Raw genomic sequence first — 72,089 nt, forward strand, 5'->3', positions numbered from 1 at the left:
GAAATTTGTGAGTGATGAGGTAGAACTCCTCGTAGAAAAATATTAATAAATAACCATAAAAGTTTTAAGTAACTAATACTGAATTACAAAAATATATAATACTATATTGAAAAATATAAGAAATTATCATTTATTGGAATAAATATAAAAATAAAGAAAAATGATAACGACACTTCTTTTGAATACCTTTTGTCTTATGTTACATCCTTAATGCTTTAACTTAGCATGTTTAGCAAATTTAATTTTTAATACTATATTATAATGGATTTTGCTCTATTTTCTTATTTCTTTCACGACCGTTCTAATGAAAATAAATTTATGCACCTTAAAAGTTTTATCAACTTGACAAATAATTTTACTTACATAATGATTTTGAAAAATATTGAATTGATTTTTTTTTTGCTAATTTATTAATGCAAAGACTTAATTATTTGTTGAGATTTCATGCTTTTAAAATAGTATAGAAGATGCGAATTATTTTTGAACTTTTTCCTACTCGAACAATATATTATTCTCTTTATCAATTTGTATAATATTTATATAATGTCGTTCGCCTTTTTTACTCTTTAAAAATATATTTATACTGAACTAAATAATAATTTGCTTATCTTCCTAATATTTAGGACTTCTAAATCAACTAAAATTTTATTTATTATATCTTTTCTTATTTGAATTCTGTAGAAAATAACTTTAATATTAACTAAAATTTACCTTACATAAATTATTTAATTTAATTATGACACAGCTATAACTATACTTTTTGTTATTTAGGAAAAAAAGGAATAGAATAGGCGGATTATTTCATAAATCTACGCTATCAATTTCCTTTCCACTAAGAGTATTTTAATTTGTTTGGCTAAAATCACTTAGCTTGAAAATTCACTTTAGTTATACTATTCGTTTACCATTATTGCCGCCGAATCCTTTCCTTACAATATTTTCCAACGTGGTGAGTTATATATATATATATATATATATATATATATATATATATATATATATATCAAATAATATTAATATAATAAATAAAAATTTTAGTTGATTTAGAAGTCCTAGATATTAGGAAGATAAACAAATTATTATTTTTTCCAATATAAAATATATTTTTAACGGGTAAAAAAGGCGAACGACATTTCGCTAAGGGTTTCGTGCTTTTAATATAGTACTAATTTTAGTATACGTGCTTTGCACCCGTGTATAGTGTCTATCAATTAAAAATATGTACACGACGTTAAAATAAACTGCAATATTTGTTTAGATGATAAAAATAATTTTTCCCATAGTAATTGTATTAAATATCTTCTGAATATGCATAGAAGATGAATTTAGTTAAATTAGTTGTACATTATTTTGTAACTATACATATCTTATACTAATATTATTTACAAATATGTTAAATTGTATTTCACCTGACATCTCTTTATAAATATATTTTGGCTTCTACTATTTCATCCTTATTTCTTAAAGTTTGCATTTAACCAATTTTAACTCTTAATAATTAAATTAAATTTTATTTTATATTCTGATTTCTTTAGTGCTGATTCTGAAAAATAATTTATGTACTCTAAGATTTGTGTAAACTTAAAAAATAATTTTACTTATATGATGAATTTGAAAAAGGAATAAAATTAGATTATTTTTCCAGTTAGTTAATTCAAATCCGGGGGAAAAAAAAGTCAATTCAAATACTTAATTATCCTTTTTAATCACTAATCAAAATAATTTATTTTTTGAGGATTTAAATTATTAATATTAGCGCATAGCATAAAATAATTATTTAATTATAACTATATTTTTATTCAATATTTTTTTTGTCAAATGATAAAAAATCAAACATTTGCACTTTATGTTTGTCGTAACGTTAGTAATGACTTTTGCCAATTACCTCTCTCTCGCTCTCTCTCTCTCTCGCTATTATTAATTATTTTCGTAATTATTTTTCTAATAATATTTTAAAATCTATATAAATATTTATATCTAAGCAAATTATTGATCGATGAATAAAATTAATATCCAATGGACCAATCTCATATAGAATACTCATAGCATTTATAGGTTAAATACTGATTTGAATAAAGGACAAAGCTATCTACTTCCCCTATCTTTAATTTTTTCTTTATTTTATTTTTTTACATCATAATTGTTCACCTAAATTTAGCATGATTATACAATTGTTTTGAGTTAAAAAAAGTTCAATTGTATAAAATTCATATATAAGGTAAAACATATAAACATTTGGTGTTATTTAATTATACTTTAGTTTTAAATTCATGTAAGATAAATCTTTAATAATTTTAAAGTACTAAATATAAGGGCCTCTTACTTAATTCAAGTAAGGAAATGTATAATAAGTAATAAATCTTATTTAATTTCAAACTCCTAAATATTAGCTAGAAGAATAATCAAATGACTATTTTGTCTAGTGTGAATTCTATTTTAAAAGGATAAATAAGACGAACGATATTTCGCTAAGACCTTCGTGAACAAAATGCTTTTGAACTATATTTAAATACTTCAATCAAATTATACACATATGTTCATTTAGATGATGTAAATAAGTGCAATAGGAGGAAGAGAAATATGAAGTTGAAAGAAACTTAAAGATAATCAACTCCGAATTAGATACACTATAACTTACATGAACCTAAACTTCTTTCAATAGATTCATGTAATGAGTTGATAATTGCACTTAAGTGCTTAATCAACAAAGAAGTTAAAAAGAACACCAAAGGATATGGTGCAACAGATGAGACTTCTCTTTCCTTAATCATAGGTTTCGGGTTCGAACCCTGGTTATGAATTTTTTTTTAATAGGGAGTGCTTCCTCCGAATGGGACCATATGTGGCACGAATCCGAATATATATAGTCGGGCTCTAATACGGGTACCAGACACCAAGTAAAACAGAAAAATAATCTAAAAGAAAGCCTTCATGGATAATTGATAGGAGTAAAAATTTAGAAAGATTCCAAGCCTTAGAATAAAAAGGTACCGCACGACACTCTTTTGTTTTTTAAAAATAACTTCTAAACCTAAATATTTTGAGAGTCTAATTTTTACTTGGATTTCACGATGACTGTAATATTTGTTATAAAGGAAACCTAAATAATAAATAATATAACATGTCAGAAATTAATAGACACGGGCTAATCAAACCAAATCCAAATACAACCGCAAAGCAAATTACATTCTGATGACTTCACAGTTAATTAATAAGGAAAGTCTTAAAGGAAATTAATTGTGATGACTTCGTAATTAGTTCAAATAAGGAAAGTTTTTATAACCAAAATTTTAGCTGATTTTAAAGTCTAAAATATTAAAAAAAAAAGAAAAAGTTGAATGACAGTTTTATCCAATATAAACTTTATTTTTAAAGGGTAAAAAAGGCGAACGACATTTCGCTAAGGGCCTTCGTGGTTTTAATATAACTAGCTTTAAGGTACGCGCGTTGCGCATGTATTTCATATCAATGAATATAAATTTTTAATAATTACATAGATATCATGTATAAAAGTGTTCGAATTATCAACAAAAATTAAAAAATCTACGGAAAAGGGTTCAAAATGCTCCTAAACTATTGGAAAAGGTTTAAAAATATCCTTCATCCACCTATTAGGCTAAAAATACCCCTCCATCCACCTTTTTGGTTCACTTATGCCCTTTGATTGTTAGGTCAATACTAAATTAAAAATTATTATTATTCTTTTTGTAAAACTTTAAAAAAATATTTTACAAATATTTTTATTTTTTTTAAACTAATGCACCAGTAGTCCACTAATTTAGTAAAGTCTTTTATTTTTTCTTTCAATTTTTACAAAAAATAATTCAGTTTTTATATAAAAAAAATTCTTTTTTTCCAGTTTTTTAGGGCATTTTATTTGTAAAAATAGAAAAAAATTGTTTTTAATAAAATATTTTCGTTTTTTAAAAACTGAAAAAAAATATTTTCATTTTTGAAAAATATTCTTTTTCAGTTTTTTAAAAAAACGAAAATAAAACGGAATGCTTTAAAAAAACTGAAAAAATGAAAAAAAAAATATTTTTCAAAAATGAAAATATTTTATTAAAAACATTTTTTTCTGTTTTTACAAAAAAAAATGCTTTAAAAAACTGGATTTTTTTTGTTGTAAAAACTGAATTGTTTTTTGTAAAAATCGAAAAAAAATAAGAAGACTTTATTAAATTAGTGGACTATTGGTGCATTAGTTTAAAAAAACGAAAATAATTTACAAAATATTTTTTTTAAAGTTTTTTACAAAAAGAATAATAATTATTTTTAATTTAACATTGGCCTAATGGTCAAAGGGCATAACTAAACTAAAAAAGTGGATGGAGGGGTATTTTTAGCCCAATAGGTGGATGAAAGGTATTTTTAAATCTTTTCCAATAGTTTAGGGGCATTTTGAACCCTTTTCCGTTATAGTTTAGGGGCATTTTGAACCCTGGGGAATCATGAACATTAATAACATTTATCTAACTCAATAAAAGAAGATCTCTTCTCTACAAGTGCCTTGTTATTTGGACTTTCGTTCGGAATAGATTTAGGTTCTCACGCCACTTTCTAGGTAGATTCAATCATTATCATGATAGAAGATGATACTTGCTACGATATGTTGTCAATTCCTTTAACTTGATAGTAATTGGTAATATCAGTTAGCCACACATTCCTAATTTGATATTTGTTCGTGATTACATGCAATATCTATTCATTAGATAAATTTATCTGACACTATAAGAAACTAAGAAACTCTATGATAACACTTTTGAAAATATGTTATTAACAATTTCTTTTAAAGAAAATCTTAAATAGCTAACATTTTCAATATTACCAAACCTAAATCTTAAAATTTTAATTAGCAATCTGAAAATAATCTTGAGCTCCTGAGTATGACTTCTATACAATTTACTTTAAGTTTTAGTCTCTTGTTATTTTGAAGTGGAAGACTTTTAATGTCACTTAGATTATTGTTGTTCCAGGTAAAATAATAATTTTTAAAATTATAAATTCTTGTGAAAATTAACTTACTCAACTTATATAATTTATCTTATTGTGATTATATTCCTACATATTAGGATTTCCTATATAGTTTAAATAGAAAAGATTTAATAGTCTAAACTTTGGTTAATTTCAACGTCCTGAATATGAGAAGTAACAATTAAATGATGATTTTGTCAAATGTGAAATTTATTATTAAATAATAAAAAGCTCGAACAATTTTGTATTGAAGTTTCGTGCTTTTATAATAGTCTAAAGTAGTTGGAGAAGACAAAAAAAGAAAAGTAAAATGTTATTTTTCTATATATTAAGTAATTTCTAATTTTTGTCTCTCATTATTTATCACATACTATAATTAGAATTAAGTTGTTGTAAATACTAAATGAAGTAAAATAATTCTTAAAAGAAATTACTTATTTGATGTTAAAAATTGTTTTGTTCATCATGAATACATTAGAGTGTCATTACGATGTCACTTAATTGCGGAAACTATAAACGTCTACAACTTTTGTACTAACATACCAAATAATTAACTTTTTAAACATTTAGTTAAGGTAAAATTTTAATCAATTTTAAAGTCCTAAATTGTCCTAAATTTTAGGTATGTAGTTTAAATAAGGAAAGATTTAATAACCAGTTTTAATGAATTTTCATGTCCTAAATATTAAGAAATACTTAATTGACTATTTTTTAGTGTGAACTTTATTTTTAAAGGGTAAAAAAGGCGAACAATATTTCACTAAGGGCCTTCGTGTTTTAATATAATATAGATATAAATAGATATATCGGACTGTTTTTTTGAGCGTGGCTTTACGGTGTCATTTCCCCAAATATTGACAACATCAGAGAGCTTTTTGGTCCCAATGTGCATCTACCAAAAATAAAAGGAAGTCCTATATGTCGGTTGGTTTATTGAGCTCATTGTAAATGGAGACATCTCTATAACACTATCCATATATAACAGTCATTCACTATAAAAGCCTAATTTTTCTCAGAATCGATTTCTATGTTATATTTTACCTCTCTATAACAGCTTTCTACCGATAACAATAGCAGCCATCTTTATGACAATACGCTCTTTGTAAAATTACCCTTCTATAACAGCCATGTAAATTTTCTAATGTTATTATTAATAATAATCTAAATATTTTAATCTAATATTTAATAACTTTAATATAAAACTTATAATAGAAATATATATCTTAAAGATAACAGTACATTCATGAAATATGCACATTATTATTATGTTTTTTTGAAGATCTTCAAATGATATATTTTTCATTAGAAAAATGCCAAAAGATACTTAAAAGATTCAATTGTTAAGCTCTTTGATTGCCTTCAAGGAAAAGCAATTGGATATTCTTTTGTTGAAAGTTTGGATGCAAATCTTCGCCTATTCAAGCATTATATCGCTAGTAAGAGACTAGAATCTATGAAACAAACTACAATTATAGAGTTCTTCCATTAATCTTGAAATATTTAGTTGTGTGCCTTAGAGTTTTAATTCATGAAATATTCATATCTTTTGAGATTTTGAATTTAAATATTTTTTACCTTTATATGTAATATTAAAAAAAGAAAAAAAATTAATGTTTGGATAATTTTTTTATATAACAGCCAAAATATATTCAAATGCCAAATGTTGTTATAGGTGTATAACAATCATTCAATATAAAAGCCAAAAAAATTCGAAACAAACGATGATGTTATAGAGAGGTTTGACTATAGTATTATTTTTGAACAAGAACTTCGGTCCATTTCATGAAGCTTTTAAATGCCATATTTTCTATTTGCCTTTTAAATTATTTGAAATATGGTCTCTCAAACTCATTAAATAATTATGCAAGTCCAGCTAGCCTTTATTAGTATTCCAAATGTCACTTCTTATTGGAACTTTTGTTTTGTTAAATCAACAAAGCTAGCTAGTTGAAAATCAAATAGGAGCAATAAGATATGCAGAACAACAAAAAAATTAAATGAAGGAAATTTGATGTGAGATTAGTTAGAAAATTTTGTTGAGCAAGATTTGGTACGCTCGTACTTATTTAGGCAACAATTGCTTTACTTGCATCTCAAGTTGCCAAAATTTTCTTTTATTTCAAAACTTTCGGAAATTTGAGATTCCTTTTTCTACACTAACCCTTACCGTGCTTCTCAAGTTACCATTTTGTTTCCTTAATTTCCGAAACCTAGAATTTTTGGAAACTTTGAGAATCCTATTTCTACACAAACTAGGCTTTCCTCAAAGTCTATAAAAGCGTTACACGGCTTGAACAACAGAAATTGAAGATGGTGAATCTACAAACTGCTGTAGAATATAGAGTTATAACAGACGATTCTATCATTTCCAAGGACGAAGAAGTACAGCAACAACCCTTCTTCTTCTGATGAGACGTTTTTCATGATCCAAGTTCGGGTTCAACAATTCATTAAGTATCTGCCAGAGGAAGGGGATTCTATAATGGAGGCACCAGACTGTCCACTAACTGTCAAATCTTTCTATTTGCCGAGTGACGCTGTGATTCATGACGATGATAGCCGATATAGTGTTTGTCTTACACCAGTTTTAGGTATAAGGTACAAGGAGGAGATAAAGCTGTGTAATTTTTGATTATTTTTTAGTTTCAGCCAATATTTTTGTATACTGTAATTAAGCCAAATAATATATGGTTTTTCATTACCTCATATAGCAAGCTGGATTCTAGTTATTTCAATTCACTTGCGCTTTCAAGTTCATCTTTCAATTTATTATATGTAAAATTATTTGATCTTTTATCTTTTTCAAAAATAAACCACCACGTTTTCATTCTCTCGCAACATTATTAGTTTTATGATTGTGTTAAAAAAAACTCAAATTTATATGACAACTCTGTCAAAGCTACTTAGATGAAAGTACAAACTTCCGAAGTAGCGTGATTGCTAATTTTTTTTTTCTGAAACATCAAAGTTTGTTCGTGTTTTAAATGGATAATTTAGTATTAGAGTAGGCAAAACTTTTCGACTAGAAAGGACAAGTTTGGTTGCTAAGAAACTATGTTACCAGTTGGATTTGATTGCCTCTTGACAATTGCTTTACAACTAGGTTCCTCTTGTCTTATTAAAAAGAAAATACTACTCAATCCAAGGCATTTTATGTGTTTTACCTACAAAAATAGCCCCGCTTGGATTATGAACTTTTTGGGAAATTTCTCCAAATTTAACACGAGAGTTTTTTTGGTTTATGAAGAGATACATTTGTTTTAGTTTTAAGTTGCATCGATGGCAGTGTGCGACTACTATGGGTACTGGTTATGATACTCTATTTCCTATTGGTACATTCAGAAAGGTTTCGATTTTTGTATCTCACAAAGAAGCTAGTCTGCACAAAACAGATATTAACTTTAAAGCAACGTAGACGCCTGTGCTTGTCAATATATAAATGTCTTTCTACTGTCTTCCCCTAAGGAGAAAACGTCTCCTATAGCAGGCATAATACCCTCTGCAATTGATTCACAACGTATTGGAGAATTATGCGCGCACCTGTATGGGATTTTTGAACCATTGAAATTTCTACTATCCTCAGGATTTTCAGTACCTGACCATATTCCATCTGGATATAAGTCTATGTACAAGTACCTGATAATTTGAATTCAAAATCAAGTTGAACTAATTAATGAAACAGTATGCATAGGGATCAGTGTGAGACCTATAGAAGTAGCCACCTTATGGACGCCGAACCAATTGTTTTATCAGCTTCAGAGTGGTTGTATCCTATGACTGGGAATATGAGACTATTGGAGCTTCCTTTTCTGGCATTGCTTGGTTTCAAAGGAAAAGGGCTAATTCTTATACTAGGCATTAACGGGAAAAATGAAAAAAGGAAGACCAATAAAACAGCTGCCTGCATTATGCATGACACTCACATAATGAGATGATCGACAAGTAAATACCAAAAAACTTATCCACATGCAATATACGCCAGTCCAATGAATAGATGGCAGATATCTTTATATAACTGGTACCACTTGACCATGGTTAATGAATACACATTTCACTCCAATTTGGTGTAAACACTGACTCTGAGTTTTTTTTTTCCCAATGAATATTGAGGACACATCCGATTTGCCAAAGGCATTTCATTCCTTTGCGTACCATCCTGACTAGTTTGCCTTCCTATCACTTGCCACTCCAGCCATCAAGAACACCAATTAGCACTTTCATATCCAACAATGTCATGCATAGTGATATAAGCCCATAAACATATCATAAGTTACAAAGTTGGTAATCAGTTCACCTACCAACATAATTGCATAGAACCTGTGTACACTATGATACAAGGAGCTGTTGCAAGGGGCGTTCAGCTAATATCCTCCTCAATTTTATGTATCAACGATAACTAGCAAGCTGCAACTCTTCTGTGAATAACATTCTTGTAGAAGTTTCTTGTCCGAAAGAACAAAGCCAGGGCCACAAGAGCCCCAAAGAAAGTGGAAGCTGCCATGATAAAGAATGATAACATAAAGCAGTGAGTTCCAGTACACATGTTACCTTCACCCGATGCTTCCTTATCGTAGATGTATCCAACTACCCACACAGACAGTAGGTAAGATCCCACAGGGCTTGCTACAGTTATGGTGTTAAATATTGTTCCCAGATGCCCTGCACCAAATATCTCAGAAGCTATTGTAGGCATTAGTGACCATTGTGATCCATAACAAATACCAACTATAACTGAGCCGGCATACAAAGCACCGGGCAGACCGGACGCAATTACAGCATGGCCAACAGTCATACCAGCCAGAGTAATGGTAATAAACAATGGCCTTGACCAACCAAGTGAGCGTAAGAAATAATCTGACACATAACCAGCTCCAAAGCGACCAAGAAAATTCCAGATACTCCAGAGAGAAACTAAAGTGTTTATCTCTAAAACTGTGTACCCAAGAGACCCTCCTATTTGGCTAATGTTATTAACTGTGGCCAGCCCTGATCCCATTCCACATGCAGTGGTAACAAACAAAAACCAGAAACCAGTGGTGCACATTGCCTGAAGAAGGTTCATATCTTCCCCCCATTCTGGAGTCTTCTTCTCATTCCTATCTCTCTCTTGATCAGCACCAGCAGGCAACTCGTCATAGTCATCATGACTTTGCCCCATGTCCACAAAGTGAGTCTGAGATCTATTTTGCACATATGCCGGTGAGTTTTGCTCGAGTAAGAATTTAACTATTCTATAAGACTTTTCCTTGTGGGCACTGATTGCTACAGAGATAGGGGAAAGTAGCAAGAAAATAAGTACAGCAAAAGTGGTGATACGAACAGACATTTGTAAAGAAAAGATATTTCCCACGATTATTACAGCCATGAGATAAGAAGACAGGACCAAAGCAATCGATGAGAAACCATTCAGATGCTTCTTCTCATCATCTTCATTTGTTTGTGAGATTGTTACGAATGACATAAGTAACACAGTAGTTATAGGAGGCAACAATGCCAATAACAGAAGATATGCAGTGGGCCTGTTTCTAAAGATTGTCTGATATACTTGAATTAAAATCGCTCCACTCAACCCGAGGAAACCCTGCACAGATGGAAAACAAATCAAGATCAAAGTAGCAGAAAAGGGAAAGTAGATTGGAAGCAACACACCGTAAACAAGATTAGTATCAAAAACCTTCTGAGATTCCAACTCATTACTCTCTGATCTCTAAGATCTTTCTTTTTTACTTTGAGACTTGGTGCTGAAATCAAAGGAATGGCAATTCCTTAATCCTTCTATATTATGAAGAGAGAAGATACAATTAACTTCTTGAACGGCTTGCCATCTTTAGTTGATTATTCAGAGGCCAAAAGAAATGACAAGCCAGAATATCATTAAGTTGACTATGCCTCAATCAAAACCTAGTTAAAGTTTGCTCTATCAAGGCACATTTCATATTACTGATTGCTTATTCTTTACTAAATTTTTATTTTAAGGCAAATTAAGAGTTCTCTAAAACTAGGTTTTCTATATCACACTTATTCCTAAACAGACATAAAAGTCTCTAATTAGAATGAAATTATTTAAAGAACTCTCAAGAATGAAATATATGCAACTGTAATAACAACAACAGCAACTAAGCCCTGAATGCAACTGGTTGGTATCAACTATATACATCATTTGCTTCCTTTGGGTTTTGTGCTTAGGTAGATCCACATTTTTTTTTGGAGATTGTAGCTTTTTTTAGAAATAACTTCTTCAATTTTATTTTAGGCCTACCCAAGATATTGCTAAACCATCTCAAGCGATACATTTTACCACTAATATGTGCTACTTGCACTTTTTGCCGGGCATGACCATTTCAAGTTTTATCCAGCTTTCATGACAGAACATCTATCATAATGCCCATTTTCCTACAAATATTATCTTGTAAATATGTTAAAATTTCTGATTTTACAAACGTTCTATAGAACTTTCACTTCGTTTTGTGAAACACTCCCATAGCACTCCTCAGTTTAAGTCATTCAATTTCAACTTTATGTGTCCATCATACAATTTCATAGGAAGCTTGGATGTCGCAATCAAAACATTGTCTGCATTAAGGCACGGCAATCCCATCTAATCTCATTTCATCATCGTTCTGATACGGGCCTAAAGTTGTAATGCATATCCTATCTTACTCTAAGGCGCGCTGCATTGCACGATTAGTCTACAACTCTATATTAATTGCACTGTCCAATTGATCAGAGTATAGGAAATTGATGTCCATGACAAAGGCTGCAACTTAAATAAACATAAAATCGAAATCCATGACAAAGCTTGCAACTTAAATAAAAAGTTTATTTTTTCCCTAACCCCCAAATTAGACGGATTGAGAAACGAACCTTCATGATGCCAACAATGGTGCCTCTGTAAGTAGGGAAATTGTGGACAGCAGTGACAACATTGGCCGTATTGAAGAAAGTCATAGCATGAGCAGCTAAAAGCATGTAGAGGCACATAACCAATAAAGGGGGTTTAGGCAGAATACCAACGACGGTCAACCACATAAGAAAGTAACCAGCAAAGCACTGAACAGCTCCGGCAAGCAGCACCACCCATGGCCCGCCAAAACGGCGGCGGCGGACGGTGAAAGAGGAGTATAGGAGGCCGGAAAGAATGCCGACATTGGCGCCAACATCTTTGAAAACAGAGACAACATCGAGGGCGGATTGATCGTATCCTTGGCTAGATTTGAGAGCAGAAGAGTAGATGGCGAAGGTGTAGAGTGAGCCGCTGGTGCACTGGATCCATATGCTGGCTACTGTGGCTACCCATTTGGTGTTGATTTTGGCCTTGAAACTGGGATTGTAATCTGGGTCCAAGTCCATTTTTGGTTGATGAGTGATAAGATATTCTAGGATTAACTCGACGTTTTCTTTCACACTAATTTGAGGTTTTCTGATTTCGTCAACAAGTTGAGTGTTGACATTTTGGGCTGCCAAGTGTCTGTACGTTATACTACTTTATTCGTGCCATGTCAGAATTAATATTTATAGTAATTGATTGATACCATTGTTCTACAGCACGTGAACGTGTTTCTTTTCCTTCTATTTAAGGGTTCTTATCGCGCGGATTGGACGATTATTTACTCTTAACGGTTTGGCTTATCGGTTATCGACTTTAAATATATTAATACGCTAGTCATTCGATAAGATATTAGATGGATTGATATCGATTTAGCTCTTATCGAACGGTTATCGGGCGATTTATCTGCCTAATTCAATCTTGCGTACATTAATTATTTGCTAACAGTCTAGCATACAAATTCAGAATAGAAAATTACATATTAAGTCCCGTTAACGCCATGCAGTGTGTCATATGTTATAGAGTGAAAAAAGCAGAACTCATTTTATAGAGAGTGGCAACCATTTTTTGATACGCTGGATAAGAAAGTTCCGTTAACTTTTTGATAATTTTTCATTAGGCTAGCCATTTGTTTGCATGAGTTCATCTTTGTCTATCATTTTTTATGTAAAAATTATCGGCCAAGAAGAGATTTGACAACACAAATGAAAGGTTAGAGTACTGGAAGTGGAGGGGTTTTTGATATATAATGTATATATGGATCAAAATAAATTTTATATATATATAAATATTCTTAACGGGTTAACAGATTATCAGTTAAGAAAATTGAATAATCCGCCCTCAAACCGATAAGCCGTTAATAAAAGAATTTCAATCCGTTCCTCGTCCGTTAAACCGTTAACCCGATATCAATAAACCATTAAGCTTCGGTTTCGGTTTGGTTTTAGGTTTCGGTTCGGTTTTGAACACCCCTACTTCTATTCACCTTTGAAATGAGAACGTTAACGGGTTTCTTTCTAAATATTAAAAAAAAATCTTTCTTCTTGGTCTTTGAGGTAAACAATAACTTATACTCCCTTCGTTCCAATTTATGTGAACTTATTTGATTGAGTACTGAGTTTATGAAAAAATGAAGACTTTTGAAATTTGTGCTCCTAAACAAATTAAAAAGGGGTCTCGAGTATTTGTGTGATTATAAAAGCTTCTCATTAAGAGTAAAATTGTAAGTTTAAGCTAAATTGTTTCCAAATTTAGAAAGGGGTCATTCTTTTTGGAACGAACCAAAAAAGAAATAGGTTCACATAAACTGGAACGGAGGGAGTACTATTTGCGCATTAATCAACATCCACATGGAGAAAACACCGATGTTACAGGTTAGATAAATCTATACTTTGAAGAGACTTGAACTAGAAACTAAACCCTCACTTGAATCATTAAGTCAAAACTTATTTAACAATCTTTTGAACCTCTTGGAATTAGAAAATTCATATTTTTACGTTTTTCTTTTTGTTAGAAGAATTTAGAAGCTAAGAACAGAAAGAATTGAAACTGAGGAAATGAAAATCTAATTCAACATTTTGTCTTCATGTACAACACTGTACATTTATACACTATAGCCTCTAACTAACTACCTAACCGACCTATTACAAAGGGGTCTGGTGAGGCAGGTGACTTCAATACTCCACCCCAAGCTGGAGGATGGTACACATCTAACACCCCTAGCTTGGATAACAGATAATGGTGTTGTGTTTCACCCAGCCCTTTTGTAAAAAGATCAGCTAGTTGATGTTTGCTTCCCAAATATTCTGGTTGAATCAGTCCTTTCTTGATCTTCTCCCTAGTGAAATGGTAGTCAATCTCGATATGTTTTGTTCTCTCGTGATATATTGGATTAGCTGCAATTTGCATTGCTGCTTTACTATCACTGAACAATTTTACTGGTGTTGATATGTCAACACTCAATTCTTTTAATAGACCTTCTAGCCAAACTACTTCAGCTATTGTTGCTGTCATACTTCTGTATTCAACTTCAGCTGAACTTTTGCTTAAGGTTTGTTGTTTCTTCGATATCCAGATATCAAACACTCCCCTAACTTGATTCCATAGCCTGTTACTGATCTCCTTGTATTTGGACAAGCAGCCTAGTCTGAATCACAGAAGGCTGCTAACTTCTCTATGTCATCTCCCCTTTTTAAGAGTATACCTTGTCCAGGTGACCTCTTAATGTACCTTATCAATCTCAAAGCTGCATTCCAATGTGATAATTTTGGTTGTTGCATGAATTGGCTCAATACTTGCATTGCAAAACTGATGTCTAGCCTGGTGATGGTCAAAATATAATAACTTGCCTACTAATTTTTGATAACTTTCAGCATCTGTCAATTTCTCATCATCAGACTTCCCAACATGAGTGTCATACTCAACAGATGTAAGTTTAAGGTTGACCTCTAGTGGTGTAGTAACAGGTTTGGACCCACTCAAACCAATATCTTCAAGCAATTCTAAAGCATACTTTCTCTGATTTAGCAGAATCACAAACTTAGACCTTAAAACTTCAATGCCCAGGAAAAATCTCAACTTTCCTAGGTCCTGTACTTTAAATTTGTTATGAAGGGTGTCTTTAACTTATTAAATCATCTTCTTGTTGCTCCCTGTTATGAGAATATCATCTACATACACTGAGATTATAACTATATCATCTCCAGCTATCTTTGTGAATAGAGAATGATCATAAGAACTCTACTTATAGCCTGCTTCTACTAGGGCATCAGTGAGCTTAATGTTCCATTGTCGAGAAGCTTGTTTTAAGCCATAGAGTGACTTAAGTAGCTTGCATACCTTGTACTCCCCCTGTTTGTGAAAACCTTGAGGCAAATCCATGTATACTTCTTCAAACAAGTCTCCTTGTAGGAAAGCATTATTGACATCCAAGATCCCAATCTCTTGAGGCTGCAATAGCTATCATTGTTCTAACAGTTACCATTTTGGCAACTGGAAAGAATGTTTCATGTTAGTCTAAACCTTCTTGTTGTGTGTACCCTTTTGCCACTAACCTGGCCTTGTACTTGTCTATTTCTCCATTGACTTTGTACTTAACTTTATATACCCATTTAGATCCCACAACTTGTTTGCATATTGGGAGATTAACAATTTCCCAGGTGTGGTTGTCCTCCAATGCAGTATTTTCTGCCTCATGGCTTCTATCCACTTCTCATCCTGAGATGCCTCCTTGAAGTTTCTTGGCTCTGCAACAGTTAAGACAAGACCAATGTGGGATTGATAAGATTCAAGTAGATGATCATAAGATATATGAGCATTAATAGGATACTGATAGAAGGCTGAAGTTTTCTTCCCAATAACATAGTCCTTCAGCCATGTAGGAGGCTTAGAGATTCTACTAGGTCTACCCCTGGTTAATTCTTGGTTATCATACTGATCCCCTGCAGCTAACTCTTCAAGTTGCTCACCTGAATTTTGGTCAACAGTCTGCTCACGTGCATCTTGTTCATTTGTGACAATCTGTTATTGGCTCATCTCAGCTGGTATGCTAGAATCTGAGATGTTATCAGTACTATTGGGACTGATATTTGCCTCATAATTGGCAAGATTTTCCTCTACATCTGTTGTATTCTCCAAATGTGTTCCTTCTGAAGAAGTGTCAGACACAATATCTTGTCCATCATCTGAGTTGGTAATTTGAGGCCCTTCTTCTGGTGTAGCAGAAGTCATGCTCTCAATTGGAGTTGGATCCAATAGGAATGGATCATCATCTTCATTGTATCCATAGGTCCTTTCCTTGAAAGGAAAAATAGTTTCCCTGAAGGAAACATCTTTGCTTACTAAGAAAGACTTAGACTCCAGGTCATACAACCTATACCCTTTTCGTGTTTCTAAATATCCCATAAACAATGTTCTCTTTATTTTTGCAGCAAATTTATCTTCCCTTGGTAAAACACTGGCATAACACAAACATCTAAACACCCTCAAATGTTCTAGTTTTGGTGCTTTGCCATGAAGTGTTTCATAAGGTGACTTGCCTTTGAGGACTGTAGTTGGGAGCTTATTAATTAGGTACACTGCAGTCCTAATACACTTTCCCCAAAATCTAATTGGAACTAAACTCTGAATTCTTAAGGCTCTTGCAACCTTCAAGATATGTCTATGTTTCCTTTCTACAATACTATTTTGTTGTGGAGTGTATGGGAAACTGCTTTGATGAATTATTCCAAGACCAGAAAATAAAGCACTGCATTTAGAATTGAAGAATTTTGTACCACTGTTAGATCTCACTACTTTTACATTCATGCCAAACTGGTTCTTTATCTGTTACATCTCACATTTTTCGTACTTAAAGTTTCGTCTTCAATTAATTGACATAAACTCGGGGATGAGATTATCTTGAGTTTAGCATATTTACGCTATTTATAACAAACAATAAGTAAGTGTCATAAAGGATAAAGGGTACACGAATTAAAGAAAATGAGTTTCGTTGAAGGTTGTCAATTTGGGATAAACTACGGGTCGAGCGATGTCACACCTCCTTTTTCCGCCCCTCGAGGAGTGAAGGAGTTTTTTCTAACTAAAGGACAATCAAAACGGGATTTGTTTATTTATTTCAAAGTCGCCACCTGGGAATTTTATGGCGTCCTAAGTCACCGGTTTTAATCTCGAATCGAGGAAAATATGACTCTGTTTGTCGTTTTGCGAACCAGAAATCCGAGTAAGGAATTCTGTTAATTCGGGAGAAGGTGTTAGGCATTCCCGAATTCCGTGGTTCTAGCACGGTCGCTTATCCATTTTTATACTTGGCCTAATTATCTCGATTTACTAAATACATAATTTCTTGTTGCATGATTTTGTTACCGCTTTTGTTTAGATTGTTTACAATTATAGACCTTTCTTGAAACGAATCACGCGTACGTATATTCATATTATATATTTTTTATAAATGTAAAGAATCGTGTCACACATACGTGTACACAATAAGATTGATAATATTTTTATTATATTTTTATTATATAAAAAAAAATTATGGCCGAAATTGTGCTTAAAATAAAATTACGAACATTCGTCACTCTTGTATGATTAAATAGTGAACTGCACATCTCGGGTTATATGAAATTAATTTAATATCCTCCGAAGAACCCCCTTTTATTAAAAAAGTTTGCTCGAAGTTGCGCGAACGCATAATCCGAACTGCCTTTAGAAATGTAATTAGGTTACGCAAACGTATCCCTAATTACACAAAATATTCTTGATGGCAATATAAAATTTCTACAAATGTTTATTATATCCATCTATTTTTAAATATGAAAGTCGTGGGAAATCACCGATTGGGACACCTCCAAATTTCTTAAAAAGAAATCAAAATTTATTAGGTGTTGACCACATGTTATATTTTAAACGTATGAATTATATACCTCAAAACTATTTAAATTAAAAGAATTAATGAGATGAAAAGTAAATAAATAATGTGCAATTAAAACTACCATTTTTATCGTGAATATGGTATATGTATTTTGTTTATGTATTTTTAGTACTTGATAATTATATGCACAAGTTGTTTATTATTTTCCTAAGCTTAAGACTAAGTGTATATGTTTGAAAACTTACCAAAAGCGAATTACGTGTAAAGACTAGGAAAAAATTTAATTGATAAGCAAACTAATAGTTTTCAAAGAATTTCCATTATTCTATTCGGAGCGAACTCTACTTTGTATATCTTTGACTTAAAATGTTGCAAATCGTATTTATAAATCCGACCTTCTTCTACACAACTTGTTTTTAGTCCAAAGTCCTAATTATTTGGTTAATTTGCTTACAATGATTGAATTTGGGATAGATAAAATTAAACCAATTTTTTTTATCTCGGCTTATGCAAGCTATTTACAAATACTAAATCTACACTTTGTAAAATCATTGACACTATTTTATATACTATTTTTAAGAAATGAGTTAATCGCATTCCTAAAATAAATGGGCCATTTATTATTAAGAAAGAAAACTGATTCATAAAATGATTTTAATAGATAAATTTATACTACATATGCCGCAAATACACGTCTGAATCTTTCGAGATACTCCAACACCTTAAACGTAACGGATTATATCAATTCAACTCTCACATATGGTTATACACATAACCGTTATCATGCCATATACGAACAAGAAACAACTTACATCATCTAGCTTTAAACAAAAATCGGATGCTTGACGAGATATACTAGTAATGTGGTTTCTTGATATTTCCATACTATCCTATACTTTGCCAACAAGATTACAAAATTTAATTAATGGTCAGCTTTCTGCCATGTTCCCTATCTTGACAATTCGAAAATAAATGTTACCACTAAACTTCAGAATAAATAAGATTACCGCAGAGTTTATACTACTTCAAAAGGCCAGTTGGCTAATAGCTCCCATGTCAAGTATAATACTACATTAGCTAACTAAAAAAACTGAAACTTAACTAATAGATTTAAATGAGTAGAGGACATAATTGCAATTCCAAACTTCATTTATTTGCAATATTGAAGCTTTTCATGACATGAGTCTACAGATATATACCTGGAAATGAGGGTAAAAGAGGTAATATTTCAGCAATAGCAGCAACAGAAACCCAACAGTAGAAAAATGCCAATCAATTCAGCAGATTTGAACAAACCAGCAAGACCCGTGAAAACCAGACGCACAGTAGCAGAAATCTTTGGAAATTTCAGATTCAAACCAAACAATATCACCAAACAAACCCGGACAGATGCAAGGAAACAGTATTTCTGATTTTTAAAACTTAGGAAAGGCAAACTGAAACTCTCAATCTCCAAAATCAGCCTTAACACTAACTTCTAATGTAAAATTCTGTTTTTGCTTTTCTGATTTTTCTCTTTCTGTTTTTTTTTCTGTGTGTATTCTCTGTGTGTCCTTCCTTCCTGTCTCCCTTCTCCATTTGTGTATTCCCAACACCCCCTCTTTATACAATTAAACTCCCTTTTTTTTCCAGCCTGCTGCCCGGACCCCTTTTCCCCTTTTAAAATCAGAAATTTCCCACTCAAATAACACTAAGTCTAAATTTTCAATTAATCAAACTACTAAGGACACCTTTTCCCTTAATTTCAGCCCCCCCATCTTCTTTTGTTCCCCAGTATTCTTTAAACAAATACATTATTGAACCCTACCATTAGTTGTCTATTATCTTCCCACAAACCCACTTAGGAATGTCTCAAATCAGTCCACTAACAGGTTTGAATATTCAGCATCCCTTAAACAAGTATTCATGTAGTTTATTTTCCCCAAACTAACCCTTAACTACTTCTGAAAAATCACAAAATACTGCCCCTAATACAAAATCAGAATCCAATACAAAACAGATTTTACAATCTATTCAAACTTAATTATCGACACTAGTTTCTGATTGAACAGCTATAACCAAATCCTAAGGTTTTAATGCAGAAAAACATTAGATTTCCAATTCAGAACAATATTTACAGAATTTTAACTAATCATGTAATTAACAATCAGAATTAAAACCAAACAGAATGTTGAATGTTTCAGTCTATACAGACAGACTAATCAATCAAGCTTAACCAAACGATTGCATATTATAGCTGACATTGATCAGCAAACAATGAAAACAAGCAATTCAAATAATTTCAGGATTATTGCCAGAATCAAGGATTTAACGGAAACTAATTAGTCGACACCACTTATTAATCGATTGCACATTACAATTGACACTTAAACAAATTAGTAACAAAGCAACTATCAAACAGTGTTATTGACGAATTTATAGACTAACAGGGAATTAAGTAAACGACGCAATTTAGGACTCGATTTCACAATTTATAACACATAGAGTTAAGGCGACTATAAATAACAGACAAAATTGGACCAAATAAAAGGTCCTTTGAAAATAAATAGAATCAGTGTGACTTAACAACAACCAAATTCAACATAGTAAATAAATAGATACGTAAATAATGAAAACAAACACGAAGGAAAGAATGAAAATACCTCATAATAACATAATCAATACGGACCCAGTCTTTGAAACTCTGATTTGGACATTTTGAAATCAAACAGACCTTAGTCGAAGTATTCTCAACTGAAAATACTTCGATTAAGGTCGATTAGACCCCAACCTTCTATTCAATTTGGGCAAATTCCAAAATTTGGGATTTTAGGGTTCTTGAAGGTCTGATTTAGGGCTCAACCGTTTCTGGTCAGATTCGAACCAAACCAAGTTTGGTTTGGTTACGAGTGAGGTTAGGAGAGTGACTGGTGTGGGTTTGGGGTGCATTGGGGTAGGTTTAAGTTATGCTCGAATCTTCGATTGAAGATTCGAGACGATGTAGGGTGATTCGAGGTGAACAACTAACAGATCTGTAACGAGGGCGGTTAGGGGCGCTATGTTGTTAATTAGGGACTGGTTGGTTTGGATCTGAGTTTGGCTCGAATCTTCAAATGAAGATTCGAGAAACTCCAGGAAGATTCGAGCTCAGTGGTTACCAGATTTGGATAGAGGATGGTCAGGTGGTCTTAGGGTGTTGGTTTGGTGACCGGCAGCGTAGTTGCCGCCGGGTTTCAGGCGAGGGGGAGCTAGGGCGGCTTGGGTTTGGGGGCATCGTCTTAGGGACAATGATGTATATGAGAGGGGGGTGTTTGGTTAGGGGGTTGGGGTATGAATTTAACTTATATAGGGGAGGGGTGGTCTGATCTCGTCCGTTGGATTAGGTAAGATCTACGGTCGGGATCAATTCATTTAACTAAACGGTGTCATTTTGGTTTTAGTGGGGATTGGGTCGGTCTCAGATGCAGGTGGGTTGGGTATAGAGGACTGACCTGGAACCATCAGATCGAAAATCAATGAACGGCCCCGATTAAATTTAATCATACGACGTCGTTTGGTTTAATTAAAGATCTGAACTAGACCGTCAGATCTATTTGATCAACGGTCCAGATGGAAAATGCCAATGCGACGTCGTTTGGTTGCCTTTGGGTTGACAGATTTGGGCTGGGTAGGAAGTGCAATTTCTTGGGCTTAAAACAGGCCTAGTCCGATTCTTTTCTTTATTATTAATTTTTTTTGAATTCTTTTCCTTTTTCTTCTTTAATTTTCTGATTTAAATATAATTCCTAATTAATTGTAAAATCTAAATACAACTACAAATATTAATTAATACTTACAATAATTAACACGCAAATCAAAGAAACAATGAAATCACATAAGGGCACATTTAACTGGCAAAAAATTACAACAATTACATATTTTTTTTAGTGATTTTCTTTTTTTGTAAAACAAACATGTTAATTCCTAAATTGAAAAGTTAAATCCTAAATACACATGAAACACATATTACATTATATATTTTTTGTATTTTTAAATGCATTAATAAAATTACACACGCACATATAAACAGGAAATCCGTGCAATATTTCCTAAAAATAACACATAATTAAAGAAAAAATTCGGGAGTTATTTTGGAGTAATTTGTATGAGGCAAAAATCACGTGCTCACAGCTGCCCCTCTTTGTCCGGAAACACGAAGAGTTTTCGTGCAAAGATAAAGTGAGCGGATACGAGCGATTTTTGCCTGTTTGAATACTCCGTTGGAAGCATTTTTTGAAAGATTTGACCGAACCTCTGCTTCAAAGGTTTCCTACATATCCTTGGCTATAAAGGAATCAGGTCAATGTAGTTCGGGAAGTTTTGGTAGCTGGGACTACCATGGGACTGTGATGTTACTGCTGTTGCATGCTGCTTTTACTGCTTGCTGACCTCTTTATTACACCCTGCTTAAAGAAAAACAAAAAGCTAGACTAGACCATGGTATATGAATTACAAAATCTTATCTAGATCATGCCCTTTGTGTCTCTTGTTGCTTTGATGTCTTGGTGACCCCTTTGGTATCTTTTGCTTCCGATTTGTATCGTATTCTCTTCGGACTACCGGTCTTGAACTGCTTGTTTCCTTTTTGTAGGGTTTTTTTTTCATCGAGTCTTGTACTTCCTTCCTCTACTTGGGATTCTTTGTTGTTTCCCGCTGGGGATTCCAATCGGATTCCTTTGCCTTATTGATTCTAAGTGTATTCCTCCATTTTATGGGTGGGTTCCTGACTTCAACCAATAATGTCAAAAATAAATCGCCATTCTGTTCTTCAGGGGGATCCTGTGCTTGCTATTTCAACTGTTCTTCCTTGTTCTCCAGGTGGACGCCTGCTTGCTATTTCAACTGTTCTTCCTTGTTCTCCAGGTGGACGCCTGCTTGCTATTTCAACTGTTCTTCCTTGTTCTCCAGGTGGACGCCTGCTTGCTATTTCAACTGTTCTTCCTTGTTCTCCAGGTGGACGCCTGCTTGCTATTTCAACTGTTCTTCCTTGTTCTCCAGGTGGACGCCTGCTTGCTATTTCAACTGTTCTTCCTTGTTCTCCAGGTGGACGCCTGCTTGCTATTTCAACTGTTCTTCCTTGTTCTCCAGGTGGACGCCTGCTTGCTATTTCAACTGTTCTTCCTTGTTCTCCAGGTGGACGCCTGCTTGCTATTTCAACTATTCTTCCTTGTTCTCCAGGTGGACGCCTGCTTGCTATTTCAACTGTTCTTCCTTGTTCTCCAGGTGGACGCCTGCTTGCTATTTCAACTGTTCTTCCTTGTTCTCCAGGTGGACGCCTGCTTGCTATTTCAACTGTTCTTCCTTGTTCTCCAGGTGGACGCCTGCTTGCTATTTCAACTGTTCTTCCTTGTTCTCCAGGTGGACGCCTGCTTGCTATTTCAACTGTTCTTCCTTGTTCTCCAGGTGGACGCCTGCTTGCTATTTCAACTGTTCTTCCTTGTTCTCCAGGTGGACGCCTGCTTGCTATTTCAACTGTTCTTCCTTGTTCTCCAGGTGGACGCCTGCTTGCTATTTCAACTGTTCTTCCTTGTTCTCCAGGTGGACGCCTGCTTGCTATTTCAACTGTTCTTCCTTGTTCTCCAGGTGGACGCCTGCTTGCTATTTCAACTGTTCTTCCTTGTTCTCCAGGTGGACGCCTGCTTGCTATTTCAACTGTTCTTCCTTGTTCTCCAGGTGGACGCCTGCTTGCTATTTCAACTGTTCTTCCTTGTTCTCCAGGTGGACGCCTGCTTGCTATTTCAACTGTTCTTCCTTGTTCTCCAGGTGGACGCCTGCTTGCTATTTCAACTGTTCTTCCTTGTTCTCCAGGTGGACGCCTGCTTGCTATTTCAACTGTTCTTCCTTGTTCTCCAAGTGGACGCCTGCTTGGTAATACTTCAATTGTTCTTCCTTGTTCTCCAGGTGGACGCCTGCTTGCTATTTCAACTGTTCTTCCTTGTTCTCCAAGTGGACGCCTGCTTGCTAATACTTCAACTGTTCTTCCTTGTTCTCCAGGTGGACGCCTGCTTGCTATTTCAACTGTTCTTCCTTGTTCTCTAGGTGGACGCCTGCTTGCTATATCAATTGTTCTTCCTTGTTCTCCAGGTGGACGCCTGCTTGCTATTTCAACTGTTCTTCCTTGTTCTCCAGGTGGACGCCTGCTTGCTAATACTTCAATTGTTCTTCCTTGTTCTCCAGGTGGACGCCTGCTTGCTATTTCAACTGTTCTTCCTTGTTCTCCAGGTGGACACCTGCTTGCTAATACTTCAATCACCGGGTGTTTCCTGAAACAAATATTGTTTTTGCCCCTGTTTCAGATCAAGGAAAATCTTGTTAGTTTAAGGCATGGTGGTTAGTTGTGGCATTCTCGCTGGGAGTGGGGTTTCTCTTTGTCATATTTTACTGCCTTGAAGCGGTTTAAAAAGACTGTTTTGTCCTCATAATTGATCCTTAACCGTAGGATCCTCAACTGTTGTTTTAACTTCAAACCCTTTCAATCGTAATCATATGTCTCTCCTGACATTACTGAACCACTTTTCTGATTCAACTTTTCTCACACCCATATCTTATTTTCATCCTATTACCTCCCGCCTATCATGGCCATATTTTGCATTATGCAATCTTGAATCTTGGTAGTATACCTTGACATTCCTTTTTATTTGCTTGGAACAAATCTTACCTCAAAAGCTTTTAGAAGAGTAAGATTATTAGTGACGAAACATGACGATTTCGACAATTAAGAATGAAAAGAAAAATCCAAATTTGGATGACTGTTGGAGATAGGAATAAGGAACTTATCTGATTGGAGTCATTGACACCAATGATCAGGGTATGCATTTTGGATTAATCAGCCCAGTCTATTTAACCAATCTCCTTTTCAATTGTTTCACTTTGTTTTCCAAAATTTCCACAACCCAATTTACTTTTTGCCAACTTACGGACCTTGTTCGACTTGCAGTGCCTTAAAGAGTTCTCACCGACAAACCTCCCTCATTTGTTTATTTCTTAATTCCTTTTCGCCTTATGGTGCCTGCAAAGGTTTTCACCAATAAGACTCTCTCATTTTACTTTCTCTCAGCTTCCGTCGTCTCATGGTGCCCGTGAGGGTTTTCACCTATAAGACTCTCTCATTTTCATCGTTTTTTCTTGTTTGGACCAGAGTGTTATGAACCACCTCCATTTTCTTGACTTGGCATTTTTCTAAGATTGATCGAAAGGTCTTTTGGTATGTAGTTGGAATGAAAGGGTATCAAAAGTTAAACAATTTTGATATGGGTTTAAAATTACAACTCTTGGAATCATTTTTCTTATTGTCAATACAATTCCTGCCCCAGTTTCTTGATTGGGGGTCTCTTGATGTTTCATTTTATGCACATTATGCATATTATGCACCCTATGACCGAGCCGTGAGGCGCCTACGTATCCTTTTTGAGGAATCAGGTCAAACGTAGTTCACTGCTATAATTTTCTTCTTTTTTTTATTGATTCCAAAAGAGGGTAGGAAAGAAACAAATATGGCTCAAAAGGGGGAACAAAGGGTACAATGTTTGGATAGCAGAAAAAATTGCCTTCGTCATTCCAATCTTCGAAATAATGCCAAATACAAACATTCAATAACTTTACCAAAGAAAAATCATGCATAATATCTCTTTACTGCATCAGAATTGATAGCCATGTCTATGCATTTTCCTTCAATATCTGTTAAACATAATGCACCATTGGACAATACTCTGGTCACAATGAACGGTCCTTGCCAGTTCGGGGCAAACTTGCCTTTTGCTTCAACCTGATGTGGAAGAATACATTTCAACACCTGTTGACCCACTTCGAACTTTCGGGGACGCACCTTTTTGTTGTATGCTCTTGCTATTCTTCTTTGATACAATTGGCCATGACATACTGCTGCCAATCGTTTTTCATCAATCAAGTTTAACTGTTCCAAACGGGTTTTGACCCATTCATCATCATCAATCTTAGCTTCGGCGACGATCCAAAGGGAAGGAATCTCAACTTCTGCAGGAATTACCGCCTCAGTGCCATACACCAACAAATAAGGAGTTTCTCCTACCGAAGTGCGAACAGTAGTGCGATATCCCAACAACGCAAATGGTAATTTTTCGTGCCATTGTCTTGAACCTTCTACCATTTTCCGAAGTATCTTCTTTATATTTTTGTTGGCTGCTTCGACTGCTCCATTCGCCTTGGGCCGATATGGGGTAGAATTGCGATGTATAATCTTAAACTGTTGACATACTTCTCTCATTAAGTTACTGTTAAGATTAGCACCGTTATCTGTGATGATCACCTTTGGGATTCCGAATCGACATATGATATTTGAGTGAACAAAATCTACCACAGCTTTCTTGGTCACCGATTTGAATGTTTTGGCCTCAACCCATTTGGTGAAATAATCAATGGCTACTAGAATGAACTTGTGCCCATTGGATGCTGCTGGCTCAATTGGTCCAATAATATCCATGCCCCAAGCGACGAAGGGCCAAGGTGCTGACATTGTGTGCAACTCGGATGGTGGAGAATGAATCAAATCTCCGTGTATCTGGCATTGATGACATTTGCGCACAAAACTGATATAATCTCGCTCCATAGTAACCCAATAGTAACCAGCTCGGAGAATTTTCTTTGCCAACACATATCCGCTCATGTGGGGTTCGCAAACTCCCGAATGTACTTCAGACATGACAGCCGTAGCTTGTCTAGCATCTATGCATATTAATAATCCAAGGTCAGGTGTTCTTTTATACAAAACTCCTCCACTTAAGAAGAATCCACTTGCCAATCGTCTAATGGTTCTCTTTTGATCCCCTGTGGCTTGTGCTGGATATATCCTCATTCTGATATACTCCTTGATGTCGTGGAACCATGGTTTACCATCAAATTCTTCTTCAATCATGTTGTAGTAAGCGTGCTGATCGTGGACTTGAATATGCAGTGGATCCACATAAGCTTTGTCCTAATGGTGCAACATTGATGCCAGAGTAGCCAATGCATCGACAACCTCGTTATGGATTCTTGGAATGTGCCTGAACTCCACTGATCGAAACCGTTGACAAAGATCATGTAAACATTGTCGGTAGGGTATGAGCTTCAGGTCTCGTGTTTCCCATTCTCCTTGAATTTGATGTACCAGAAGATCCGAATCTCCCAAAACCAAGATTTCCTGGATACCCATGTCTGCAGCTAGCCTTAACCCCAAAATACAAGCTTCATACTCAGCCATATTATTGGTGCAATAAAACCGAAGTTGAGCCGTAGCAGGATAGTGATGCCCGATTTCAGAAATAATCACAGCTCCTATCCCGACTCCTTTCATGTTAGCAGCCCCATCAAAGAAAAGTTTCCAGCCAGGTTTTTCAATTTGCTCCATATCACCAATATGCATTACTTCTTCATCGGGAAAAAAAAGTTCTCAATGGCTCGTACTCTTCGTCGATCGGGTTTTCAGTTAAATGATTGGCCAATGCTTGGGCTTTTATTGCAGTCCGAGTCACGTAGATGATGTCAAATTCTGTGAGCAATATCTGCCACTTTGCAAGTCTCCCTGTTGGCATAGGCTTTTGAAAAATATATTTCAACGGATCCAGACGCGAAATGAGGTAAGTAGTGTAGGATGACAAATAGTGTTTCAATTTCTGAGCTACCCAAGTTAGGGCGCAACATGTCCTTTCCAGATGAGTGTACTTAACCTCATAAGCTGTGAACTTCTTGCTAAGGTAGTAGATGGCCTGTTCCTTCTTGCCGGTGATGTTGTGTTGCCCCAATACACAACCAAATGAGTTTTCCAAGACTGTCAAGTAAAGAATCAAAGGTCTTCCTGGTTCTGGTGGAACCAGCACAGGCGGGTTTGACAAGTATCCTTTTATTTTATCAAACGCTTCTTGACACTCATCAGTCCATTTGACCGCCGCATCCTTCTTCAACAATTTGAAAATAGGCTCACAAGTTGTCGTGAGCTGAGCAATAAACCTGCTGATGTAATTTAACCTCCCTAACAAACTCATTACTTCAGTCTTGTTCCTTGGAGGTGGCAATTCTTGGATAGCTTTGATCTTTGATGGGTCTAGCTCGATGCCTCGCCGACTGACTATGAATCCCAACAGCTTTCCAGATCGAACACCAAATGCGCACTTGGCAGGGTTAAGCTTGAGGTTGTACCTGCGAAGTCTCAGGAAGAATTTCCTCAAATCCCCAACGTGGTTGGCCTGATGCTTTGATTTTATGATTACATCGTCCACGTATACCTCAATCTCCTTATGTATCATATCATGAAACACTGTAGTCATTGCTCTCATGTAAGTTGCCCCGGCGTTCTTCAAACCAAATGGCATTACCCGGTAGCAATAAGTTCCACATGGGGTGATGAATGCCGTCTTTTCTGCATCTTCTTCATCCATCAGAATTTGATGATACCCGGCATAACAATCCACAAAAGATCCTATCTCATGCTTGGCACAATTATCGATCAAAATATGGATATTGGGCAATGGGAAGTTATCCTTTGGACTTGCTTTGTTGAGATTGCGGTAATCAACGCATACTCTAATCTTGCCGTCTTTCTTTGGCACAGGAACGACATTAGCCAACCAAACAGGATATCGAGTGACCCGAATGACTTTTGCATCCAACTGTTTGGTGATTTCTTCTTTAATTTTCACACTCATATCAGTCTTGAACTTCCTCAACTTTTGCTTGACAGGAGGCACCATTGGATCAATGGGCAATTTGTGAACCACTAAATCAGTGCTCAAGCCTGGCATATCGTCATATGACCATGCAAAAACATCTTTGAATTCGATGAGTGCTTTAATTAACTCTTCCCGGATCTTTGGTTCGAGGTGGACACTTATTTTAGTTTCTCGGATATTATTTGTATCTCCTAGATTGATGTCTTCGGTATCACTCAGGTTAGGTTTGGTTTTTTCTTCAAAATGAATTAACTCTTTACTAATCTCTTCGAAAGCCTCATCCTCATCATATTCTGATTCATAATCACAATATACTTCTTGAATTATTATTTCGGAATTGATTTTTAAGACTGGGCTGAGGATTCCTTATGCATGCCATATCATTAGAGCCAGCGTAAAAAGAACTGTACAAAAAAAAAGAAAAAGAAAAGAAAACTATCAGGAATGATAATGAAAATGAAACTGTATTTTCATTGGATGATGAAAGATAACAAGGTTTGCACACTTCAAACAAACTGTAAGATAAACATTTGGATTACAACCCTTAAGTAACCCAAACAAACTGAAGGAAAATCAAAATAAACTACCAAGACTCCTTTCGAATGGGGAGAGGAGTGGCTTTCCAGTTATTAAGCTTTGTCTCTGGCCCAACGAATTGAACTTCCGTGTTGCTAGAACCTTCACTGTTTTCCACCATGTTTACATCGTCAAACAGCTTTTCAAATCTTTCAATTAATTCCTCCTCAGGATTAATCATGGATTTAGGAATTGTTGTTATCGGGTGATTTCTGGCACCGAACTTGACAAAAGATTTTGACAGATGTGGGACTGGATTTGGAAGGACCCATGCCTTCTGTTTCGGCTTTCTGACCTTTCTCACGTCTGTGATAGTGGGTATGAATCCTAATCCAAATGTTCCCCAGTTCTCAGGAAGAGATACTGGTTGTATAATGCCTTGCAAAGATGAGCTCAAACCTTTTCCGGGTACAAACCATTCTTCAACATTTCATAGGCTACCATGACTGATGCGGCGGTTATCTTTGGATTCAGAATGTATTTCCCCTCCGGAATTTTCTCTAGCAACATTGTGTCGGAAACCTGGTAAACCCATGGTCCCTGGTCATTTTCTATTCCCTCGATCGGTACAATGGCACTGCTGTGAGCATTTAAACTATCTTCCCCATGCACAACTATTTCTTGTTTTTCCCATTCAAACTTGACCACCTGGTGTAGTGTTGATGGGACTGCTTTAGCAGCATGGATCCATGGTCGACCCAACAGTAAATTATAAGAAACAGTTATATCCAACACCTGAAACTCCATTGTGAATTCAACTGGCCCTATTGTCAGTTCCAGCACTATGTCGCCAAATGAATCTATGCTTCCACCGTCAAATCCTCGTACGCAAATACTATTCTTTTGGATCCTCTCCTCTTTTATTTTCAACTTGCTTAGAGTGGAGAGAGGGCAGATGTTTACGCTTGACCCGTTGTCAACCAACACCCGGGTCACTATGGAGTTTTCACATTTGAAGGTGAGGTAAAGAGCTCTGTTGTGCTCAGTACCTTCCACAGGCAATTCATCATTAGAAAATGTGATTCTGTTTGCCTCAAAGATTTTGTTGGCTATTTTTTCCAAGTTATTCACGGAGATCTTGTCAGGAACGTGTGCCTCATTCAAGATCTTCATTAAAGCTTGACGGTGCTCGTCAGAATGGATTAGCAATGACAATAATGAAATTTGAGCGGGCGTCTTTTTCAACTGTTCCACGATAGAATAGTCATGCATCTTCATCTTTCTCAAAAATTCTTCCGCTTCTTCTTCCAGTCACGGCTTTCTTCATTGGTGTTGGATTATTTTTAGTTTTTCTTAACTCTTCGGGAGTAAAACATCTTCCCGAACGAGTCAAGCCTTGCACCTCACAGACTTCTTCCTTGACTTCTTTTCCTTTGTACATTACCATCACCCGTTCGTAGTTCCATGGAATAGCTTTGTTGTTGATCACTGGTAACTGGGTTACTGGCTTGATAATAACCCGATCTACACGGGCTCCTTACACGACTATGATGGGTTTGCTGGCCACCCCTGGTACAATCACTTTTGATCCTTCCTGCTTCGTGGCAACTTTGCTCGAAAATCCCTTCTCAACTACCACTGATGCCTCATCACCATTTTTGTTTTCCTTAGGTACCGACTTATCCTCTTCTAACTGTTCATCTGGCTTGACTTCATGAGACCGAATCATCATGACGGTTTGTGACGGCTTCTTTGTTTCCCCATTAGCCCGTACTATTTCTATCATATTGGCCTCCTGATGGGCTGGCATTAGATTTCTGTTGATATTGGGAGCTTCAGGGGTTTGAACTTCAATTTTATTAGTATCAATCAGCTCTTGTATTGCATTCTTCAAATGCCAGCACTTTTCTGTATCATGGCCTGTTGTACCAGAACAATACTCACAGCTAACGGTGTAGTCCAGATTCTTTGGAAAAGGATTGGGCAGCTTGGATTGTATCGGCCTTAGCATGTCTAGCTGTCTTAGCCTGTGGAACAGACTAGTGTAGGATTCTCCCAATGGAGTGAAGGTTTTCTTTTTCTGCACCCTTTCACCCCTGAGTGCTTGATTAGGCCTGAAACCTGGTCCGGGGTAGGTTCGCGGATAAAGATAGGTACTTGGTATGACAGGAGCACGCCAATGAGCGTGGGCAGGTGGCTGATTGTATGCTTGCGCATGGTTGACGAAAAAATGAGGTTCTGACGGGTGATAGTAGTGTTGGGGTGAATTGTGGTGGTAAGTTGATTGATGGGATCGATGTTGATTGTAGTAATAAGGTGAACCTTTGGATCCCGACCATGTTCCTGAATCAACCATCGTCGCTTCCTCCCTTTTCTTCTTTCCAATCCCTCCTACTCCGCCTTGAATAGCTTGAGTAGTTGCCTTAATAGCCGAATAACTCATGATTTTATTCGTCATGAGGCCTTCTTCCACCATACCTCCCATCTTTACTACTTCATTGAATGAATTTCCTATCGCTGAAACCAAATGGGTGTAAGTAGGCTCCAAGGCTTGTAGGAAGTAATCTACCATCTCACTTTCCTTCATTGGAGGATCCACCCTTGCTGCATGTTCCCTCCACCGGAAACCATACTCTCTAAAGCTTTCATTGTGCTTTTTCTCAAATTTTGTCAAGGATAGTCGATCTGGGATGATTTCCAGATTGTATTGGAAGTGACAAGCAAATGCCTGTTCCAGGTCATCCCAGGTGTACCATCTCCCATGGTCCTGGCGGGTATACCACTCCAAAGCTGATCCGCTCAAACTTTGACTGAAGTAAGCCATTAATAATTCGTCTCTTCCCCCAGCTCCTCGCATCTTGCTACAGAAACCCCTCAAGTGGGCTACTGGATCGTCGTGCCCGTTGTATAGGTCAAATTTGGGCATCTTGAAACCAACTGGTAATTGCACATTTGGGAACAAACATAAGTCCTTGTAGGCCACACTGACCTGCCCTCCTAATCCTTGCATGTCTCGGAACGATTGTTCTAAGCTTTTGACCTTCTTGAACATCTCTTCTTGTTCAGTATTTTTGACTAGCTTGTCAATTTCTGTTGGGAGGTCAAAACGGGGAGTAAATGAATGGATTTCAGAAGCTTTGAAAGTGGGCTCCGGGGGGTAGTATTGGTTGTCCTGGGCCTGGAATATAGGCTCACTAGGAGATTTGTAGAATGTAGCTGGGGGAGGTGCCACGAAGACATGAGTTACTGGTGGAGGATGGTATGGAACTGGTTTAGGAGGTGGAGACTGCGGTGTATGAGAGGTGGTGCCTCGGTAGTGCTGGTAGATGGGGAAACTCGGGGATAGTTCAGTGGCAGGATTATCCTGAGTTTGGGCTAGTGATGGGGTGGAGGCAGGGTTAGCTGGGTGAGATGGGGGTGATTGCCCTGTAGACCAGGCCCGATACGTCTCGACCATTTGTTGCTTAAGTTTAAGCATCTCTTCTTTCATTTTACCGACGTCCATCTCCTCTATCTCAATACCTGTGTCGACATCCGGGATAGACATGCTTTCAGGTATCGGTCCTTTTGATCTTGTGTGATAATGATAATATGCCAGTATACTCTTAGAAAAACTAACTGCTTGAATTCTGGAAATGAACAAACTTGTTAGTTTTAAGAGTTTAACACATATATAATTACACGTTGAGATGCAATGTTCCTAGACAAATAACCCTTTTCTATCATGCATTTGCTCGGCTGCTTGTGTCATCCCAGCTTTTCTTGACCTTTCTTTTTATTCTTTCTTTTGATTGTGGTCGAATCTTATAGAGATTGCCTACGTATCATGCCCCCGCATGAATCAGACCGTGCGTAGTTTCAGCGTAAAGCAATTGTCAACACTTTTATTTATTCTTGAAATAATACAAAGATGGACATTACATTCGGAAAACATTATAAGAAAATGGTTTAAAAACTCGACACAAACCCAAATCAAACAAAAGACATAACTCTTAACAGCTGTGAACATGCTCCATTCCCCACTTTTGTTTTCAATCATTGGATCATCTGCTCACGGTGGGGCTTGACCCGGCCGACCTCCTAGCGTACGGTACATTCTTTCTAACTCCACTGCCATATGCCGGGAAAAAATAGGTGCATGCTCTATAAACCTTTCATAATTCATTCCTTGGCAGTTCACATAGCTTTGAGAGGTGTAAACCGCCAAATCATGGATTTGTGCCCTGAAATCTTGGAGACGTTGGTCTTGGTTTTGCAGCTGCTGTTGGCGAGTGGTGGCTATATCTCTTATACGGTCTTCGCGATCTAAAGCTGACTCCAATTGAGCTCGAAGTCTGGCCTGATCGAGTCTTGCCTGTGCTCTTTCTCTGTCGATGTCTGCGTGCTGATGTTCTCTATTGTACCTTCTTGCCTCTTCCAATTGTGCATGGAGTTGAGCTTCTGAATGTATCTAACGGTCTTTCTCTTTCTTGAATTGTGCCCTGTCTTCTTCGGATTGCCTTACTTGACGTTCCTTATTAGATTTGGCCTCCTTGTTTAATTGTAGGATTCTTTCTTTAGCTTTGGTCAATGCCTTTTCGGTTTTTGCCAAAATGGAATCATAATCTTGCATTTTTTCCAAAAGATTGGCGATGATTTTTTGATCTTTCCAACTTCTCATTGGTGTTTCAGAAGCTTTCTTCACTTTTTGAAATTGAGCGTGAAGATTTTTACTTTCACAAGCCAGACTCTTCTTTTCACCTTCTGCTTCTTGTGCTTGTAAGTCTTTCTCCAAATTGAGGTTCCTCAGATTTTCCTTTAAGGCATGAATAGTTGCTTTGTATCCCTTTTCCTTTTCTCCCCAAATCAATCGTTCTTGGATTTTATCGTTAAAGGTTTGAATATGGGGTCTTTTTATAGGCCTTCTCAGATCGGGTTCTGGTGCATCATCCACGCGGGATCGTTTCTCAAACCACCTTGCATATCCTAGATTTATCTCGCCCTTCGTAGTATCTGGAACTTGAGTATCATCTTTCAAGTATCGACATCCATTCCACATCTGCTGAATTAAAGCCTCGGGAAGAGTGGCTTCGGGGTGTAACTCGATTACTTGCATACTCAAATCCTCATCATCAGGCACCACTTGGTATCTCCCTAGTTGTCTTAGAACTCTCTGTGGCGCATATGGATGGATGCTTCTCAATCCCAATAGTAGCAAATAACTATTCAAGGTTGACATGTGTATCACTTCCCTTACCGGGAGCCATCCCAAAGTCCACTCAATTTGATTTGCCGTTAAAGATCTTAGATGAGATACCCAGGCTTCCACCCCTTCTGGAGACTTATAATCTTTTATTCTTTCTTCATAACTCTCGATGAAATTATCATTGCTTGGGCCATACTGCATGAACTTGGGGTGATGTTGGAGATGTTCAATCATCCATATTTGCAACAAAATTTTGCACCCTTCGAAGACCTTTGCCCCTGGTTTACATAAAGTCAACGCCCGATAAATGTCTGAGAGAATGATCGGGGCAAGGGTGTGATTTTTCTTGGTAGTGAGGACCTGTACGACTTTCGCTGTGCGAATATCAATTGTTCGTTCTTTGTTTGGAAAGACCATGATTCCCAGAAAAGCCACCATGAAAGCGAAGCGACGGTGAATCTGCCAGGTGTCTTTGTTCTGTTTGTTAGTAACGCCCTTTTCATGAATTTCAAATCTGTCCAGCTTTCTGAACCTTGAATATAGGAAGTTGAAAGAACAACACCCGTTGACAACATTGCTTTTTCTGATTTGATTACTGATGTTCAGAAGACCAAAGAATCGATGCAATGAGGGAGCCTTTGGGAATATTAAATTTTGATTTCTTAAATCTCCGTCAAAACCAGCATATCCAGCTATCTCTTCTAATGTAGGAGTAAGCTTGAAATCAGAGAAACGAAAGACATTGTGAACAGGGTCCCAAAAAGTTACTAACGCCGCAATCAAATCATCACGTGGTTTAACTTACATAATATCTGTAAGAGTTCCCAAATGCTTAACGACCCATTTCTGACCATCTTCTCCTAACTCATGCCACCATATCTGAAGCCGAAATAGAAACTCATCTACATTTGCGAATGGTGGGTTTTGGGTGGTGCTCATTTTGTATCTGTGATTAATTTTAACAAAATCAAGACTCTTTTTGAAAACAGACACTCATAAAAAGAAAATCATTTTTTTTATTTATTTAAATATTCTTTTTTTTTTCAAAATGTAAAACTATTTTGGGAATTCTCTAAAACAGCCCATTTTATTTCTCGGCTCTCAATGATTTTTTTTTTCAATTAAGCTGGTCAACATGCAAATTCGAGGTAAATGAATGCACAAGTAGCAAGTAGGATGCATCAGGATGGTCTTTTCATTTCGGGTTCACCTGTCCTAGACAGACCCAACCCCTGTGTTGAGTCTCCAAGGTCAAATGTACATGATGCAAATAGACGTTACTACTAGGGATCCGATACGAGGCTGAGTTATTCTAAGTGAAAAACCTGAGGCAGATTGTTCTAGACCTGGCTTACCCAAACTGACAGTTTGAGCCGAAATGGGGGCAACGTACCGGGAGCACGAAAGTCTACCCGGCCTAGTTACTTGTCCCAACTTCGTCTTATTTTGTATGACTTCTAACAGAAAGGTGGGCCACGCGCACGTGTGCACCATAAATTCAGAAGACTCAGAAAGAAGCAGGGTTTTGTAGCAGTTTTATATACACAATTCAGATAATATTAAAGCGGTAAAAAACAACATTTAGTACATTAAGCACAAATATGTGGGAAAATCAGATAACCAACAAAGCCAACTATAACATCTATTTTAAGCTTGAATTCTTGAACCCTGAACCAGAGATTCTGGGTTCGGTCGTCAGCAGAGTCGCCAGAGCTGTCACACCTCCTTTTTCCGCCCCTCGAGGGGTGAAGGAGTTTTTTCCAATTAAAGGACAATCGAAACGGGATTTGTTTATTTATTTCAGAGTCGCCACCTGGGAATTTTATGGCATCCCAAGTCACCGGTTTTAATCCCGAATCGAGGAAAATATGACTCTGTTTGTCGTTTTGCGAACCAGAAATCCGAGTAAGGAATTCTGTTAATTCGGGAGAAGGTGTTAGGCATTCCCGAATTCCGTGGTTCTAGCACGGTCGCTTAACCATTTTTATACTTGGCCTAATTATCTCGATTTACTAAATACATAATTTCTTGTTGCATGATTTTGTTACCGCTTTTGTTTAGATTGTTTACAATTATAGACCTTTCTTAAAACGAATCACGCGTACGTATATTCGTATTATATATTTTTTATAAATGTAAAGAATCATGTCATGCATACGTGTACACAATAAGATTGATAATATTTCTTTTATATTTTTATTATATAAAAAAATTATGGCCGAAATTGTGCTTAAAATAAAATTACGAACATTCATCACTCTTGTATGATTAAATAGTGAACTGCACATCTCGGGTTATATGAAATTAATTTAATATCCTCCGAAGAACCCCCTTTTATTAAAAAAGTTTGCTCGAAGTTGCGCGAACGCATAATCCGAACTGCCTTTAGAAATGTAATTAGGTTACGCGAACGTATCCCTAATTACACAAAATATTCTTGATGGCAATATAAAATTTCTACAAATGTTTATTATATCCATCTATTTTTAAATATGAAAGTCATGGGAAATCACCGATTGGGACGCCTCCAAATTTCTTAAAAAGAAATCAAAATTTATTAGGTGTTGACCACATGTTATATTTTAAACGTATGAATTATATACCTCAAAACTATTTAAATTAAAAGAATTAATGAGATGAAAAATAAATAAATAATGTGCAATTAAAACTACCATTTTTATCGTGAATATGGTATATGTATTTTGTTTATGTATTTTTAGTACTTAATAATTATATGCACAAGTTGTTTATTATTTTCCTAAGCTTAAGACTAAGTGTATATGTTTGAAAACTTACCAAAAGCGAATTACGCGTAAAGACTAGGAAAAAATTTAATTGATAAGCAAACTAATAGTTTTCGAAGAATTTCCATTATTCTATTCGGAGCGAACTCTATTTTGTATATATTTGACTTAAAATGTTGCAAATCGTATTTATAAATCCGACCTTCTTCTACACAACTTGTTTTTAGTCCAAAGTTCTAATTATTTGGTTAATTTGCTTACGATGATTGAATTTGGGATAGATAAAATTAAACCAATTTTTTTTTTATCTCGGCTTATGCAAGCTATTTACAAATACTAAATCTACACTTTGTAAAATCATTGACATTATTTTATATATTATTTTTAAGAAATGAGTTAATCGCATTCCTAAAATAAATGGGCCATTTGTTACTAAGAAAGAGAACTAATCTACAAATTGATTTAATAAAATGACATTACATGTAACGTAATTATACATCTGAACCATCCGTAATATTCCAATATCTTAAACGTAACGGATTATATCAATTCACCTCTCACCTATGGTTATATACATAACCGTTATCATGCCATATACGAACAAGAAACAACTTACATCATCTAGCTTTAAACAAAAATCGGATGCTTGACGAGATATACTAGTAATGTGGTTTCTTGATATTTCCATACTATCCTATACTTTGCCAACAAGATTACAAAATTTAATTAATGGTCAGCTTTCTGCCATGTTCCCTATCTTGACAATTCGAAAATAAATGTTACCACTAAACTTCAGAATAAATAAGATTACCGCAGAGTTTATACTACTTCAAAAGGCCAGTTGGCTAATAGCTCCCATGTCAAGTATAATACTACATTAGCTAACTAAAAAAACTGAAACTTAACTAATAGATTTAAATGAGTAGAGGACATAATTGCAATTCCAAACTTCATTTATTTGCAATATTGAAGCTTTTCATGACATGAGTCTACAGATATATACCTGGAAATGAGGGTAAAAGAGGTAATATTTCAGCAATAGCAGCAACAGAAACCCAACAGCAGAAAAATGCCAATCAATTCAGCAGATTTGAACAAACCAGCAAGACCCATGAAAACCAGACGCACAGTAGCAGAAATCTTAGGAAATTTCAGATTCAAACCAAACAATATCACCAAACAAACCCGGACAGATGCAAGGAAACAGTATTTCTGATTTTTAAAACTTAGGAAAGGCAAACTGAAACTCTCAATCTCCAAAATCAGCCTTAACACTAACTTCTAATGTAAAATTCTGTTTTTGCTTTTCTGATTTTTCTCTTTCTGGTTTTTTTTCTGTGTGTATTCTCTGTGTGTCCTTCCTTCCTGTCTCCCTTCTCTATTTGTGTATTCCCAACACCCCCTCTTTATATAATTAAACTCCCTTTTTTTCCAGCATGCTGCCCGGACCCCTTTTCCCCTTTTAAAATCAGAAATTTCCCACTCAAATAACACTAAGTTTGAATTTTCAATTAATCAAACCACTAAGGACACCTTTTTCCTTAATTTCAGCCCCCCCAATCGTTTTTTGTTTCCCAGTATTCTTTAAACAAACACATTATTGAACCCTACCATTAGTTGTCTATTATCTTCCCACAAACCCACTTAGGAATGTCTCAAATCAGTCCACTAACAGGTTTGAATATTCAGCAGCCCTTAAACAAGTATTCATGTAGTTTATTTTCCCCAAACTAACCCTTAACTACTTCTGAAAAATCTCAAAATACTGCCCCTAATACAAAATCAGAATCTAATACAAAACAGATTTTACAATCTGTTCAAACTTAATTATCGACACTAATTTGTGATTGAACAGCTATAACCAAATCCTAAGGTTTTAATGCAGAAAGACATTAGATTTCCAATTTAGAAAAATATTTATAGAATTTTAACTAATCAGGTAATTAACAATCAGAATTAAAACCAAACAGAATGTTGAATGATTCAGTCTATACAGACAGACTAATCAATCAAGCTTAATCAAACGATTGCATATTATAGCTGACATTGATCAGCAAACAATGAAAACAAGCAATTCAAATAATTTCAGGATTATTGCCAGAATCAAGGATTTAACGGAAACTAATTAGTCGACACCACTTATTAATCGACTGCACATTGCAATTGACACTTAAAAAAATTAGTAACAAAGCAACTATCAAACAGTGTTATTGACGAATTTATAGACTAACAGGGAATTAAGTAAGCGACACAATTTAGGACTCGATTTCACAATTTATAACACATACAGTTAAGACGACTATAAATAACAGACAAAATTGGACCAAATAAAAGGTCCTTTGAAAATAAATAGAATCAGTGTGACTTAACAACAACCAAAATCAACATAGTAAATAAACAGATACGTAAATAATGAAAACAAACACGAAGGAAAGAATGAAAATACCTCATAATAACATAATCAATACGGACCCAGTCTTTGAAACTCTGATTCGGACATTTTGAAATCAAACAGACCTTAGTCAAAGTATTCTCAACTGAAAATACTTCGATTAAGGTCGATTAGACCCCAACCTTCTATTCAATTTGGGCAGATTCCAAAATTTGGGATTTTAGGGTTCTTGAAGGTCTGATTTAGGGCTCAACCGTTTCTGTTCAGATTCGAACCAAACCAAGTTTGGTTTGGTTACGAGTGAGGTTAGGAGAGTGACTGGTGTGGGTTTGGGGTGCATTGGGGTAGGTTTAAGTTAGCTCAAATCTTCGATTGAAGATTCGAGACGATGTAGGGTGATTCGAGGTGAACAACTAACAGATCTGTAACGAGGGCGGTTAGGGGGTGCTATGGTGTTAATTAGGGATTGGTTGGTTTGGATCTGAGTTTGGCTCGAATCTTCAAATGAAGATTCGAGAAACTCCAGGAAGATTCGAGCTCAGTGGTTACCAGATTTGGATAGAGGATGGTCAGGTGGTCTTAGGGTGTTGGTTTGGTGACCGGCAGCGTAGTTGCCGCCGGGTTTTAGGCGAGGGGAAGCTAGGGCGGCTAGGGTTTGGGGACATCGTCTTAGGGACGATGATGAACAGGAGAGGGAGGGAGGGTGTTTGGTTAGGGGGCTGGGGTATGAATTTAACTTATATAAGGGAGGGGTGGTCTGATCTCGTCCGTTGGATTAGGTAAGATCTACGGTCGGGATCAATTCATTTAACTAAACGGTGCCATTTTGGTTTTAGTGGGGATTGGGTCGGTCTCAGATGCAGGTGGGTCGGGTATAGAGGACTGACCTGGAACCATCAGATCGAAAATCAATGAACGGCCCCGATTAAATTTAATCATACGACGTCGTTTGGTTTAATTAAAGATCTGAACTAGACCGTCGGATCTATTTGATCAACGGTCCAGATGGAAAATGCCAATGCGACGTCGTTTGGTTGCCTTTGGGTTGACAGATTTGGGCTGGGTAGGAAGTGCAATTTCTTGGGCTTAAAACAGGCCCAGTCCGATTCTTTTCTTTATTATTATTTTTTGAATTCTTTTCCTTTTTCTTCTTTAATTTTCTGATTTAAATATAATTCCTAATTAATTGTAAAATCTAAATACAACTACAAATATTAATTAATACTTACAATAATTAACACGCAAATCAAAGAAACAATGAAATCACATTAGGGCAAATTTAACTGGCAAAAATTACAACAATTACATATTTTTTTTTAGTGATTTACTTTTTTGTAAAACAAACCTGTTAATTCCTAAATTGAAAAGTTAAATCCTAAATACACATGCAACACATATTACATTATATATTTTTTGTATTTTTAAATGCATTAATAAAATTACACACACACATATAAACAGGAAATCCGTACAATATTTCCTAAAAATAACACATAATTAAAGAAAAATTTCGGGAGTTATTTTGGAGTAATTTGTATGAGGCAAAAATCACGTGCTCACAAGCGATAATATCCGATATTTATGGACTAGTACCATACAATGTATCATATGACCACGGTAGTATAATGTATAAAGTGTATTTAAAATAAGTATAATTTTAAGTAATTTGAGACAATTCTTAATTATGAGTGTAATTAGTTAATTACCGAATAGCGGGATATTATTTAATTAATAACTAAATTATGAGATTACACAATCCCAAAAAAAATGTGGTAGCTAGCTAAAGAAATGACTAAGGGTCATTCTTGTTAGGTGGCATAATGTCCATTCACTCCATTCTAAATATGGACTAAAGACTATAATATTTCCTTTCATTCTTTCAACCAAAAAATCCAACATTAGTTAGCTTTTAACCAAAACATACCATCAGAACGTATTCAACCAAAAAATTACAACCAAAACTTATCATCTTTCAACCAAATTCCAATGATAATTATTGGAAGCTTAACTGCGTACAAATTTTGCGGTTCTAAAGGAGTACGGTGTAATCTTTTCCAAGAATATTATACAGATTTTTTTCTACTCCAGGTATGTTAAGGCTAAGCCCTTCCTTCATTTTGGCATGATCTCGTCATTACACGAGTTTAATAACGAGGCATAAAGAATAATTCATATCCGAGAATTTTACGTATATTTTCCTAGTCTTGTAAGTGAAAAAGGAGAAAAAGGTCTCTCGTAATCATGATAATTCACCTTTACAAAAATATCTATTATGTGCAATTTAAATAATTTTCATTTAATGCTTCCTGCTGGAGCATTTTGTTGGTCAAAACTCAAAAGACTATATTATGATTTCAAATTGTCACATATTAAAATTTCAGTGCTTTCATTGCACCGTCTTTGACATGAGCATATCATAAGCTATAGCTACAGAGAATCCATTCGCTCGAAATAGCTTGACTCAAAAATAAATGATGTATTTTCCTTATTGGGACTTCATATTCAATTGAGTATTTCCTTCTTCCAGTGAAGAGAGTAGAGAGTTTATATATACAGTATTTTTATTTCCATCGAGTTATAATCGATGAGTAGACCCCTTATTGGGCAACCTCTGATCAGATGGTAAGTTATATACCGATCCTACTGTGGTCGAGCACCTATGAGCGAGTCTAGTTGGTTGAGATACAGAGTCTAGTATGGCCGAGCGCCTATGAGCGAGCCTACTATGGCAGAGCAGTTATATATATTTATCGAGACTTATAAGGCCGGACAGCTATTTTACTTATTATATTGAGAGGATAGAGTCAATATCAGCAGGTGAGCATATCTTCAGATTATCTTTGACCCCCAGTTGTTTTCAGTTATTATATTATCAGTTCAGTTTCAGCTTTCAATATATTGTCTTACATGCTAGGTACATTATTTTGTACTGACGTCCCTTTCTGGGAGCGCTACATTTCATGTGTATAGGTTCAGACAGACAGACGGGTAGACGTCCTCAGTAGGTGTTTCCCGAGTTTAGCTTTATCGGTAAGTTCCCATTTTTCGGAGTTGCCGGGTCTAGCAGTTTGGTGTACATCTTGTGCATATTTTTAGATAGGTTATGGATAGGCCGGGCCCTAGTTCGATTACAGTACATCTATCAATAGAGGCTTGTAGACATATCCTATTATTTAGTGCAGTATGTTGGGCTTGTAGGCCCTGTACGTATATTTTGTTGGCTTGTCAGTTGTAGTAGTTATGACAGCCCTGCCGGCCCAGCTTTATGTTGACATTTAGTCAGCGTTAGTCTCTATCCAGTTTTATATTTTGCATCGCACATTATTTTTTAATGTGGCCCATGGCCAAAGTATGACATTACATGTTCAAAGTCTCTTAGTCGCAAGAGGTACGCAAGGATAGGTGAGACACTAGGTGCCGGTCTCGCTCCCAGGCTCGGGGCGTGACAAAAGTGGTATCTGAGCAGTTCTATCCTAAGGAGTCTACAAGTCGTGTCTAGTAGGGTCTTGTTTATAGATGTGTAGGTGCACCACATTATATAAGCAGGGGACTACATGACATTTAGGAGTTGCTTACCCTTCTTTCAAATCTAAATCGTGCTGTAGAACTGAGTTATAGGAAATTTGAGTTAAACTTATGTGTTGACGTTTGCATGCACAAATGATGATAACTAGGAAGACTACAGCTAGTTAGAGGAGAGAGACAACAGTAGGTGAGGGGACTAGCAGGGTACCCCCAGTAGCTGGGGCCCAATCGGAGGCCCAGGAAGAGACCCCTACCTAGCAATTACAGGCTCCTCCGCCACCTGAGGAGATTCCTAGGGAGATCGCACATCCAGTTCCCCCTCCGCTTCCATCAGATCAGAACTTAAGGCGTGCGGTGCACTTGTTGGCACAGTTGGTAGCTAACTAACAATAGGCTAGGGCATCCGCTAGTGCAGGACCTTCCGGGAGATCTGGGAGTTCAAGGGTCCGAGAGTTTATTGCTTTGAGTCCCCAGAGTTCACGGGGACAGATCAGAGGGAGGACCCGCAGGATTTCATAGATTAGTTTCATAGGATCTTTCTGGTTATCCATGCCACAGAGAAAGAGGCAGTTGAGTTAGCAACTTTTCGACTCTGAGATATACCCATCCTTTGGTATGAGGTATGGGAAATATCCAGGGGACGTGATGCACCTCCAGCTATTTGGGAGAATTTTTTAGATGCCTTTCTTGACCAGTACTTACCGCGGGAGATCTGACAGGCCTGACTCGATCAGTTTTTAGCCCTCAAGTAGGGCAATATGAGTGTTCGGGAGTATAGTCTCCGTTTTGACTTATTGGCCAGATATGCACCATCCATAGTTGCTACTATGCGGGACAGGATCCACAGGTTTATAGCAGGTTTGGCCTCAGAGTTGATCGAGGCACGTGCCACCACTGCATTACAGGATAGTATGGATATCTCCCAAATTCAGGAATTTTCTCAGAATATAGAAAGGGGTAGGCATCGATAGCAGGGTGCGAAGAGGACTAACTCAAGGCAGTGTAAGAGGATAAGATTTGCCAGGTCTTAGGAGCAGTCTCAGTGTAGTTACAGGCCCTAGTACTTCAAACGGCCACCTAGACCTCCGCCATCTCAGCTATAGAGTTACAGGTATGATTGTTACACTCAGTCAGGACCAGGTGAGAGCTCCCAGACGTCGGGTTTGCATCGGCAGTGAGGTTCGGGGAGACATGGCCATTTTTGCCGTGGCGTGCCATTTGTGGTAGAGGACACTTGGACCAATACCGAGCCGATTCTGATGCTTGTTATACATGTGGACATCCAGGGCATATGATGTGAGATTGCCCAAATAGAGATTCTAGGGGTATAGTGCAACCAACGAATTCAGCAACAGGATCAACTATGTTTGTGAATCATTTAGGGCGCGAGTCTCACTCTTCGGCTAGTAGAGGTCGAGGCAGAGGTAGAGGGTCCAGTTTAGGTGGTAACTAGAATCGTATCTATGCGCTAGCAGGTCGACATGACCAAAAGTCCTCACCAGACGTTGTGACAGGTATGTTGACCATTTGTTTTCACGATGTTTATGCCTTGATAGACCCAAGATCTACTTTATCATGTATTATCCCATTTGTCGCGAGGAAATTTGGTGTAGTTCCTGTAATACTAAGCGATCCTTTTGTAGTATCTACACCGGTTGGAGAATCAATTATCGCTAAACGGGTTTAACGAGATTGTATGGTGACAGTTTGTGGTCGTCAGACCTCAGCCGACCTAATTGAGCTAGAGATGTATTTTGATGATATCATGAGCATGGACCGGTTGGCAGCTTGTTATGCCATAGTTGATTGTCGAGCAAAGATAGCCAGATTTCATTTTCCGAGTGAGCCAGTCCTTGAATAGGTAGGTAATACAGCGATACCCAGAGGTAGGTTTATTTCCTATCTGAAGGCGAGGAAAATGATCGCAAAAGGGTGCATTTATAATATTATGCGAGTTCAAGATGCAAATGCAAAAATATCTACACTTCAATCTATTCCAGTAGTAAGGGAGTACGCGAATATATTTCCAGATGAACTTCCAGGTATTCCTCCAAAGCGAGAGATTGATTTTGGCATCGATTTGCTTCCGGGAACGCAACCAATATCCATCCCTCCGTATAGAATGGCACCTGCCGAATTAAAGGAGTTAAAGGAGTAGTTAAAAGATTTACTGGAGAAAGGTTTTATCATACACAGTACCTCACCTTGGGGTGCACCGATATTGTTTGTATGGAAGAAAGACGGCTCACTAAGGATATGTATCGATTATAGGCAACTGAACAAGGTGACTACTAAGAATAAGTATCCACTTCCAAGGATAGACAACTTGTTTGATTAGTTACAGGGAGCTAGATGCTTTTCAAAGATAGATTTGAGGTCGGGGTACCATTAGGTTAGAGTTCGGGAGAAAGAGATTCCCAAGACAGCCTTCTGGACCCGATATGGCCACTTCGAGTTCCTTGTGTCCTTCGGGTTGACGAATGTGCCTGCCATATTTATGGACTTGATGAATAGCCTATTTCGGCCATATTTAGATCTGTTCGTGATAGTTTTTATTGATGATATTCTGGTTTATTCATGTTCAGAGGATGAGCATGCGGACCACCTACGAGCAGTACTCCAAACCCTTTGTGATAATAAATTGTATGATAAGCTTTCTAAATGTGAGTTCTGGTTGAAGTCTGTATCATTAGTGGAACACATTGTATCCGATGGAGGTATAAAGGTAGACGCTAAGAAGATTGAGGCTGTGAAATCCTATCCTAGACCTACCACTGCGACAGAGATTCGTAGCTTTCTAGGCTTAGCAGGATACTACCGAAGGTTCGTAGAGGGTTTTTTTCTCTTTCAGCACCATTAACGAAGTTGACCCAAAAAGCGACTAAGTTTCAGTAGACAGAGGTCTGTGAGTAGAGTTTCTAAGAGCTTAATAACATGTTGACCTCAGTTCCAGTATTAGCACTTCCGGAGGGTCCAGATGGTTATGCCATGTATTGTGATGCCTCAGGTTTCGGGTTAGGATGTGTCTTGATGCAATACGGGAAAGTAATTGCATATGCTTCAAGGCAATTAAGGAAGCATGAGCGGAATTATCCGACCCACGACCTCGAATTAGTTGTGGTTGTCCATGCACTTAAGATATGGTGGCATTATTTATATGGTGTTCATGTTGATATATTCACAGATCATAAAAGCCTGCAATATATCTTCAAGCAAAAAGAGTTGAATTTGTGACAGAGGTGATGGCTTGAGTTATTAAAAGATTATGATGTTAACATTCTCTACCATCCAGGGAAAGCTAATGTTGTAGCAGATGCCTTAAGTCACCGACTATGAGTAGCCTAGCACATGTAGAGGCTGAGAAAAGACAATTAACTAGAGAGATTCATCAATTGGTTTGTTTGGGGGTTCGTTTAGTAGACTCTGGCAATTGAAGAATTGTACTCCAAAATACTACAAAATCATCTCTCATAGCTGAAGTAAAGGAGAGGGAGTACGAGGACCCAGAGTTGGTCGAGTTGAGAGAGCGAGTTCCACAACAGAAGAACTCGTTATTAGAACTCAAGGGATATGGGGTTCTCAGATATAGGGGTCATTTGTGTGTTCCAGATGTAGCAGGGCTACGAGATAGGATTATGTTAGAGGCACATTATTCTTGGTACTCCATTCACCCTGGGTCGACGAAGATGTATCATGACAATAAGGATGTGTATTGGTAGAACAATATGAAGAGGAACATTGTTGAGTATGTCACTCAATGCCCTAGTTTCCAATAGGTGAAGATAGAGCACTAGAAGCCCGGAGGGCTAATGCAGACTATAGAGATCTCGACATGGAAATGGGAGGCGATAAATATGGACTTTATCACGGGTTTACCTCGTTTTTATCGTAAGTTCGATTCCATATAGGTGATAGTCGGTAGGGTCACGAAATCAGCTCACTTCCTACCGGTCAGATCTACATATACAGCAGAAGATTATGCAAAATTATATATTAAGAGATAGTGCGACTACACAGAGTACCAATATCTATTATATCTAACCGTGGGGCCTAGTTTACAGCACATTTTTGGAGGTCATTTAAGAAAGGTCTAGGGACTTAAGTGAATCTCAGCACAACTTTTCATCCAAAACTGATGGACAGGTCGAGCACACGATTCAGACGCTCGAGGATATGTTATGAGCATGTGTGCTGGATTTTAAAAGAAGTTGGGATGAACATCTACCTCTTATCAAGTTTGCATATAATAATAGTTATCACTCCAGTATCCAGATGGATCCGTACGAGGCTTTGTATGGGCGCAGGTGCAGATCTCATATAGGGTGGTTTGATGTTGGAGAATCTGGGTTACATGGGCCAGACCTAGTTCAGTAGGCCATAGAAAAAGTAAAGCTTATCCGGGAGTGACTGTTGATACCTCAGAGTCATCAGAAGTCATATTATGATGTGCGGCGACGAGATTTAGAGTTCGGGGTTGATGACTGGGTATTCTTAAAGGTGTGAAGGGTGTGATTAGGTTTGGCAAGAAAGACAAACTTAGCCCACGATATATTGGGCCATATAAGATCATTCGGAGAGTGGGCCAAATAGCTTATGAGTTAGAATTGCCCTCGAAATTGGACTCTGGCCATCCGGTTTTCCACGTATCTATATTACGAAAGTGCATTGGCGATCCTAACCGAGTGGTACCCACGGATGATGTACAGATTACAGAGGACTTGTCATACAAGGAAATTTCGGTTGCCATCCTAGACCGATAAATCTGCAAGCTACGGAATAAGGAGGTAGCCTCCGTGAAGGTTTTATGGAGAATCGAGAATGTGGAAGAGATGATGTGGGAAACGGAGGAAGAAATGAAGTCTAAATACCCCCATTTATTTCAAACTAGAAATATGGCTCGAGATGGGATACCTCAGCACAGCTCTATTCAGGCCTGTTGGTTCTCCACTAAGCTCTTATTTTTGACTTTCTGAATTTATAATACACAGTTATGTGAGGCAAAGTATGGCACATATAGTATGTTTTCTGGTTATGCGCATTAGGTTTTGTCTAGTATACAGAAGAGACTCCGACAAAAATTTTCCCAAAGTATCTAAGAATAGTCATTCGAGGACGAATGTTTCTTAGGACGGAAGGATGTTACATCTCACATTTTTCATACTTAAAGTTTCGTCTTCAGTTAATTGACATAAACTCGAGAATGAGATTATCTTGAGGTTAGCATATTTACGCCATTTAAAACAATCAATAAATAAGTGCCATGAAGGATAAAGGGTATACGAATTAAATAAAATGAGTTTCGTTGAAGGTTGCCGATTTGGGATAAACTACGGGTCGAACGATAATACCCGATATTTATGGACTAGTACCATACAAGGTACCATATGACCACGGTAGTATGATGTATAAAGTGTATTAAAAATAAGTAGAATTTTAAATAATTTGAGATAATTCTTAATTGTGCGGGTAATTGGTTAATCATCGAATAACGGGATATTACCTAATTAATAACTAAATTATGAGATTACACAACCCCAGAAAAAATGTGGCAGCTAGCTAAAGAAATGACTAAGGTTCATTCTTGTTAGCTGGCATAATGTCCATTCACTCTATTCTAAATATGGACTAAAGACTATAATATTTCCTTTCATTCTTTCAACCAAAAAATCCAACATTAGTAAACATTCAGCCAAAACATACAACCAGAACGTCTTCAACCAAAAAATTACAACCAGAACGTATTAACCAAAACTTATCATCTTTCAACCAAATTCCAACGATAATTATTGGAAGCTTGACTGCGTATAAATTTTGCGGTTCTAAAGGAGTACGGTGCAACCTTTTTCAAGAATATTACGAATTTTTCCCTACCCCAGGTATGTTAAGGCTAAGCCCTTCCTTCATTTTGGCATGATCTTATCATTATACGAGTTTGATAACGATGCATAAAGAAAAATTCATATCCTGAAATTTTACGTATATTTTCCTAGTCTTGTAAGTGAAAAAGGGAGAAAAAGGTCTCTCGTAATCATGATAATTCACCTTTACAAAAATATCTATTATGTGCAATTTAAATAATTTTCATTTAATGCTTCCTGCTGGAGCATTTTGTTGGTCAAAACTCAAAAGACTATATTATGATTTCAAATTGTCACATATTAAAATTTTAGTGTCTTCATTGCACCGTGTTTGACATGAGCATATCACAAGTTATAGCTACAGAGAATCCATTCGCTCGAAATAGCTTGACTCGAAAATAAATAATATATTCTCCTTATCGGGACTTCATATTCATTTGAGTATTTCCTTATTCCAGTGAAGAGAGCAGAGAGATTATATATACAGTATTTTCATTACCATCGAGCTATAATCGATGGGCAGTCCCCTATTGGGCAACCTCTGATCAGATGGTAAGTTATATACCGATCCTACTGTGGTCGAGCGCCTATGAGCGAGCCTAGTTGGCCGAGATACAGAGCCTAGTATGATCGAGCGCCTATGAGCGAGCCTACTACGATAGAGTATATATATATATATATATATATATATATATATATATATATATATATATATATATATATATATATATAGAGAGAGAGAGAGAGAGAGAGAGAGAGAGAGAGAGAAATAAGGCCAGACAACTATTTTACTTATTATATAGAGAGGATAGAGTCAGTATCAGCAGATAAGCATATCTTCAGATTATCTTTGACCCCCAGCTGTTTTCAGTTATTATATTATCAGTTCAGTTTCAGCTTTCAGTATATTGACTTACATACTCGATACATTATTTCGTACTGACATCCCTTTCTAGGGCGCTGCACTTCATGCGTACAGGTTCAGACAGACAGATAGGTAGGTAGATCTCCTCAGTAGGTGTTGCCCGAGTTTAGATTTATCGGTAAGCTCCCCGTCCATCGGAGTTGCTAGGTCTAGAAGTTTTGTGTACATCTTGTGTATGTATATAGATAGGTTATAGGTAGGTCGGGGCCCTGTTCTGATCACAATACATCTATCAATAGAGGCTTGTAGACATATCTTGTCAGTTAGTACAGTATGTTGGGCTTGTAGGCCCCTGTACGTATATTTTGTTGGCTTGTCAATTGCAGTAATTATGACGGCCCTGCCGACCCAGCTTTATGTTGACATTTAGTCAGCGTTAGTCTTTATCCAGTTTTATATTTTGCATCGCACATTATTTTGTATTGTGGTCCATGTCTAAAGTATGACATTACATATTCAGAGTCTCTTAGTCGCAAGAGGTACGCAAGGATAGGTGAGGCACTAGGTGCCGGTTTCGCCCCCCAGGCTCGGGGCATGACATTATCATTGAAAAGAATTTAGTCAACACAACTATCACTTCACATTTAGACTGTATCAAACATACCTATGTATATCTACTATAGTCATCAATAATTGTGACAAAGTAATATTTTCTATCATATGTAACCTGCTTATAAGGGCCCCAAACATCTAGGTGTACAAGCTCGAAACTACAATCTGTTTTACTTATGCTGTTTGGGAATGTTGTCCTGTGTTGCTTTAACATTGGACATATTTGACACTCCTGTTGAGCATGCTCATCTGCTAAACCTTTCAAAATGAGAATGTGCTGCATTGCTTTGATTGAGGGATGTCCTAACCTTGAATATCATAATCTTGTATTATAGTTTCCTTTTTTTATTATTGTTGTTGCTGCTACTAGTTTTATTGCTTCTCTAAGGATATAAAGACCATTTGTTTCTCTACCAATCCCCATCAACTTGCCACTAGAAAGACTCTGTGAAAGACATAAGTCAGGAAAAAAATTAATAGTGCAAACAATTTCTTTGGTCAGTTTTGATACTGAAAGTAGGTTGAAATTGAAGTCTGGCACATGTAGAATATTTTTTTGTTCTCTGTCCCACTAGGATTATTTCACTTCCTATATCTGTTATTTGTGACTTGTTTCTAGTTGGTACCTGTATTTTTCTACCTTCCTGACCTCCTAGCTTATTGATATCAACTAGTTTCTCCTTGCAGGTTGTGATATGATGAGAGGCTCCTGAGTCAATGATCAATTCTCAAAGACAATTACTCGATAGCATGGAAACAATACCTGCCATGTTGACTTTGCAATCACGAGCTGAGGATTTGTTCAGCAAGTCTACAAACTGCATATACTCCTCTATAAAATAGTGGCCTTGAGACTGGCTCTCAGTAAAACTGTGCCCTTCAACAGAATTATTTCCTTCAACTGTTGCATTATTAGCATAGGTCTTGAATCCACCAGTACCCTTCTCCTACATTGGCTTTCTTTTGCTCTTGAAATCAGGTGGATATCCCACAATTCTGTAATAATTCTCCTTTTGATGCCCCTAATACCCACAGTGTTCACAGACTACACTAAACCTTTTACTTTAATCATTTGTCCCCTGCCAGCTAACATGGTCAATGGCTCCTTATTCATGTCCAATACACCAAGAGCCCTTTGGCTTTCTTCTTGTATCACTAAGGCATATGCTTCATTTACTAATAACACAGATTTTTAATAAAATTTAACTGTGAACGTGAGCATAAGTCTCATTTAATCCTACTAGAAATTGTACCAGACATTGCTGATAAAATATTTCAAAAAATAGTTTTAATTCCTTACAATTACATCTTTTACCTGGTATTAAATTATTGTTCATCCCATAAATCTTTCATTTTAGTAAAGTATGTGGTAACAGAATCAGTACCTTGAGTTAGGGTTCCAATTTGAGTCCATAGGTAATAGAATCTAGTCAAATTAGATTTTCCAAACCTTTCCTTGAACTCAGCCCAGACCTTCACTGCATTTGACGCATAGACGATGCTCGACAACAACTCCTGCGACACACATCTCCCAATCCACGAGAGAACTACAGCATTACATTGCTCCCACAGATCTGCTAATTCTCCTTTGTATAAGCTCTTCACACATGTTCCTTCTATAAAACCTAGCTTGTTCTTTCCCAATAAAGCCAAACGCGTCGATCTACTCCATAATCCGTAATTTTCTAGGCCTGTTAGCTTGATATCTATTAGAATTGCTCCAGGTGTATCGGATGGTTGAAGGTAGAGCGGATGACGATGGTCAATTTGAGGTGTTGAGGTGTCTCCCATAGCGGACAACTCTAGTTTTAACAATGGCGAACTAGCTGGTTGAAGAAGAAGAAGCAGATTCAGAGCCCTAATCGTTGCTCTGATACCATATTAGAAGAATCTAGAAGCTAAGAATAGAGAGAATCAAAATTGAGGAAATGAAAATCTGATTCAACATTTTGTCTTCAATGTACAACACTGTACATTTACACACTGTAGCCTCTAACAAACTTAACTGACCGACTTATTACAAAGGCCACGTGAGACACATGACTTCAATACTTTTTGTATAGAAAATTCATATTTTTACACCTCAAAACCTGCTATTCTATCTCACCTTCTCAAAGGAATAACAATGTTTTTTTTATCTTTTATGATAGCTAACACGAATATCAATCTAATAATGAAGGTAGAAGGAACTTATCACTAAAGCAACCTCTTTTGTATTAGAATCATAGTTTAATTCTCAACCATTATTTCAAGAATATTTGTTGCGAGATTACTAGTATAAAAAATGAGGTATATGTGCTTATTACTTGGAAATAACTTTTTGAACTTCGTTAAGGCCTCATGGGAGAGAAAACTAATCAAACATGAAATACCCTACAAAGAGGCGTTTCTAGTAGTCCGAAACTCCGAGGAGGCAATCCTAGAAAGTGAGAGTTACATCTATAGAAGAGTTTGTCACCTCATTCTGAACCTATTTTGACCGTTTGTATTTCTTTTCCATGTTGTGAAGTTCGATTTATTCCTGAATTCCAGTTGGATATTTCCATTTCGTTCTTCCTGATTAAAAAAAAAAGGCAGCCCCGTGCAGTAAGCTCCTGCTATGTGCGGGGTTCGAGAAAGGATCGGATAACAAAGGTCTATAGGACGCAACCTTACCCTGCATTTCTGCAAGAGGCTGTTTTCACAGCTCGAACCCGTGACCTCCTGGTCACATGACAACAACTTTACCAGTTATGTCAAGGCCACCTTCTTCGTGATTTAAGAATTTGTTAATTGCTACAATATTTTTCTCAGAATGTAGTTGCTAATCTCCTATACCTATTGAGTAGAATAATCCCATCATTGTCTTTCTAGTATAGATTTATAGAGATGATTCTTTAAAGGCCCCTACATGCAGCGGTAAATCTTCCTCGACACCATTGCAAGTTTGAGATGGCATTTTCTCAATTGTTGCTCTAAAAAATGCCAAAGTACATGTATAAACTCCGTTTTTTCTTTCTTTTCAAGTCCTTTAAAAGCACAAAAAGGCAACAAACCAACATATGAACCCCCAATAACTCACAATATTCACAATATCTACAGTCTCCTTCCCACAGTTTTCCCTGTTTCCCACTCCACTCCAATTTCTGGCAACAGAAAATTTAATGGAGACAAAATAGCCAGTGCACTCCGCAAGAATTGACAAAAAAATACAGAAATCTTGGCCAGCATTTATGCGAGCAAATAGGAAGAAAAAGCTGCTTTCAATGTCTTGCACTTGCGATCAACATAACAGCACACGAGAATAGAACCTTCTCGTCCTATAAAACAATGTCAAGGCAACTAAATCTCCAAAAAGACTTACAGATGCTAATATGAAATAAGATAACATGAAGCAGTGAGTGCCAAAGCACGAGTTTCCTTCTCCTGATGCCTCTTTGTCATAAATATAGCCAATTACTCTGACAGATAGTATATAAGATCCCACAGGACTAGCTATGGAAATTGTGTTGAAAATTGTACCCATATGGACCACGCCAAATATCTCTTTAGTTATGGTAGGCATCAACGACCACTGCGAGCCATAGCAAATGCCTACTAGCAGTGAACCCACATACAGATTTCCGGAAAAACCTGAAGCGATAATTACATGGCCAACAGTCATTGCTGCTAGAGTAAAGACCATGAATAATGGCCTTGGCCACCCTCTCCTGAGTAGGAATATATCTGATACATATCCAGCTCCAAGACGGCCAAGAAAATTCCATATACTCCAGAAAGAAACTAATGTACTTCTCGCCAATGTTGTATAACCAAGTGATTCCCCAATCTGGCTAATGTTATTTATTGTGGCTAGTCCTGATCCCATCCCACATATCATAGCAACAAATAGAAACCAAAAGTCTATGGTGCACATGGCTTGCCACAAATTTTTTTGTTCATCAGGCTGCAAGATAGAGCTAGCCTTACGCTGCACTGTATCTGTAGGCACTTCATCATAATCCCTAAGATACCCAACATCCAATTTATTAGGACTCTCCAATTCAGGTTCATCTATCAATAAAGAACTAGAAGATGTGATTGATGGCGGCAGCCTCTCTTGATCAACCCTTTGGGCCTTGACTGCAACACTAATAGGAGAACAGAGTAGAGCAAGGAGAACCAAAAATGTAATAATCGTTGCCCATTGTGAGAAGACAAAGACATTCTCCAAAATTCTTAAGATCAGAAGATATGCAGCAATAACTAAAGAAAGTAACAAGAAGCCATGCAAATGTTTCTCCTCATTTCTTGAAGGTGTCTGATGGACTCTCACCAAAAACATGAGCATCAGAGTAACTATGGTTGGCAGTAATGCAAGCATCAATATTAGAGAGCTTGGGTGGCCATTGGATAAGGTTTGATACACCTGTATTAGAATTGCTCCACTCAAGCCAAGAAAACCCTGGCTTAGCACACAACAAGATGCATTAGCAGTAATTACACGAGAGTAGTTTCTTTTTAAAAAAATCACGATTAAAAAAAACATAAAGGAAATATGATGCAGCTCTTCAGACTCCACTAAATATATCTGATTAATCACGAAGACAAATTAGTGTAAAAACTCCTAGGTATAACAGATTGCGATTTTCTCATAATTGGTCAATAATTGAAAATACTAGCTTCTCTTGCAGGTCTAACTACTAATCGACAAGTAAAAGAAAAGAAAAAACAAATGGAGCATGTAAATAAATACTCCCCCCGTTTCAATTTAAATGACATACTTTCCTTATCCGTTTAAAAAAGAATGACACATTTCTGTATTTAGAAACAATTTAACTTTAAACTTTTCATTTTACCCACTTTACCCTTAATGAGAAGCTTTTATAACCACACAACTATCATGGCCCCATATAGCTTTTGTCCCTTAAGCTTTTAAGACTACATGTTACAAAAGTTTGTGCTAAATCAAACTACATCATTTTAAATTGAAACGGAGGAAGTCATAACAGCTGTAAAACTGATTAATATTGGCTAATCTTTTTATTCTTTATTTTTCAATTTTTGTGGATTCTTCTTGTTCATTTCCGATGGCATATGATGTTCCTTTGAACTAGGAAGGGTCCTTGTTATTAAGCTTAGAAAAGCTAGTGAGGAAAAGCTATTTTAGTCACATTACAGGTAGAATATTTTAAGTGTCATTTATCCTGAAGAATATTTGTTCTTGGCAAATTAATAAACATATGGAGTATTAGGTAGACTAAGGCCAGCTGCTAGCACGCCTCTTGCAGGATTTTCAGGGAATAGTGTATAAAACCCATTTTTTTGCAGAAATCTGACAATTGCTGTGGTGCTAGATCTACATAGTTAAATTTAATATCTTAAACCCAAAATCAATAGTTAAATTTAATATCTTAAACCCAAAATCAATACTTTAAGATATTTCCCACTTAGACTTCTTTATCAACAGTAAAGGATACTCATGAAATATCCAACAACAACTCCACAATTAGTGAAGCTTTAACAGGACAACTACATCGAACTAGAAATCAATCAGGTTATATATCATTTAGTTATACAAGCCTTTTCAGTTTTTTTCCCAGCCGCCTTCAAATAAAGTTGTTGTCAAGGAATTAAACCCAGTTAAGAAAAACATTTTCAAAGATGCACTTAGCCAGGAAAGCTGCAAATATACATCAGACGTATTCACAGTTAAAAGCCTAAATTTTTCAAACCATGAGAAATGTTTAAACGGTCTGTTTAGACTTCTGTCGTTTGGCAATCAGGGTGAAAGATAGAGTTACGTACAAAATTTATATTTTTCAGCTGTCAGATCATATGTCACCAAAAAAAAAAAAAACTTTATTCTCATCAATACCCAAACGCGAAGCAACTCCAACAAGAGAATACTTCACGGCTTATCAATCCCCAAAACGTGACCCATGGATAAAACGCTATAGCTAAAGAGCTAGTACTATATTTACAAGCACGCTAACAATAATCATCATAGTCCAATAGCGTTGAACATGAATAAAGGGCAGGATAAAAATTAAATAATTGGAGCACAATTTTCTAAATCCACCACGCAAATGAATACTAGTATTAACAAAAGTAGAAAATCACTCATCTAAGTAATTGAAAATTATGTAATTCGTAACATACCTTCATGATACCAACAATAGTACCACTGTGGTCCGGGAAGTTTTGAACGGCAGCAACGACATTAGCAGTATTAAGAAAAGTCTGAGCATGAGCAGCGATGAACATGAACAGGGACATAACAGCCACAGGCGGCCTGTGTATGATTCCGGTGACGGCGAGCCACATAAAGAAGTAACCGGCAAAGCACTGGACAGCCCCAGCCAGATGGACAATCCATGGCCCACCGTGCAGAAATGAGAAACGGCCTCGGTTGGCCGTGGGATTGGCGGCGACAGCTGTATAAAGGAGGCCGGAGAGAATTCCGGCGTTAGCGCCGATATCTTTGAAAACAGAGACGGTGTCGAGAGTGGATTGATCGTAAGCTTGGGTGGACTTGAGCACAGGGGAGTAGATACCGAAGGTGTATGATGCACCGCTGCTGCACTGGATCCATATGCTAGCCACTGCTGCTAGCCATTTGCTACTCTCCATAGCAAATGTTCTGTGTCTCGGAGTAGAGTGTAGCTGTCATGATAAATATAAAGAATTAATATGACGCATCTTATTCTTTTTATTTTTTTTATTATTGATAAATTTGTTTTTTGGGTCTTTCTTTCGGAAAAGCAATTGGCTATTTGGGTCCCATAAGTAATTTGGAGGTGGATTATGGATATTTTATTGCCACGTATATTTGTATTCTACAATGTTTACGACAAATCTTTAAATTAATCGTATTATCTGCTTTTTCCACTAAAGTGAGTTTTAAAATATATCGAAATAATCAAGTTCATGCGGAAGCTAACAACCCAAATATTTAACGACGATAAATCAGATAATAAAAGAGAAATATACTAAAAGAGACACAAACATTTAACATGGTTCGGTCAATTGACATACGTTTATAGGCTCTATAAGCAATCCACTATATAAAAAAAAGAATAAACTCACAAAGAGTCAAACACCACTGGCCAGCTAATACTTGTCCCGAAATTCTTCTCCTAAACAAAACTTTCAAACCCATTATGACTACATTGTGAATGTTACCAAATGAGAATGACAGATGCTCAATTTTTAGAAGTCCAAAATCTTTTCCTCCAAAAAAAGGAACTAGCCAAATATGACAGAATTATATTTTCCTTCTTGTAAAAAGAAAATTTAATTATGATAAATATGGTGCCCTCCCTTTAAGAAATAGGAGAACCAAATATGGCAAGAAAATCAGGACAAACACCTAACAATTATTTAGTATGCGAAGAAAGTCCCACATTGATAGCTGGAAGGATTGGGACCATACATATAAGATATATGGATCTTTTACTATAAGGTATATTGATTTTGGGCCATGTGAAACTTAGTTAGAGGGAAAAACCCGTGGATCGTGGTAGTGAGTCCTGCGGAACTTAGTTCAAGGGGAAGATTATTGGGTGTGTGAACAAAGTCCCATATTGGTAGTTGAAAAGATTTAAAATCTACATATAAGGTGTAAGAATCTCTTAATGGTGTGAGGCCTTGGAAAAAACCGTGCGAGTTTGGCCCAAAACGGACAATATCACAATATGTTTAAGAGTTCTACGGGCTGGTTGAGCCTAATTTTTTTTTCTATTTTTCTGTTTTTTTTTTTGGAAATTTGGAGAACTAAACATATTTTTTAAGGTATGAACTTGTACCACATTCTTCTCTTATGGTTGTACAATTGTGTACAGGCGAAATCGGTCTCGTAGTAACCCCGGTCTCCCACATGACAAGCCAAGCTCGAGATATGATAGCAGGGGGCCGAGACCGAGGTAGAGGTCTGATGAATTTGGAGTCCGAAGCATAACACCCACCCTCAAGGATATCGGGGTTGTAATTCGGGATCGGTCCTAGCTTTAATTAACTTCGGAGGACGTAGTCAGGTAGTCAAGCTCAGTCAACAGAAGGCTGTGATATCCGTGACCGATTGAATATCACAGTGGAGATCTCGGCACATATCGATAAGATATCGGAAATTAATTAATAAGGGGATTTTTACTTTTATAGAGTTATACCTAATGTAAGACTCCCCTACTATATAAAAGGAGTCCGATTACTTGTAAAACACATTGTAACTCGCATTTCAAGGCAATATATTATTATTTTCTTTTCTATTAGCTATCTTCCTTTTCATTATCATTGGTCGTAGTGGATCGGGATCGAGGTCAATTATTTCACTAGGACTGGAACTATCTCACTCGCGTGGTTTGAATTATTTATGTCTTTCTTTATTCATTATTTAATTCATCAATTGCTTTGTGCCGAATTAAGCCACGTATCCTTAAAACTACTTACAAATTTAATTGTTATCCGATTTTGAGGGTAAATAGTTTGGCATCCACCGTGAGTGTCTATTTGATACAAACTTTTATAACACACCCTATTTTACACTTGTTCTTTGAAGCGTCTCTAATTCTAGGCCAAAATCTAAAATGTCGAACCCCTAGTCAGCCCCTCTAACGTAGATGCTGAAACCGACCACCATAATGAAAACGACAGCGTGGCACCCAGAAACGAGGTCCCCCAGCCGACCTCGGCGGAGTCCCAGCTGCAGAACCGATCGACATTAGTTCGCATGTGGCCATCATTACAAATTTGCACACCGATCCTAAGAATAGTATCCACAGATATGTACGATCGGTTTCAGAAAGCATGCACGACGGGGAAGATGGTGGGATCAACTTGCAGGTAATCTTTGAAATGTTACAGGCTCAACAGGTAACGATAGCCCAACTCGAGAACTAGAGCCACGCGTCGAGCATGATTGAGCCTGAACCATCCCGGGAACTCTTCCACAGAAATGAACCGACCCCAGAGAGGTGAAATGAAAATGAGTTAGGGACCAACCTCAGATCATGAAGATGCTCGAAGAACTAACGAAATATATAGAATCATATGAGAAGAAAATCGAAGCAAATGACAAGAAAGTGAAAACCTACAATTCTAGGGTTGATCAAATCCCAGGAACACTACCGATATTAAGGGGCATGGATTCCAAGAAGTTTGTTTAGAAACCTTTTCCTCCAAATGTCGCTCCAAAGCCAATTCCTAAGAAGTTCTGCATGCCCGAGATTCCTAAGTACAACGAGACGATCGATCCAAACGAGCACGTGACTTCCTACACATGTGCCATCAAGAGGAACGATTTGGACGATGATGAGATCAAGTCTGTCCTGCTAAAAAAGTTCGAAGAATCTCTTTCCAAGGGAGCCATGATATGGTACCATAACCTACCTCCTAATTATATTGTCTCGTTTGCTATGCATGCAGATTCCTTCATAAAAATGCATGCCAGAGCTATCAAGGTCGAGACCAGAAAGTCAGGCCTCTTTAAAGTAAAACAGAAGGATAATGAAATGCTCAAAGAGTTTGTGTCTCTATTTCAAATGGAGAGAATGGACTTACCCCTGGTTGCGGACAATTGGGTCATTCAAGCTTTCACCTAGGGACTCAATGTTCGAAGCTTGGTGGCTTCACAGCAGTTGAAACAAAATCTGATAGAAAATCCGGCTGTTACTTGGGCCGACATGCATAACCCATATCAATCAAAAATAAGAGTAAAAAATGATCAACTTGGGGCCCCTTTGGGGTCCGTTTATCCCGTGAAAACCGTTGATAGAGCCAAGAGAGACATTGATCGCAAACCGAGATCAAGCAGGGATCGTTATCTACCATACAATGGGGATTGGCGAAGTAACAGGTCTAGAAGAAACCCCATAAGAAGTGAAAGGAGATGTGATTGAGGTCAAAGTAATCGAGGACTTAATGGGAAAGAATGGTTTCAACAGGCCTATCGGGCTTAAGGAAGCACCGAGGTTATCAGAATACAACTTTAACATCGATGATGCCGATACTGTATAAACTATCGAACGCATCAAGGACACCAAATGGCCTCGACCTCTAAAATCTGATCCAGCCCAAAGGGATCCTACCCAAATGTACAAATATCACGGCACTCACGGGCACATAACAGAGGATTGCCGACAGTTGAGAAGGGAAGTAGTCCGATTATTCAACAACGGGCATCTTCGAGAATTCCTGAGCGACTGAGCCAAGAATCATTCAGGAATAAGGATTCTAATAAATAGACCGAACAAGAAGAACCTCAACACATCATTAACATGATTATCGGTGGGGTCGATGTCCCTCAGGGACTGATGTTGAAGCGCACCAAAGTATCCATCATGAGGGAAAAACTGACTCAAGATTCCATACCAGAAGGAACCTTGTCTTTCAACGACGAAGACACAGAAGGGATCTTGCAGCCCCACAATGATGCACTGGTAATATCTGTACTCATAAATAAATCTCGAGTTAAGTGTGTATTAATTGATCCAGGTATCTCGGTCAACATCATCTGATCGAGGGTCGTAGAGCAGTTTGGTCTATAAGATCAGATCGTGTGTCTGAGCCCTAAACAGATTCAACATGGCATGTGAAACCACTAAGGGGGAGATAACATTACCGGTGAATGCCGCCGGGACCATCTAGGAAGCCAAGTTTTATGTGATCGAAGGAGACATGAGGTGCAACGCTCTGTTGGGGAGGCCATGGATCCATAATATGAGGGCAGTGCCTTCGACCCTACACCAAGTGTTAAAATTCCCAACACCATGAGGGATTACAATAATCTACGGAGAACAACCAACCGCAAAGGAAATATTTACGGTCGAGGAGGCGAGTCCGATATCTGCACTTGCAACGACAAAAGGACAAATTTGGTCACAAAGCAAGAAGCTACATAGCAATTACCGATGCCAGCCCCGACCTAATCGGAGAAGCAAAAGACTGATGAAGATGATGATTACGAGGTTCCTAGGGTTTTATAGCCCCCGATGATTCCGACGCTACTAAATCGACGATAGAGGAACTAGAATAGGTTAGATTGATTGAGCATCTACCCAATCAAAAGGTAAACCTGGGCACGGGATTAAGTCCCGAGCTCAGGAAAAAACTCATTCAGTTTCTTATAGATAACATAGATTGTTTCGTTTGGTCCCATCTCGATATGACAGGAATCCCCCATAAATAACCACTTACAAGCTGAGCCTGAAACCCAAGTTTCATCCGATCAAACAAAAAAGGAGGCCTCAATCCGAAGTCAAGCAAGCATTCATCAAGGACGAAGTATCTGGACTCCTCAAAATAGGGTCCATTCGGGAGGTTAAATACTCGGATTGGTTAGCAAACATAGTGGTAGTCCCCAAGAAGGGGAATAAATTAAGAATGTGTGTAGACTATAAATATTTGAATAAGGCATGCTCCAAAGACTCTTTCCCTCTGCCCAACATCGATTGCATGATCGACGCGGCGGCCGGCCATGAGAGCCTCAGTTTTCTCGACACCTATTATGGGTACAATCAAATTCGGATGGACCAGAATGATCAGGAAAAAATGTCTTTCATCGCTAAGTACGGTACCTATTGTTATAACATAATGCCATTCGGACTAAAAAATATCGGTGCCACTTATCAACGCCTAGTAAATCAGATGTTTGAAGAACAAATAGGTAAGTTAATGGAGGTTTATATTGATGACATGATGGTTAAGTCACTGCGAGCAGAGGATCATTTGAAATATTTGCAGGAAACCTTCAACATATTGAAGAAGTACAATATGAAGCTGAACCCAGAAAAATGCGCATTTGGAGTTGGGTCCGGGAAATTCCTTAGATTAATGGTGTCTAACCGGGGGATCGATATCAACCATTACAAAATCAAGGCCATAGAAAACATTACCATAGTAGACAACGTTAAGGTCGTACAGAGGTTAACTGGACACATAGTCGCTTTGGGTCGATTCATTTGAGATCCTCCAACAAAAGCCATCGATTCTTTTCACTATTGAAAAAGAAAAATAGCTTCTCATGGATTCTGGAGTGCCAACAAGCCTTGGAGGAACTCAAGCGGTACCTCTCGATCCCGCCTCTACTTCATACTCGAAAGCAGGCGAGCAACTGTACTTGTACTTGCTAGTATCCGAAGAAGCGGTAAGTGGGGTCTTTGTCCGGGAAGAAGAAGGTACACAATTTTCAATCTATTATGTCAGTAGGACTCTAGGAGAGGCCAAAACTAGGTATCCTCACTTAGAGAAATTGGCGCTCGCTTTGCTAAGCGCCTCTAGAAAGCTAAAATCGTACTTTTAATGCCACTCTATATGTGTTGTAACTACTTACCCGTTGAGAAATAAAATGCATAAACCTGAGCTCTTAGGAAGATTGTCCAAATGGGTCATCGAAATAAGCGGGTACAATATCGAATATCGACCTCGTACCTCCATCAAGTATCAAAATTTGGCAGACTTTGTGTCCGATTTGACACCGGCCCTCATACCCGAGGTCAAAAGAGAGTTGTTGTTAAACTCGGGGACTTCATCGAGAATCTGGACCCTCTTTACGGACGATGCCTCAAATGCAAAGAAGTACGGACTTGGCATTGTATTAAAGCCACCAATAGGTAATATAGTTAGACAATCTATTAGATTGACTGACAATGAGGCCGAGTACGAGGCCATGATTGCAGGTCTCGAACTGGCCAAAAGCTTGGGGGTAGAAGTGATCGAAGCCAAATGTGACTCCTTCCTTGCGGTGAACCAAGTTAATTGGACGTTCGAAGTCAGAGAGGAACGAATGCAAAGATACCTGGATAAACTCCAAGTAACATTGTACGCGGCAAAATCAGAGGACATGATTTCTTGCTGTCAAGTCACTTCGGAATAATTCCTCGAGACCCCGAGGGCGGGAGGCCATAACCGAGTTCCCGACCTCGGGGATCGTTAAGGCCCGACTTAGGAAAAAACGAAGATCGAAGACAGGACAAAGGGGGAAGCTCTCAAGGCACACGACTAAGTCTAATAGGACCGGCCTATCCAGAGCCTATGCTGAGGCATCACGTCAAGCCATCCCATCTCCATACTTTGTAATTAACGCCCATGTACTTGCAGCCGAGTTCCACTCCTATATAAAGGAGACTCACGCTACCTTGTAACGGACTGATGTTGCTCCATTTCTCCACAAGTGCAATAATATCTCTTTCTCTCTCTTCTTTCTAACTTGTTTGTTCTCACTGGCCCGAGGTCACCTCGATATTCATCGTGTTTTTACTTGTTCTTCATCGTACGCCTTAGTATTGGCCATAAAGAGCCTTGTTTAATTGTATCGTCAACCATTATCCCATTGATCACGGCCTACACCACACTACTATTGAGTAGCGAGAGAGGGTCGGAGCAGCTTTTACCTGATTTAGGGTCGGGATCGATTTCCACAGAGAGCTAGAATTTTGAATCGAGTATCTATCTAGTTTAGGATTGCGTATGTGTTCCAAATTACACTTCTACTCATTTTTGGGGTTTTCTTTTTTACTTCTACTATTATCAAAATACAAATGGTAAATGCAACTAGATTAAGCTAAGAGTTAAACTAAAAAGGGTTATTCAAATAGTTTAAGAGGCACTAGGATAATGACTTTCACCTAGGTGGTTAATTGACGGGTAATTGAATCTAAGACACGATTGACATAATTGGGGAGTATGATATAATCGTTGCACGATATTACCCACTTTACAACTCTCGGTGGTTCGAGTGGTTTTGCCCGAATTTACTTTCTCAAAACCAATTGGGTATGCAAATTTGCACAAGCAACTAGGGGTCAAGTCGGGTATTACTCTCTTGAGGTTTAACCCTTTAATTGGGGATATCAATCTCTTGAGTACGCCCCAATTCCTTGTTGGACCAATTTCGGAGACTTATGCTCTCTTTCTCAAGAAGAACCCTAGTTTACTAAACACAAACTAGTGTTTGCAACCATTAATTCAGTGATTAACCATGAAATTGGCCCAAATATCAAACACCCATACTCAATCTAGCCCTAAAACACAAAACTCATCAATTACCCACACTAGGGTTGAGCCACAACCCTAGCTTATGGGTCTAGCTACTTATAATTAAAGAAGAAAAACAAGAAATATATGAAGAACAACTCATATTAATTAATCACTAAGGTAAATAACAAGATTCAACGATGAAAGTAGATAAAATTGCCCAAAATGGCTAAGAAAGTCGAACCCACGAGCGCAGCTACGTTACAAAACTATTTGATACCCTAAAAATAGGAAAAGAAGTTATTTATACTAAGCTGAAAATTCTGGACAAAAATGTCCCTACGGGGTTAGTGCGGACCGCACAAAATGGTGAGTGGCCGCACTAGGGCTCTGAACTTGAAAATACAGCTCTCTAAACTTGGGCAATGCGGACCGCACATAATGGACTGTGGCCGCATAGGCTTCTAGTGTGGTCCGCATAAAATGAACGGTGAACTGCATAGGCTTCAATCCACAAATCTGGCACCTCTCTGATCTTGGGTTCTGCAGACCACACTAAATCGAGTGCGGCCACATTGACTTTAGTGCGGATCGCACAAAACCTAGTGCGTCCGCATTGCAGCTTTTCCTGGAAATCCACCTCTCTGAATCTCCTAGTGCGGACCGCATAGAATGGTGTGCGGCTGCACTGGTCCTGCTTTGCCTGGGCTTGTCGTGTCTTTGGCACTTGTGCAAGTTTCACTCCTTTTGAGCTGGTTTTTGATATCTTGTCACTTTGTTGATCAAACCTGCAATCAAGCACAACTTGTAAGCCTTTTTGGGACTATTTTGTACAAATTTCTAATCAAAACTTAAGCAAGAAGGAGTATAAAATGTATTAAAATCCCTAGTTATCAACTCCCCCAAACTTAAGCTTTTGCTTGTCCTCAAGCAAACAAAATAAGACCCACCCTTTAAGGGAAAATCCAAGAAATTTTTAGCTGTCCTAAAGTAACCTCATCTAGCATCAGTTGGGACTAACAATTGCCCCCAATACAAATGAATCATTAAAAACTTTTACTCCTTTAAATACCATGGATTAAGTGCGACACAAGAGCATCAAGAACTGACTCAACACATCAAAGAACTCTTTTCAATTACTTCGGTCATTGTGAAACCCAAACTCACACATCATCAACTCTCCCTAAGCAATCCTCACCTTTAAGATAGTGGCACTCACAATGAGGATAATAGAAATTCACTCATCTCTCTCAAGAAAAAGCCACAAGTCCATCTCTAGGTACCATATGCTTGCCCCTTATGTGAGTATCCACTAATGTAAGCTTCATTCAACTCAAGATCATATAGGGCTTTTGTGGAGACATTGTGAAGGCTTTTGGTTCAGGGTAGGACATGTTTTTGTCTAAGTAGGTTCCATCTTCCCTTAAGCACTTCTTTTGATTCATTTGGCACACATTCACTTGACTCTTTGAGTCATTTCACTTCTTTTTGAGGGGTTAGAGAGACACACTGTCACTCTTTCTTATACATTTCAACCCTTTTCTCCTTTTTCAACTTTCCACACCTTTCATTCTTTGATTTTCTTGAATCCCTTTTTATTCTCTTTCATATTGAACATTCTTTTTGTCTTTTTGCTTTTCTTTCTTTTTCATTGCCTTTCCTTTTCTTCATTTTTGTGCCTTTTTACCACTTTGTTGCAATCCTCGTCTCTCCCCTCAAACTTATACTTTTGCCATGTGCTAAGGAAAGATCGGGTGCCAAGAGAGCGTATCTTTAAAAATGGGTATAGGGTTGTATTATGGGTTTTGAAGGAAAAAGGTCTAAGGCTCAAAAGGGTTGACTAGGGATCTTATCATTGGTAGGTTATGGAAGTATTCAAGCTATCATTTGGACCAAGGAGAGCCTATAATCATGTCTCAAGTCAAAATTCACTTAGGATTTCGCCTCAACAAACATTCAGGGCAAGTTCTAGACCAATGGCTCGGGACTCGGACTTGCAATGCAATTACTCACCACACGATCTATGGAATTGCTAAAGATATAGAGTCGGGGGCCCACAACAACCTTAGATAAGATTTGAGCACACAATGATCCCGAAAAATCACTTGATGATTATCGGCCAATACAAGAGTCTCAAGGCCATGACTTTCACCATCCTAAACACAACAACTTGTTTTTGACCATAAGATCAAAGGCAAATGTACTAGGCCCAAGTGAAGCTTTGCTTGAGGCACCCTTAACTACTAGCAACTAAAAACAAAAAGAAAAACGGACTCAAAACCTTAAGAAGGTTGTCACTCCATCCATCATTGGAAAGAGCCACCCGGTTCACACAATACTTCACCTTTGGAAAGAACTGTGGCATTAAGAAAACCATAGGCTTATTGCAAACTTTAAAAACAAGAAGCTACGAATCACAAATAAGAAGCTAAGAATGAAAAATTTGCGGAAAGTAGAATGAATATATACAAGAGGGGATTTGAATATACAATAGATGGGATGAATATGTACAATGTAACATAACTTTATATACAGACCCAAAGTAAAATAAAAGTGCGATAAATGTAACGAAATATTAAAATTATATACAACCCAAAGATGAAAAATCAAGAAAGCATAAAAAAATGTCAAATATATACAATCATCCGAATGTAGGGCCTACCCCCTCAAATGAAAGCTGGCATTGTCCCCAATGCCAACTAAACCAAATAAAGCATCAAAAGAGAAAGGAAAAAAAAGATCTAGGGACTCCCCATGGCCTGTCTGTCTGCATAGGCTCCTGAGTGGTCCCAGGGTCCTCACTGTGCTCGGGAAACTCAGACTAGTTCCCGATGGCCTGCTGCTATGCTGCTGGGACCTGGGCCTGGACCTGGACAGGCTCCTGAAGTGTATCATGTGGCTGACTGGAGGAAGCCTTCGGTGGATCGGCCAACTGGATTACTGCATCATTCGATGTAGGAATCATCCTCTTCCTCTTGGGAGGCCTCTGTGACTGCTCTGACTGGGAATGAGCTGCGGGTACTGGGTCCTAGAGTAGTAAGTCTAAAGGCAGCTGATCTGCCTTCAGTCTATCGACATCAGCTCTCAACTGCTTCACGGACTCCTTGGATGCCCGTGTCTTCCTCAGCTTCTTGTGCTCCCGAGCAAGCTCCTTGAGAGCCTTGCTATGTGAATCAACTGCCTCAGTCAGTACCTTCTGAGTGTCAAGGATTTTCTTTTGGTTGTTTAGTATCTCCTTGAGAGCATCCTCTATCGACTAGGGAACCTGTGGGGGTGGAGGTGCCGACTGAGCCTCTACCGTGGTAGTGAGTGTAGACAACTGGGAGGACGCACTCTACATCCAGTTGTTGATACTAAGAAGTGCTTGACTTAGTCGGTGGGCAGTAATAAGATGAGCACGGGAGGATGGAATCTCCGGGTCTGCTGAGGTGGATGGACTAGGAGGGATAGTAGTGGAAGTAGAGGCAGGCTCAGCAGGAGTCACTACCACAACTGGATCTTCAGACTGGCCAGTTGGAGCAGTAACTGTACCCTTAAAATTCTTGCTCTTGGGGTTGTCATCCCCTTACATGTTGTACCAGGAAAAAGGGGCCTTCGCTTTGACTTTGATGTCGAAGGGCCTCTTTTCCACTTTCAAATCCCAGAAGTACATAGTGAGAAAACTGGGGAACGAGTAGTTTATGTCATGCTCAACACCCACAATTGTAATAATTCTTGACATCACACTCCCCACATTTATTGGGTACCCCACCATGATCGATGCCACCAAAACTGCCTGGTGAAGAGCTAGGGACTTGTCATGTGTCGTGGGGTCCAACCTGCTATATACAAATGTCTCCCACCCCCATGCCTCGAAATTCAGACTGCGTCTAGAATCTTGACGCCCGCAGTCAACCAGTCATAGGTCGTACCCGGGATTTTCAGGTATTGTGCTAGCCAGGTACGGACCTCCTCTCCCATTTCTATCTTTACCATGTATAAGGTCTCATCCTCCTAATTGAAGCCAAGGTAATCGTTTATTGTCTTCCCGTCAAACAGCACTTTCAGTTTTGAACCTTGGTCACCTTGGAGCCCTTTTTGATGCGGGCAACATTGGTGTAGAATTCCTTGACCAAGTGTTTGTTGGCATCCACACACTCATCCAAAAAATGTTCCCAGCCTACTCTCGCCCTAAACTGCCTCCTCACATTGGGGTTGTGAGGTAGCAAGTCTCTATCTACAAAACTCCTCTCCAGGATCAACTTCCTCACCGACCACCACTCCCGGAATTATGATATGCTACCTCACTAACAAACCGGTCTTGCCACACCTCCGGCTTCCTAGTTCTAGCAATACCCCCCACCTGTGGTTCACATCCTTCTCCTACTTCCTCTTCTCCCCTTATTTCCTCTTCATCAGCTACTGCACCCTCTCCAGATAATAAAGCTATGGGAGAGGTGGAGTATTCCCCACTACCTTCACTTGAGCCCTCAGACAACCCAGAAGAAATGTTTACGGAAGATTGTGCAGTGGGGGATGCCGGAGGTGTGTCTCTCATCCTGTTTCTCTTCGACCAGTCAGGGATATATTCTGGCACAGAGTCCAAAGAGATCTCTCGGGAGGGCTCGTACTCACTCCTCGACATGTCAATGGCTCTGTTAGCATCTTTTATCTTCTTCCTCATTTTTTTGATGTTTTGCCTAGCTTGGGGAGTGAGTTATATAATTTTCTGCTTCCCTCCCCGAGAGGATGCACTTCTGCCAGGTTGTTTAGATCCTTTACCCCGTTGTTTCACCGTTGTATGCAACCACTATCAGGTAAACTTGTTAGAATCAGTAAACAGTGAAAGGCAGTGTTGTAGAAAGAGTTGCAGAACAGGAGAAAAAAAATTGCAGACATATTGCAGGAGTCACCCAGTGCGGACCGTACAAAATGGTGTGCGACCGCACATGGGTCAATGCGGACCAAACAAAATGGTCATGTGGTCTGCACAGAGGTGGGGTTAAGACTACCCACTCTCTGTATCCCGGCAGTGCGGACAACACAAAATGTAGTGCGGCCGCACAAGGGGCAATGCGGTCTACACAAAATATAGTGCGGCCGCATTCCCTGAGATTCAGCTTTCAAAACAATAAGCAGTGCGGTCCACATAGAATGGTACTGCCGACCGCACAGGGACACCACTGACCACACAAAAACAATCGCGATCTGCACTGAGTGCCTAGCTGTGGCACTAAGTTAGGGTTCCATGGATTTTTTATTTTAAGCTTAATTAACACCTGAGTCATGTCCCTACGTGATTTCCCATTGTTTTTAACTACATGATCCTACTCTAATCAAGAAATTAACAACCCTAATCTAATCAATCGAGGAAAATACGGGAAACATAGAAAAGGAAGCAGGAAAAACAAAAATTAAAAGAAATTAACAAAATTGAACAAGTAAAAGGGGTGTAATGGTACTAGCTATGCGATGTAATGAAGAATAATGATTCCAAGCAGTTAGTTACGAGGAGAAAATATGATGAACAATGCTTTTATTAGTTCTAAGAGTTAGGGTTCGAAAAGGGTAAAAGGAGGGACTCAGGCCCTATTTATAGAAAAGGACCTGGGGCCCAGTCTCACCAACTAGTGCGGACTGCACAAAATGGACCGCGGTCCACACAGCACAACTATTTTCAAGCTTGAGGAGGCAACACACTGCGGTCAGCACAAAATGGACTGCGGCCGCAGTGGTCTACTGCGGACAGCACAAAATGTAGTGCGGTCGCAGTGGCAAACTTCAGAGAGGTCTACATTTCACCCTTACCAGTGCGGTTCGCACTAAATGTAGTGCAGCCATATTAACTACTTCAGAGACCTGGCACTTTTTTCCACTATGTTCTACACTGCACCAACACAATCCTGTAACATGTCATAACCAGTTAGCCCAAAAATCAATCCTACTCTGCAAATAAAAATCAAATAAAAACAAGAAGAAAAACACATGGGTTGTCTCCCAAGAAGCGCCTGATTTAACGTCGCGGCACGACGCAAGTTACCATCACATCTTTTGAAATGAAGAAGTGCCACCACGTGGCTGTCATTAATTTTTCCAAGATAATGCTTGACCCAGTGCCTATTAACTCTAAAAACTTCACTATTTTTGTTCTTTAAATCAAGAGCACCAAACGGGGTCACACACACCACTTCAAAACGTCCACTCCATTTTGACTTGAGCTTTTTCGGGAACAGACGTAACCGGGAGTTGAACAAGAGAACCAAATCACTTACTTTGAACTCCTTTCCACGAGAATATTTATCATGAAGGTACTTCATCTTGTCTTTATACAAGGACAAACTGGAGTAGGCATGGAATTTAAATTCATCAAGTTCATTGAGCTGCTCCACACGAAGATTGGCTGCAACATCCCACTCAAGATTTAGCTTCCTCAAAGCCCACATGGTCTTGTGCTCTAACTCAACCGGTAGATGGAACACTTTCCCAAACACCAACCGATACAAAGACATACCAATCAGAGTCTTGTAAGCAGTCCTATAAGCCCATGGAGCATCATCCAACTTCTTTGACCTATCGGTCTTATTTGCATTGACCGTCTTTGACAATATGCTTTTGATTTCCCTGTTGGAGACTTCAACTTGACCACTTGCTTGAGGATGATAGGGAGTAGAAACTTTGTGATTGACACCATACTTTGAAAGCAAAGTGTCGAAAGCTCTATTGCAAAAATGAGACCCCCATCACTTATGATTGCACGAGGAGTACCAAACCTTGTAAAAATGCTCTTTTTGAGAAATGCAACAACACTCCGGGCCTCATTATTGGGAAAAGTTACGGCTTCAACCCACTTTGAAACATAGTCAATTGCCACAAGAATGTAAGTGTTCCCACAAGAGCTAACAAATGGGCCCATGAAATCAATGCTCCATACATCAAAAATATCAACCTCAAGGATGGTATTGAGAGGCATCTCATCTTTCTTCGAAATTCCACCCGCTCTTTGGCATTCGTCGCATCTCTTCACCAAATCACCCGCATCTTTGAACAAAGTTGCCCGATAAAACCCACAACTAAGAACTTTAGAAGTTGTCCTCGCCCCGCCATGATGGACACCATAGGGAGAGTAATGACAAGCCTCCAAGATACTCAATTGCTCCTCCTCCGGGACACACCTTCGGATCACACCATCCGTGCAAATCTTGAACAAGTACGGCTCATCCCAATAGAAGTCCAAACTATCCCGCTTGAGCTTCTTCCTTTGGTTAGAAGAGAGCTCACACGGGATTATACCGGTCACAAGGAAATTAGCAACATCGGTAAACCATGGCATATCATTCATCGACACCGAAAGGAGTTATTCGTCAGGAAATGAATCATTGATCTCTAGGCCATCACGAGGCCTCCCCTCCTCCTCCAAGCGGAACAAGTGGTTCGCCACTTGGTTCTTACTACCCTCCCAGTCCACAATCTCCAAATCAAACTCTTGAAGTAACAAGACCCATCACATCAGTCTAGCTTTGGAGTCCTTCTTCTTCATCAGGTACTAGAGTGTGGCATGGTCAGTATGAATAATAACCTTAGCACCCATAAGATACGACCAGAATTTTTCCATAGAAAACACAATAGTCAAAAGTTATTTCTCGGTCACCATGTAGTTCACTTGAGCATCATTCATTATCTTGCTCGCATAGTACACCGGATAAAACATTTTGTTCACTCTTTGACCCAAAACCGCCCGAACCTCAACATCGCTCGCATCACATATGAGCTCAAAGGGCAAGCTCCAATTAAGTGCGGTAATGATAGGAGTGGTGGTCAACTTATTCTTGAGAAGTTCAAAGGCTTGCATACACTTTTCATCAAACACGAACTTAGCATCTTTTTCCAACAACTTGCACAAAGGATTTACTACCTTCAAAAAGTCTTTGATAAATCTCCGGTAGAACCCCGTATGCCCAAGAAAACTTCGTACTCCCTTGACAGATGTAGGGGAGGGAGCCTTGAAATCACCTCGATCTTTGCTTTATCCACCTCAATTCCATGCTTCAAAATTTTATGCCCAAGAACTATTCCTTCTTCCGCCATAAAGTGGCATTTCTCCCAATTAAGGACAAG

At 37.9% G+C, this 72,089-nt stretch overlaps 3 protein-coding genes across 3 annotated transcripts; all 3 read right to left on the reverse strand.

The window, feature by feature from the left end:
• Window positions 1-8,961: 8,961 nt before the first annotated feature.
• On the reverse strand, window positions 8,962-12,437 carry LOC107788094 (protein NUCLEAR FUSION DEFECTIVE 4). Its single transcript, XM_016609754.2, has 2 exons — window positions 11,839-12,437; window positions 8,962-10,555 (listed from the first exon to the last, which is right to left on the reverse strand). Exons 1-2 carry the CDS (start codon window positions 12,322-12,324, stop codon window positions 9,371-9,373), a joined length of 1,671 nt encoding a protein of 556 aa, XP_016465240.1. The 5' UTR covers window positions 12,325-12,437; the 3' UTR covers window positions 8,962-9,370.
• A 2,933-nt stretch (window positions 12,438-15,370) lies between these two features.
• On the reverse strand, window positions 15,371-51,857 carry LOC142182196 (uncharacterized). The gene is made up of 7 exons (XM_075256239.1): window positions 51,452-51,857; window positions 51,130-51,242; window positions 50,830-51,013; window positions 50,693-50,775; window positions 50,434-50,511; window positions 15,893-16,624; window positions 15,371-15,820 (listed from the first exon to the last, which is right to left on the reverse strand). Exons 1-7 carry the CDS (start codon window positions 51,855-51,857, stop codon window positions 15,371-15,373), a joined length of 2,046 nt encoding a protein of 681 aa, XP_075112340.1.
• A 1,353-nt stretch (window positions 51,858-53,210) lies between these two features.
• LOC107830942 (protein NUCLEAR FUSION DEFECTIVE 4-like) lies at window positions 53,211-56,703 on the reverse strand. The gene is made up of 2 exons (XM_075255980.1): window positions 56,187-56,703; window positions 53,211-54,489 (listed from the first exon to the last, which is right to left on the reverse strand). The coding sequence occupies exons 1-2, from the start codon at window positions 56,655-56,657 to the stop codon at window positions 53,329-53,331; spliced, it is 1,632 nt and encodes a 543-aa protein (XP_075112081.1). The 5' UTR covers window positions 56,658-56,703; the 3' UTR covers window positions 53,211-53,328.
• Window positions 56,704-72,089: the final 15,386 nt, after the last annotated feature.

The sequence above is a fragment of the Nicotiana tabacum genome, chromosome 6 (assembly GCF_000715075.1).
Source record: "Nicotiana tabacum cultivar K326 chromosome 6, ASM71507v2, whole genome shotgun sequence".
Taxonomy (NCBI): Eukaryota; Viridiplantae; Streptophyta; class Magnoliopsida; order Solanales; family Solanaceae; genus Nicotiana; species Nicotiana tabacum.

What these genes read in the sequence shown, in the direction of transcription:
- LOC142182196 (XM_075256239.1), bottom strand. Translation starts at nt 51,857, where the DNA reads ATGGGAGACACCTCAACACCTCAAATTGACCATCGTCATCCGCTCTAC. An exon ending in GCAGGGGACAAATGATTAAA is followed by an intron (nt 51,014 to 51,129) that starts GTAAAAGGTTTA and finishes AAGCCAATGTAG; the next exon opens with GAGAAGGGTACTGGTGGATT. An exon ending in AGGAAGGTAGAAAAATACAG is followed by an intron (nt 50,512 to 50,692) that starts GTACCAACTAGA and finishes TGTCTTTCACAG; the next exon opens with AGTCTTTCTAGTGGCAAGTT.
- LOC107788094 (XM_016609754.2), bottom strand. Translation starts at nt 12,324, where the DNA reads ATGGACTTGGACCCAGATTACAATCCCAGTTTCAAGGCCAAAATCAAC. An exon ending in CCATTGTTGGCATCATGAAG is followed by an intron (nt 10,556 to 11,838) that starts GTTCGTTTCTCA and finishes CCATCTGTGCAG; the next exon opens with GGTTTCCTCGGGTTGAGTGG.
- LOC107830942 (XM_075255980.1), bottom strand. Translation starts at nt 56,657, where the DNA reads ATGGAGAGTAGCAAATGGCTAGCAGCAGTGGCTAGCATATGGATCCAG. An exon ending in CTATTGTTGGTATCATGAAG is followed by an intron (nt 54,490 to 56,186) that starts GTATGTTACGAA and finishes GTGCTAAGCCAG; the next exon opens with GGTTTTCTTGGCTTGAGTGG.